This window comes from Chiloscyllium punctatum, chromosome 7 (genome assembly GCF_047496795.1).
Source record: "Chiloscyllium punctatum isolate Juve2018m chromosome 7, sChiPun1.3, whole genome shotgun sequence".
Classification (NCBI taxonomy): Eukaryota; Metazoa; Chordata; class Chondrichthyes; order Orectolobiformes; family Hemiscylliidae; genus Chiloscyllium; species Chiloscyllium punctatum.
This window is the reverse complement of record NC_092745.1, coordinates 34,579,742-34,651,830: the sequence shown is the minus strand read 5'-3', so window position 1 is coordinate 34,651,830 and position 72,089 is coordinate 34,579,742. Positions and strand designations below refer to the sequence as shown.

The 72,089-nt window shown below is 45.0% G+C and overlaps 1 gene segment (V, D, J or C); it reads right to left on the bottom strand.

Moving 5' to 3' along the window:
• Positions 1-37,963: 37,963 nt before the first annotated feature.
• On the bottom strand, positions 37,964-49,947 carry LOC140479570 (Ig kappa chain V region Mem5-like). The segment is given in 4 exon segments: positions 37,964-38,841; positions 48,924-48,955; positions 49,407-49,704; positions 49,891-49,947. Coding segments are annotated over 4 exon segments (708 nt in total).
• Between the last annotated feature and the right edge of the window lie 22,142 nt (positions 49,948-72,089).

Genomic DNA, 72,089 nt, shown 5'->3' with positions numbered 1-72,089 from the left:
AATATTCAATTTATAGAAAAAGGTCAAACAGTTAAATACTTAGGTGCTAAAATAGACCTGTGGATTGGCGTCAGCCAATCAGACTGGGAAGATCGGTTGGAAAATTGGATTAGTAATTTAAAATCATCCCCCCTAAAACCAGTACAAAGATTTGAGCTTTTAAAAACCTATTTTATACCTAGATTGTATTATTATTTAATTTTATCAGAATCCTCTATAAATTATCTTAACAAATGAGATGATATAATTAAGAACACTGCAAAAGAAATATTACATCTTCCGCAGTCGATCACGGATGGCGTTTTATATGCTCGATATCGTGATGGTGGCCTTGCTTTGAATAGATTGGCGACCTTCATCCCAATTTCAATTATGAGAAAATTCGGGATGCTCCACAGATCCTCAGATGAAATTTTGCATGCCTCGTTTCATTTTGAGGGTGAAAGTGTAGCTGAGAAGATGCGGAAATTGAGTAAATTAAAAAGGCTGGAATTGATTTGGAACCCGAACGTTAATCGACAATTGGGAGAAAACGATACTATCGGAGAGGATAGTGATGAGGAATTGGAAGAGTTCAGTAACACTAATTATGGCAATTGGAGATCAATGGAATTTGATAGATGGATAGCCCTCCCATGTCAAGGAGCTGGCGCTCATTACTACAAAAATGATAGTATTTCGAACACCTGGTTGAAGAAGATTCAATATATGAAAACATCAAAGGTAATGAATTCAATCTTATTGAGGACTAATCTATTTCCGACAAGGACATCCTTGTCGTATGGAAGGCCTTTTAATGTTAAATCCTGCAGAAGATGTAATGCACCCTCAGAGACGTTGGCTCATATCTCTGGATGGTGTCCCTATGTTAAGAATATTCGGATAAAAAGACACAATAGGGTGGCAGAAGAATTAACTAAATTTGTTAGGAAGAATGGGTGGACAATTTTTATAGAACCGAGGATCAAGGATACGGCTGGGAAATTATGGATTCCTGATGTAATTTTGAAGAAAGACCAGCAAATAGTTGTTGTAGATGTGACAATAAGGACAGACCTTCATATTAACTCCTTGGAAGCAGCATGGGAAGATAAGACAAGTAAATACCAACATTTAAAGGATGAGATAATGGACCTCACAGGAAGAGGAAACATATCCTTCCATGGTTTTGTAATGGGTGCCCGAGGAAAATGGCTGGAAAAGAATAATGAGCTTATGAAAAGCCTCGGGATTTTGAAATTTAAATCTTTCTCCCAGAACATTACCACCCTTGTTTTATCTCTGACCCTGGAACTGCTGCGGATTTTTATGGACTCATAAGTTCTCCTTACGACATAATTTAATAATTTTTTTAGAAATTATTATAACTATAGAATTTTAAGTAGTGTTTGTTGTTTTAATTAATTTTCGGTATTTTAATTTTTAAATCTTTTAAAATGTTTTAGTAATAATGTTTGGTAGATTTTAGCTCAGATAAATAATTGGTGGTGGGTAATAGGTGTAATAAATAAAGTGCACACTCAACACAGGAGATGATGAGTGGTAAACACTGTTTAATGGTTGATTAACCCAGCTCATCCCTTCCCTTGCTGAGTTCTGATTCAACATTGTATTTTGTCATTTCCCTTAACATCATCCGGCTGTGGTTTCGCTGGATAGGGGTATTCATGCGTCGACGAGCGACGTTAAAACTCGAAAAGGACACAATCCATCGCGCATGGTGAGTGCATCACATAGCCAGGATGCACACAATGGGTTGAATGGCCTCATTCTGTACTGTAAAATTCTATGATTCTATAATTATGGATGCAACATCTTTGTCACCACTGTCCAGGAAGGTGGTGTCGGGGTGTATCCGTTATGAAATTACAGAGCTGATTATTCTGCATGTGCTGTGTGTTTTATGCTGCAAAGTTCCAACTTTATAAATTATTTCCCACGTTTCCAGGACTGGATCTGCAAAGAGCTGGAAATCTTTTCCTGAGAGTGAAATATCCAAAGCATCACTGGGCCCCATGACAAAGCAGGATATGTATGTAGCACCACAAACTATAGGGCTTGTTTCTTTATAACATCTATGGTGTTAAGTTAGTTCAGGATTGCAAAATTCCATAAAATGTTTGCGAGTAGTTTAATAAATTGACTTAGTTTGCTGCTGAATAAACAATCAGCATTCAAACCGGAAACTAACATAAATAGACAGCTGATGTATTCGGGTTTTTTGTAATTCTGCAATTCTTCACGAACTGCTTCAGCTCAATATGTTCTCCCTTGTAGCTGGATTTTTCAATTTAGTTCAGACCACTATGTGCCATCACCAAACCTTGTTTTTAAAGAATCTAAATAACATATTTCATGTGGGCGGCACAGTGGTTAGCACTGCTGCCTCACAGCACCAGAGCTCTGCCTCACAGCGTCAGGGTTCAATTCCCGCCACAGGCGACTGTCTGTGTGGAGTTTGCATATTCTCCCCGTGTCTGCGTGGGTTTCTTCTGGGTGCTCCACAGTTCAAAAATGTGCAGGTTAGGTGAATTGGCCTTGCTAAATTGCCCGTAGTGTTAGGTGAAGGGGTAAATGTAGGGGAATGGATCAGGGTGGGTTGCGTGTCGGTGTGGACTTGTTGGGCCGAAGGGCCTGTTTCCACACTAAGTAATCTAATCAAAAAAGGCTTGTTCTTTCATTAAGAATGCACATTTTTTCGAAAGGTATAAAAATTGCATTCTCAAGCGCTTTCATTGCAAGATTACGTAAAGTGAGTTCATGTCCCACTTCAGAGACCTGTGCTTTGTGAATCAGAGTGATGCACCAGTGCATTGCCATGGGTGTGCTTTGCTGTTCAAGCGCGATCATTTGCTGAGCTGAGGCCCCGACTGCTCATCAGATAAATGCAAAGAGTCCTTTGCTACTTTTGGAAGACAAGCATAGAGGGTCCTTGTGGGTGTCTTAGCTAATATTCAGTCTTCAACGAACACCTAAAACAGTTTATTTCATCTGTGTCATTGCTAGAACTATGCTGTTCAAAATTGGTTTTTGGATTGCCAACGTTTCAACCATGTGCTGAAAAATTATTTGATTCATTACAATACGATTTTGGGGATCATTGATTGTGAAAGACATTATATTTAGGCACTTTTTTTTATAGATACCGAGTTATAAACACAAATTGCTTATATTTGTTACAGATCAAAAATCGTCGAGTCCAGATAAACAGAAATCCAACTTGCTCAGCGAACTGTATGCATCAGATTGAAACAAGTCTGCAGTCTTCGATAGTCGACTTGATGACCCCTCTAAGAATCCTTCTCCAGTTTTCAAATGTTATTTGAAATCTCGACCTGACTTTGTTGAAGGGCTGGATAATGTGGCAGGAACTCTTGAATATAGTCGTATGCCAGATCAGTTGGCATTTAGGCCAGAGGATGGTTCTGGTGATGAAAGTGTTGTGTCCAGTCATCAATCTGGGCAAGATGATATCCAGGAGGAACTTGGTCATCTAAAATTATTAGACTTCTGATGTTGTGGATGTACTAGGCTTGTCTCAGCAATCTGATCAGTCTGAACCCTTACTGAAATTAGACATTGAGAAACTGCAGCACATCAATGTCCCTGAGCGTAATTTCACTAAACAGAGTCCTATCTGATGACACAGAACAGCCTTTAGTAGCTGAGCTTGTTGAAAAGACGTTTGAGGACCTGAAGGATGAGGAATATTACTTGCACAAGGATGGCTATCCTGATGAGGAGGACGGTGCAAGTGATCATGCAGCCAGTTCTGTGAAGATTGTCAGATCAGTCAAGTCGGGCACCTCCATTGCATCTGTGCTATCTGACTCTGGAGAATTGAAAAGAACTCCATCATGAGAATGATTTTTCTTCTCAAGGTTTTGAGTAACTTTCCCAAGGAAAGGAAGCAACTTACTCAGAAAAGTTTGAGTCATTGCGAAGGAGGAATGAAGACATGAATAAAAGTTTACATGGTGGGAGTTTCAAAGCTCGCCCGGAATCTGCAGAAGCCCTTTCGCGAAGGATCAAAATCACCAGTGACAAAAATCTCACTGAGGCCCAAGTGCTCTCCTGTCCTGAGCATTTCAAGCAGGAGGGAATGAATGAAGGGGAGAAGCTTTCTCGAAGTGTTTCCCCAACTCTGTGTGGATGATGAAAAAAGTGAGCGGCTAGGTGAGAAATAGTCTCCCAGCTGTGGTAGCGTACATTCAGAACAACTTGTAGACTTGGAATCACCAACTGAGAAGAGCAAAGTGATGCTAGCAACGAGGAACAGACTCCCATACCATCACATTCTCCGTCTCCATGTCGCACCCCAACAGCCATGTTGCCTGAAACCGATGAGCTGCCTGAATCCCAAATTGGTGCAAGAATTTTAGTTAGTAGCATCCACTAGGGACACTTCGCTTCAAGGGCAGAACTAGCTTCGCCAGTGTCTTTTGGGCTGGTGTGGAGCTGGATAAGCCAGAAGGCAGTCATAATGGGACATATGATGGAGTTGAATACTTCACATGCAAGAAGAAATGTGGCATCTTTGCTCCTCCTCACAAGATTTCCCTCCAACCTGAACATTCTGGGGATGGCATCGATACAACTGAAGATGAAAGGGACCTACTTGTGGAGGATAACTTAGGTCAAGACTACAAAACGTGTTGTGATGAAGGAAAAAAGCCAGAGCTTTCAAAAGAAGTAACAGAATGGCAGGCGGAAGAGTTTGAGCTCAGTAAGATTTTAAGCTCAGTTCATTTAAAAACAGCTTGAATTATCAAAATTTAAGTAATCAGTTTTCTGAACCAAGTACCTTTGACTTACTACACATTATTAATGAACCTAGCAAGGCAGTGGTAACTTTTAGAGATGACCAAAATTTAAAAGAGAGCTTGCCCAAGTCTGGTGAGGAGGAACGATTGGCAAACTTGTGTGAAGACCAGAATTAAGAAAACATTAACCGTACTGATGTGTTCATAGAGAAAGCATCCAAGGCAGTACTAGAGACAGAAACCTATATCAATACCAATGTGTCTGTGCACAAAGGGAGGAGTTTTAACTAAATATCCACAAGAACGCTTCAATTTCTCTGTTGGATTTACTCAACAGGGAAATGGCTCAATTTAAAGTATCATTCCTCGAGCCTGAATCTGAGGAAATCCATGAGGAGCACGTGGACATCGAAGGAGAGGAACTCAAGGACAATCGTGAGGATAGTGAAGACTTTAAAGGAGATGATCGGAAGAGCAGTGATTCAAAGGCCAATTCTTTGGTTGATATGTTGCCATCTTCCTTTGTGAAGGACGCTATTGAACAATTGGAAGAAATCATGGAAGTCTCAGCTGAGAAGATCCAGCTTACTAATCAAGGATTACAGTTCAAACTGGATGTTGAATCCTGGCCCAGGTCACCTTCCAAGGATCCAAAGGAGGAACACAAGACTGTTATCCAGTTGGAGACATCTGAAAGAGATGACAGTGTTGGTGATCAGGAGGAAATATTATCTCCAGATCTTTGTCCCTTACCTGTAACTATTCATTTTGAACCTGTTTTGGGATGGATTTGAATTTCAAGAATTGGAGATGTGTTATTGGTCTCGAAGCATTGATGCAATTGTTTTATTAATGATTCCAGAGCTCGTTAAATTCCCACATTTGAACAGACAATTCTTTATTCGAAATACCGAAATCTGAAGTTTTTGTCGTGAATTTTTTTTGTCTAATTAACAAGGTTGTTTGGGTTCGCTCCACACCCACTCGACACCCACTCGACCCACATCACACTGGGGGTGTGGCCCAGCACTGGCAGGCATCAGTTCTGTCTCAGGGCTCATCGTTTTTACAGGTGGGTCTGCTGTTCAGTAAGAGTTTTAAAAATTTTACTGTTAAACTGTCACTTACTCTGAAAACTAAAGAATTCCAAATTCTGCAAACCAGCTGGTCCCGAGGGTTTTGAATAAAAGATTGTGTCCCTGTCGTACCAACAACAGGATGGTGGGCCAATGACAGGATTGTTGTTGTTTCCCGAACAATATGTCAAAATACAACTCCACTTTCTTCAGGCACATTTTTCAGGTCATCATTTTCAGAAATTACCCTGAGTGTTCCGCTTTCCCAAGGACCCTTTACCAAAAGACTGTTGTGAGGAATATCTTGATAAATTGTTAAATATATTTGTGGGTGATAAAATCCAGTTGTGGGGAATGTACTTAAAATTTCTGGTGTATCGTTGTTTTATACCTTGCCCATCAATTCTCAAAATATGTATAAGTACACCCGATTATTTCTCAAGGATTCAGTGACCATTTCTACTGTGTAATTATTGAGTTTAGATTGCTATTGAAATTCAAATCTTTTCCTCCTGCACTTTTCTGACCTTCCCTCAAAGGGAGGCAGTGTTTTTAAAGAGTTTTTTTTTAAACTAAGTTTTGAATCATGCTTTTCAATCTCTGGCTAAATCAGTACACACCCAGTTTCTCCAGTGTAGTGTTCTGAAGCAAAGTCTAGAGACTGAATGACCATCTGATTAGAAGAACAGAAGGGTTTATGATTTGCACATATTAACATTGATTGGACAAGCAGCTCTTTTCATGAAAGTGCTTGACAAGTTCTCATACTGTCCATTCCTTTTTGAGCATTCAATGTAGAAAATCGCTGAAATAGGAGCTTGGGTCAATTTGATTTGATACAGCAACATCCTGACTAAACTGACACATTCTTTTCTGATTTGCGTTTACCGACAAATTGCAGGAATATAAAAGGGGTGCAGCAGTCAACTGAAAATGGTCTGATTTTGGAAAGCTGAAGCTCAGAACATTCAGTCTGAAATCATTCATTCCCCTAAGTATAATAAATAGAAAGATGTAAAGAGTGTGAGCAGAAGAGTTTTTTGTGAGGTGAGATTCAGCTTTTGGTATTGGAACACAAAATTATTTTCCCTTAGTTAAACAAGAAAGGTATGGTTTAATAGTGCTCCACAGCAGCTCTGATTGATGATATGTATAACAGAGCATGTTAAAAACATTATCTCGATCCTAATGACTGCATTGAATTCAATTTACCATTTTGCCCCTTCCCTAAAAATCCAAAGCCCCTTTCTCCTCCACTGTTTGTACTCTCCCATTATTAATTTATCATCCTCATCATCATCGTACTGTTATCCGTTAAATCCCATCTGTCATAACTTTGCTCACTCTGGGAATCTATAGATTCTGCTTCTATTTACATAATATATGGTGTCTCTTCCACTCACTCAGTATTTGTTTCAAGTTCTTCTGTATCATTTTTGTCTTTCTGTTGCTGTTTCCATTAGTTGATAAGACAATATGTGATTATTATTCACCTTCTTAAAACTCTCTAGAATCATGATCTTCCACATGACACTCCATAATTTTCAGATAAAGAAAGCCTCAAAGGTTGAACTTCTCAATCTGTGATCATGTCTGTACCTCTTCTCCTGATAACATCTTGAGAATATGCACTATGTTGAGATGCCCAAAGTTGACCAACATATTTGAAGATCTTATTTAACTGCAGACTGCAGACCTCATCAAAGTATTGTTTAATAAACTCAGCACAGCAATAAATTTTAGAAAAGCATTGTCTTTCAAATTTCACAGTAAATGGATAATTTTCCATTACACAACTTAATGTGACTTAAATTGTTTGTGTCCACTTGGAAAAGCCAGGTGTTTTATTAATGCCATATCTATCACCTTAAATGGCCTGTATGTTTGAATACTTTGTGGCCTTTGCTGTAATTGGATTAGGATTTTACCGTTTCAGGTGTAATTCCTTTTTTATCCACTCAATGTATTACTTCATCTCAGTCTCAACTTCAATTCCATCTTCCGGTAAATATTCTTCTGTATCTGTCACTGCAGTACAATTCCATCTCTGTCCCTTCAACCCAAGTTGGAATCATTTAGTTTCCTTCTCTTAAATTCCCAAGTCAAGATTGTGTTTATTACTATAACAATTAAGGGCAATCTGAGCATGGGCTCCTGTGGGTCCCTTCCATTCTCCACATCTTTCTAGTATGAAATCTTTATTTTACCCCGAACCTTGCATTTTCCCAACCATCTCTATCCATTTGACTGTGTTCCCCTTCATTTGAGGTGCCCTTGAGTTTTGCCATTGGTCTTCTCAGAGGCAACTACTTGAAATAATTTCTGAAAATCCACGTCAATCATGTAAACTTTTTCCCACTAATCTGCTCTTTTACAAATACAGCCTTGTCAAATTGTTTGATAGTTCACAATCTGCTCATTAGAAATTCATGCTCATTTCTCCTGATTAGTTACTGTCTCTTCAAGTGCTCATACTTCACTCCATATTTTTAACTCTTAATTTACCAACAAATGAAGCAAAACTAACAAATCACAAAATTCCTGTTTTTCTTGTATTGAACGAGGAGTTAGCTACCCTCCAATCCTCTGGTCAAATTTTAGGAGGTAATAATTGGAGCCATGATAGTTTGCTTTCTATTTACAACATGTCCCACAGATGTCACTCATTTTGTTTCAAAGATTTGTCTCCTTTTATGTTGTGGTGCCTTCCTTAGTATTATGCAGGTAATCTTGTCTAATACATCTGCACCTACCCTTGGTAGTTCTGCAATCCTGTTAAACCCCTTCTCTAATCTCTCTTTTGCCTTTTCTCCTGTAATCAATGAAATTCTAAATGTATCCTTGGTTCAGATCATGGAGCAAACAGTTGTTATTTTATATATTTTGAACAGTATTCCCTTTTGTTTTCACTGTAGCAATCTAACAAACATTTTTTGGGGGTAGAGGACATATCAAACATAATCTTTTCTCTTTTACTCTTTTCCTCCTTCCAGCTTGTATTTAACATGTCGAGAGAAATTTTCACTGAAATATTTTCTGAAGACCCCAGTGCTAGCCCAGCCCCGTGGATGAAGCCAAGCCGAATTAGCTCTGTTTTCTTCAAACGAGCGAGGAACCCACAGAATTTAAATGAAGTGAAGGTAATAACTCCATGTAATCCTTTTGTCCTACTTGTCAGTAATAATGTTGCAAGTGTGATGCTGGTTGGAGTTAAAATATGTAGGTCGATTAAGTGAGTGACACACCTTGTAAAGAGTGGCCACTATCCTGACCTGAAATCTGTCACTGCTTCTGGGAAGTCCCTCCCTTATGAGATTGTGGGTCTAGCTCAGCACCACCTTCTCAAGGACAACTAGGAAGGGGCAATAAGTGCTGGCCAGACAATGATGCCCACATTCCATGAACGAACAAAAGAAAATATTTTCCTCTCAGCTCATTGAGCACCAAGGAACCCCATTTTAATTCTAAACTCCTCAATAAATATTTTTTAAATGACTCACAGGGTTTGGGCATCGCTGGCTGGCCGGCATTTATTGACTGATCCTAGTTGCTTTTGAGAGCCTGGTGAGCTATCTTTTGTAACCACTGCAGTTCATGTGCTGTAGGTCGACCCACAAAGCCCTTAGGGAGAGAATTCCAGAAATGTGATACAACAATCCTGCAGAAACAGTGATATTTTTCGAAGTCAGGATGGTGAGTGGCTTGGAAGGGCACTTGCAGGTGAGAATCCTGTGTTTCTAGTCTCACCTATGCCCTGATTTCCTACACCAGTTAAAAGACTTGTCTATTTACCCTATCCATGCCTCTCATGATTTTATAAAATCTTTACACAGTCACCCCTCAGTCTCCTTTGCTCCGGGGAAAATAGCCCCAACCAATTCATCCTCTTCCTATAGCAGAAAGCACACAACCCTGACAACATCCTTGTAAATCTTTTCATAACCCTTTCATGATTCACAACATCCTTCCGAGAGCAGGGAGTCCAGAATTGCATAGAGTATTTCAAAGGAGGCCTAATCAGTGTCCTGTACAGCCGCAACATGACCTCCCAACTCCTATACTCGGTGCTCTGACCAATAAAGGCAAACATTCACTATCCTGTTTACTTGTCATTCCACTTTGTAGGAACTATGAACATGCACTCCCAGGTCTCTTTCCTCAGCAACACTCCCCAGTGCTTTACCATTGAGTGTATAAGTCCTGACCTGATTTACCTTTCCAAAATGCAGCACCTCACATTTATCTGAATTAAACTTCATCTGCCACTCCTCAGCCCATTGTTCGAGATCCTGTTGTATTCTGAACCTTCTTACTGTCCACTGCACCTCCAATTTTGGTGTCATTTGCAATCTCTCGCTCTCTCTCGCTCTCTCACTCTCTCTCTCTCTCTCTCTCTCTCTCTCATTCCCCATTTCCGGTGAGATTTCTTCCCCAAACTCCTGATTCCAAATTCCCTTGACTCTCTCCATGTCCCCCAAGGCACAAGGCATTCCCTCTCTGCAGATGATATATGGTACTAACTGAAAGACCGCCCCCACATCGGAGCACTCTTCATTCTATATCCGACTGGTGGGGCTGGGTCAAGAACGTAGTCTTCCTAACCTGGAAATATCAGAAAACTTAGGGATTCTGTATTTCTGACCTAATTGGCTAAAAGACATCAAGGGCTTTCCCTCAAATAAATCTCCCAGCCAGGGGATTCCTTTCCACTTCTATGCTCTGACGCCGGAGTCCTTTGATTCCAGTCTAAATCCTGGGCCTCCCACTAACGGGTTGAACGGCAAATTGCCCCCACCCTGCCGCATTATCCTCCATGCTTTACCGTATTTATGATAATCAGACTTTCACAATGCGCAACCACCGATCTCATCTTATCCATGAACAGTAAGCTTCTGAAGGGGCACCTCGCCTGTGAGGCCTCTACATCAAGCCACATCGACTTTGAGTCATTGCTCACCCATTCACCTACATATGGCAACAGGGTGCTGATTTCATATCTCTTCAGATCTGGGAGGTCCACCCCACCCCCATATCCTGCAGAAGTTGCAACTTGGTAAATTTAATTAAGTTGCGCCTCCAGCGCCAAATAAATGATCCAAGCCATCCCGCAAACCTCCGCAGCACTTGGTTGGGTAATAACAAAGGGAGCATCCTCACGGGATATAACAACCAACGAACAACATTCATTTTAATCAAGGCTATATGGCCGAGCCATGATCTGGGTATTCCCTTCCATCGCTGCAAGTCCTGCTTTACACTCTCAAACAGCAACACAAAGTTAGCTCCATACAGTTGCGGGGAGTGAGGGGTAATAAAAATTCCCAGATAGAGAAAACCTTTCTGTGACCATCTAAAAGGAAACTCCATTCCGTCCTCCAGCTTCAGTACCTCCGCCAATGCCCCCCCACCCCCCCCCCCCCCCCCCCCCCCCCCCACAGGCAGGACTTCCGATTTTGGAAAATTTATTCTGTATCGCAAAAAGCTGTTGAATAATTTAATGTTTTGTATTAGCTGGGGTATGGACTTTTCGGGGTTAGGTAAAAACAGTAGGACATTGTCCGTATAGAGAGTGATTTTGTATTCCCCAACTCCCACCTTTGGGGAAAGAAATTTTCAGGGTCTTTTCAGACAGTCTCTGCCAGTGGTCCAAGTAACAAGGTTAACCGTAGGGGCAACAGGGGACATCCCAGTCGCTGCCCCTCCCCACACCAAAATTACTCAATTTAACCCTATTCACGATAACCGCCACCTTGGGGTCTTTATATAACACTGCTACCCACCTGGCAAAGGCCCCTCCCAGACCAAAACGATCGAGAACAGCAAAGAGATACGACCATTCCACCCGATCAAAAGCCTTTTCTGCTTCCAGGGAGACCACCAAACCCAGAATCATTCTCTGCTGACATAGTTGCACTATATTCAATACCTGCCTGATGATGTTGGAGGAGCTGCGGCCCTTGATAAAACCCGTCTGCTCCTCTTTTATAATAACGGGCAGCACCTTCTCCAGGCTCAGAGCTAACACCTCTGATAGAATTTTAAAATCCACATTCAACAACGAGATGGGTCTATACAATGCACAATCCTCAGGGCCTTTCCCTTTCTTTAAAATATGAGCGATATGAGCCTCTGTAAGAGAGGGCAGAAGACAGTCCTGGCCATAGGAATGTATATACAGCTCCAGCAGTGGGTTAGCTGACATGTGTATGAACTCCTTGTAAAATCCACATGGGAATCCGTCTGGACCAGATACCTTACCACGTTGGACCTGCCTTATTGCCTCTTGCACCTCCTGTACTGTGAGAGGTGCATTTAAAAGGGAGGCCTGATCTGCATTTATGCCAGGGAGGTCCAAGTTTTGAAAAGAGGATTCCCTTCTCACTTCTCCATCCCCACAGCCCTCTGACCGGTATAACTCTGCATAGGACTCCCAAATTCTGGCATCGATCTTCCTCAGTTCACGAGTGACATTGCCAGTTCTCTCCCTGATAAACACAATGGACTGTGGAGCACTTTCCTTCCTAGCCAGGGATCTACCTGGCTTATCCCCATATTCAAATAGCCTTTTCTTTGCAAAGGAGACCCCTCTCTTTGCCACTTGTGTGAGCACTGAGTCCAGATCAGTCCGGAGAGCCGTGACCCGTTGCAATTTGACTCCGGATGGTCTGGGATAATGTACCGATTTGGCTGCCTTCAGCCAGGCCTCAAACATCAGCTGCTGCTCTCCTCTCTGCCTCCATCTCATTGTCAAGTGTGAAATAATCATACCCCTTAAGAATGCTTTGGTGGTCTCCCAGAGCACTGAAGGATTAATGGCCACACCCAGATTGATGTCCCAAAAAGCCCTGTACTCCCTTGTGATACACTGTACAAAGTTGTCATCCTTCAACAGAAACAGATTCGTGCGACATTGCTGTGTGTCTACTTCACTACCTTTGGTCTTAACATCTAAATATATTGCCACATGGTCCAAAATAGTAACGGTCCCAATCCTGCGGTTAACACCAAGTCCAAATAAACCGAAGGAACAAAGAACATTTCAATTCTTGTGTGGCACTTGTGCAGGTTGGAGTAAAAGGTAAAGTCCCTCCCATTCGGGTGGAGACACCTCCACACATCCACTAGCCCCAACTCCTCACACAAGTCCACCAACTGTCTAGTCTGCAGAGGTGTACCCGACAGCCCGTTTGGCATCCTGTCCACCCCAGGGTCCATGAGACAATTAAAGTCTCCTCCTGTAATCATACGACGCATCCCAAGAGCCATTAACTTAGAGACTGCATCAGCTAAAATCTTGAGAGGATGCGTCAGGGGACAGTAAACGTTCAGGGTGGCATACACTTCTCCGTGTCCCAGAGCCTTGAGAATAATGAACCATCCATGTTCATCCTTAGTTTGACCTATCACCTGAAATGGGATGGCCACTCCTCTGCTTTTGGAGTTGAAGGGGGAGAAGAATACCGTATCGTATTCTCCCTGCTGTAACTTCAGATGTTCCCTGTCAGTCAAATGCATCTCTTGCAGTAGAGCGATGTCAACCCTTTCCCTCTTAAGATTTGAGAGCACCTTTTTCCTTTTAATGGGGGAATGGCTCCCCTTTATATTCCACGTGCACCACCTGAGCAGATCGCTAGCCATGACCACACACTACAGCCCACAGTCCACCGAGAGGAACAAACCCATTCAATGTGTGACGACTTTATCAAATCTAAAGACTATTTCTACAAACGCCACCAAAACTACTAAAACTAAAAAAAAAACTAACCACTACTCCTAATGTCAACAAATAAACACAAAAAACACAAATTTCCAGAGATCCACCCCTTGCCCATGGGGGCCATTCACTCCCAACCTCACAACCATCCCTGCACCTTCCAGTTAAGGTCACGCCCCACAGCCAAGCAATGGGGAAAAAAACATATTATTTCCACTCTGACAAATTAACAATGGACACCCACCCCTCCCCCTCCTCATCTCAACCCCACACATCTTTAAATCAAAGGAGAAACCACCCTCACCCAGCAAATCAGAACAATAGAATAGCTAATAACCACCAAACAGCTATAATATAAAACATACTGGATCTCTCACTAAAGCAATACCAAGCCTATAAAGCGCGCGACCCCAAAAGGGAAAAGAACAAAGAGAGAGAAGATTTTAAAAAACTACATTATGCCATTGTCCGCACGCCTCTTTTCCTTCCTCCTCGGTCAAAGTCTCTCATTTCAGCGAGTTCAGGAGTTCTTTTACTTTATCCGCCGAGTCGAAGTTGTAGACAGTTTCCCCATAACTGAAACGTAGCACCGCCAGGAACCTCAGAGAGTATTGAATGTTTAAATTTTTTTTCTTGACATCATCAAAGGTCTGTCTTTTCTTAATTATGGCCCCAGAAAATTTGTGAAAAAACATTATTTTCAAACCTTTATAAACCAAAGCTTATGGATCCCTACTCAGTCTTCTGGCTGTTTCTATTATTAAATGCTTTTCCTTGTGATGCTGGAGTCGCACTAGGACTGGGTGCAGGCACTGGGCCGGCCCAGACCTACACATCACGATGCGGTCAGCCCACTCCACACTCACCCGGCCTGACTCGATCTCCAGGCCCAGCAACGCTGGAAGCCACCTCCTTGAGGAAATCAGCAAGGTTTTCACCTTCTACATGCTCAGGTCAGCCCAAGATCTGTAGAATTTTCTCCGACCTTGATTTTCGAGGTCATCTACTTGTTCCTTCAGGGCCTGAACCTGCCCTTCCAAGGTTTGAACCCGCTCCTTGGACCTCTCCATCGTGGCCTCCAAGGCTTCATTAATAAATTCTGTTGCTCCACTGAACTTAAGGGCGCTGCCACAGGGTTTGACGTAATGGCTGTGGGTGTGCCCGACATAGTAGAGAAGTGCCCTGCCTGCTGCACTCCTCTAGCTCCCTTTCCTTTAGATGTCTTCATTTCAGCTTCAGATCTTCCCAGTCCTAATTTAAAGGGGCTCTAGGTTCTCTCACGACTTTCTACCACAAACTTTCCTCAGGGGTGACTAATGATGGGGGGAGGGATAGGAGCCCACCTTGCCTGCCATATGGCACAGAGCCCAATACACCAGACTGTTCAGACTGCCGCCATCTTGAATTTCCCATACCCACTCTCTACTGATCACATCCTCAAAACCTTCCAGAATATGTGTCAGGCCTGATTTCCCTTCAGTAAATCCATGCTGACCTGGACCAATCCTGTCACTGCTTTCCAAATGCTCGGTTATTTTATCTTTAATAATTGACTCATGTAAAATTCCTCATTTTCACACTCCCTCTTATTAAAAAGTGGGGTTACATTGGATACTGTCTAGTCCATTAGAGTCTACAGAATGGTGATCATTTTCCAGCAATATGTCCACTATTTCTACACCCACTTTCTTAAGGATTCTGGGATGTCGAGCATCAGGCCCTGGGGACTTACCAAGTTTTGATACATCAGTCTCCCCAAGACCATTTCCTGACTAACAAGGATTACCTTCAGTTCCTCCTTCACACTTGACCCACTATCCCCTCACATTTCCTTTCAATAGGATGTGCATCCCTGGATATTTAGTTCCCTGATCCCCTTGCAGCCATGTCCCTGCGCTACAGGCTCATTTACCTTGTTTCATATACTCGATGCATCGAAATACAACACCCTCAGTCATGCATTGAGGGTGTTGTACTTCTCATAGTTATCTCCATTAGAAATCACAGAATCCCTACAGTGTGGAAGCAGGCCATTCAGCCCAGACTGACAGTCCAAAAAGCATCCCACCCACCCTGCAATTCCCATGGTTAATCCTCCGAACCAAAACAGCTTTGTGACAATGGGAGGAAACCCAAGTAGACACGGGGAGAATGTGTAAACTCCACACAGACAGTCAGTTGGAATTGAGTCTGTGTCTCCAGAGCTGTGAGACAGCAGTGCTTACCACTGATCCACCATTCCACCCTGTGGGGCCTCAAGTTCGATTCCTGATCCTTTCCATACTCTCGATCCTATTACTTGGTCTGGATGCTTTAATAACTTCTCCTGAGCTCCTATCTTCTTTCGTTAGTTTAAACTCCTCGAAGCTTGATTTACCTTGGTTTGTGTGGTGCAGCTTTGTCTACACTATTCTGAATCGGTCATGCATTAAGAGACAAAGCCTTTAGGTTTGGTCTGTAATTGAGCTTTCCTGCACTTTTAAGTTCCCTCAGTACAATATGACATTCACAATATTCTGTCCCTTCCTTTTATTTCCTGGTAACAATCAATCCCATCACTAACCAGTCATCCTCCCTTCTCCTTTGCCATCCATTTTCTCATTTTCCATCCAACTGTTCCAGTTATTTTCTCTTTGAATCATATTCAGGCTGATATTTATCCCTGAACAAACATCACTCAAAATGTTCCTTGGTTCATTGTTGCTTGTGGGATCTTGCTGTGTACAATCTGGCTTCCACATTTCCTGCATTCCTTCAGTGACCTCATTTCAAACAAGTCCCACACTGTCTTCAAATGTCTTTGGAACAGCATGAATATTTCTTTTCTTTGGATGAACTGGGAGTTTTTCAGATGTGAAAGATGCCGTTCCAATATTGCACAGTCCTCCTCCTGAACTACAGTTTCTGCTTTGACCCTGTCTTTTGTGAGAACAGACCGAAAGATTTCATGAGGAACCATTGCTCCATCTTCCACCTCCGCACAAGTTACCTTCCTGCTCTCGAATTAGTCTCATACATTCCTTTATTCACTTATTCTTTCTGTGATTATAAAACATCACTGGGATTTCCTTCACTTCATTTGGACACATTTCATCCTGTCAGCTCTTTGCTTTCCTCAGGTCCTGGTTAATTTCACCCTTGCATTTTGTCTTTCAGCTCACTTTTACCAAATCATTGCCCAGTTCAGTGAAATGGTTTGTTCCCAAATGAAAACTTTCACACTTGCTCCATGGTTCTCCATTTCCATCCCTCCTCTCAATCTCACTGAGTTCTGATCACTGTCATTGAAATGCTCCCTCATTGATAGCCCTTCCAGCTGCCCACATTCATTCCCTAAACAATGGTCCAAGACTGTCCCATCTCTTTCACCATCACTGTCTCAGGGGCAATTAGGGATGGGCAATAAATGCTGGCCCTGCCAGTGACACCCACACCCCAAGATGCACTTTAAACAATGTCTGTTCTTTTATGGGGTTTGTTAGGAGTTGGCGACAAATGTTCAAAATGGATTGTTTTGCCAGTTCATGTTTGGAGAGTTAAAAGCCCTTCAAAAGGCAGGGATTAAAATTGTTTCTCTTGTCTTTCAGGCCGTGAGAACTCTCAGCCCAAGCTGACCCTGCTGCCCCCCCTCCCCGGAGCAGGTCAATGCCAAGGGCACTGCCACCCTGGTGTGCCTTGCCAATCACTTCTATCCTGATGAGCTGGAGGTGCAGTGGAAGAAGGACGGTGCAGTCATTTCGGACGGGGTTCAGACCAGCAACTACCTGCGAGCTTCAGACAGCACCTACAGTGCCAGCAGCCTGCTGACCCTCTCTGGGTCTGACTGGGAGTCCAACGCTCGCTTCTCCTGTGCCCTTACCCGCGTGATTCTCCCCTCTCCCCTCAGCAAGAGCATCATGAGATCAGAATGTGTGTAGAGTGTTCGAGACAGTCCACAGAGGAGACACAACTTTAAATAGAACAGGGCTGAGCTGGCAGGACAAAGGTCATTGTGAGCATTAAATTTCAACTCTCTTCCTTCTTGGGATTGGCTTGGCGACACTTCTGAGGTTCAAGGGTTAAGGCGAACATCAAAAAGAGGCTTTACTCTGTGTTAGACTTCATGCTGACCCTGTTCTGGGAGTGTTTCATTGGGGCAGTGATGACCTGTGATGCCAAGTCAAACCTATTGAAAATGCTGAAGACTGTCAGCTGTACAAAAACAATGTGAACCTCAGAAGTTTCTGCTTCAGTAAAACAGACCTCCTTCCTGCTCAGCCATCATTCCAATTTAAGGTTTTGTCACTGTTCAAAGGGACAGGATTCTTAGGTTATTGAGAAAATCTCCACAAATGTTTTCCTCAAACTCCATTGTGGCTGTGAATTTGAGCAGCTTCCTCTGTCTGGGCTGTTAATTGCTGACTGTTTTCTGTCAATGTCAATCTGGAAAAGGGAATAAAGTTGAAAAAGATTCAGTTTCTGTCTCGTATGTGCTTTGGAAATGGCCAGAGCTGAGTCCTCAGGGAAAGCTGTGTGAAGTGTTAACCTCCACCCTCAAGGCCTGGAGAATGAGGGGGAGAATAGACGGGGCAATGGGGTCTCCAGAGCAGGAGGGCAATGCTACCATTGTGTCCAGGAGGGGCACTTTCAGCAGGAATGCACAACCTCAAGGAAATCTTTACCAATAAATGGGGAAAAGAAGGAAGGCAGGAGGGGATGATGGGGAACACAATAATCTGATGGAAATTCCTCATCAATGCTCACCCATCCCTTAGACACAGCAAGATCACAAAGTCAAGAAATTCAAATCAACTGTTAGGGAGCCAGAGCCACTGGGAACCCTATATTGATGAATATGACAAGCAGGACCTTGTTACTCAGAATAACAATTGCACAATAACAACTTGGGAAATAAATATTCCATAAATTAGACCTGGGTTTTCTTTACTCTTCAAATGAAATGAAATTGTCCCGTGTATCCCTGGGGTCAGATTGAGAATGTTCAGTCCAGGGGGAGTCTGGGAGTCACGGCTGGGGAGGACAGTCAATGATAAACTGGTTCCACTTTCTGCTGTCATACTCTGTAGCCCCTGGGCCATCTCAGTGAGGATTATCCAGGGCTCAGGATGGATTCCAGAGCAGCTCATTGTTCTGACTGTTGTGTTCCTCAGTCCACATGTGGCTCCGGCAATCTCACTTCATGACTCTAGTATCAGTGGGGACCAATGCGGCTGAAATCTTATCCAAACAGACCCTCACACAGCGGGGAGGCTGCTGGTGGCTCAGAAACCCCTTGGACTCAGTCCCAGATTCCACCGTGGCTCTTTCATTCAAACACAACATTAACACACTGACACCACATACAGAGGGCAATCCTGAGATGGGGCAATTTTGGTTCTTGATTCCAATGTGAGGAAATGGGGCTGGGTGTGAAATGTCTAGTCTGAAACTGGGGGGGGGGGGGGGGGGGGCACTTTATAATGAAGAATAGAAACTGATGTCAGAATGAAGTCAGGTGTTGATGAGAGTGAGGAATATCTCAGTGATCTGTCTCCAGAATCCACAGACTGCACACATCCTTCTCTCAGACCCTGAAGGCTGAGAAACAGCTCCTGGACATCCGACATTTCTCCAACTTTCCCAGAAAAGGTGAAATATTTTCTGTGTCAGTGATTCCCTGGAACAGGACATTTTAAAAAGGGGTGTGGGAAGGGAACTGTTGACTCTCAATGACAAAGCCAATGGAAGGATGTGGAGCTAGCACTGTCAAATATTAGGGCACAGAGGATGACACCAGAAGCAATTCAATGCTGTTACTCTCTCCTTTGCAATTGCTATACTGGTAATAATTGGTTTTCCCTCACAATTTGCTCTCTCATATTCGATCCACGTGCCTTTCTTGCTTTGCTTCTTTTGACTTGAGTCTGTGGGTAGCTCCATCAAAACCCAATTTCCTCACTCTCTTCCAGGCCCCTGAAGAGATTAGAGACAAAAAAAAACCTGCAAATGCTGGAATCCAAGGTTGACAAGCAGGAGAACACTGCAAGACTGGCAGCATCAGGAGGTGGAGAAGTCAATGATATGGCTGTAACACTTCTTCAGGCATGGGGGTGGGTTTGGGGGGGGAGGTGGGGGAATGATGGGGGAGCTGCAGATAAAGGGAGTGGTGGGGGCAGGGTGGTGAGATGGGGATAGGTGAAGATAGGTAGAGGATACTACCTGATTGGTTGATGGGAGGGATGAATACAAATTAATCTCTCCCATCAACTAATCAGGTCACACTCTCTACCATTCTCAACCTATCCCTACCTCAACACCCGGCTCCGCCCCATCCCCTTTTCCAAACTTTCCTCATCACACAGCCCACTCATTCCAGGGATCAATCGGGTAAAATTCCTGTGAACCACCTCTGATGCATTTATATTCTTCCTTCAATAGGGAGACCAAAACTACCCTCAGTATTTGAGATGTGGTCACACCAATGTCCAGGAATAACTGAAACATCACAGTCTCACCTTCTGGCCTTTAAGCACGCCTACTCTTACGTGTACCAAGCTTTTTACTGTCCATGTCTAATTGCCTGGACCTGGTGGTGATTAACTGCCTCCTTGAACCCCTGCAGTCCGTGTGCTGTTGGTAGACCTACAATGTCCTTAGGAAGCGAATTCTGGGGAATCTGACCCAGTGATGATGTAGGAACAGCTTCATATTTCCAAGTCAAACTGGTGAATGACTTGGAGAGGAACTTGCTGGGGTGATGGTCCCGTGTACCTGCTGCCCTTGTCCAAATATAGGTGATCATGGGTTTGGAAGCTGTTGTCTCAGGATCTTTGGTGAATCTCTGCAGTGCATCTTGTAAATAGTACACAGAGCTGTTACTGAGCATCGGTGTGGGGGGAATGCATGTGTGTGAATGCGGTTCCAATCAAGTGGGGAAACTTGTTTTCAACAATATTTAAATAAAATAATATAAAACAGCATAAAATTAAATATAAATAAAAATTTGCTGCCTTTTAGATAAAACATCACTGAACCCAAAAAGTTAATCCTCCTCTTCCCACAGAGGCTGCACCTGTTCCCTTTCTCCAGCATCGCACTTCTATTTGAGATTTGCAATATTTTGTTTTTGTATCTGTTTTAATGCTATTGGTTATAAGAGAACCATTGGTCAGCACAATGGGGAGATATTCCCTGAGATGGTCACAAAGTCCTTGTCTTCAAATCGACCTGAGAGGGCAGTGGTTTAACCGATCAACCAGCAGATGGCATCTTTGCCTTTGCCAGCCTCAGGATAGTGCTCCAGTGTCTGGAGTGGGGCTTGAAACCTGCAGGTTCAGGTGACAGTGTTAACACTGAGCCCATCTATTCTTTCCTGGGATGTGGGAGTCACTGGCAAGACCAGCATTTGTTCCCCATCCCTACCTGCCCTGAAACTGAGTGGCTTGCTGGGCGTTTCAAATGGCAGTTAAGGGTCAGCCACATTGCTGGAGTCCTGGCAGAGTCAGACATCGACAACAGGTCTACAAGAACAAGGCCCTTTGGCCCAATGAGCCAAAGCCAGTCAAACATCCACCTCACTATCCTAATTCTATGTTCCAGTACTTGGCCCGTAGCCCTGCACACCTTGGCATTACAGCTGCACATTGAAATACTTCAATGTTATGGGAGAGCTTCTGCCTCAACCACCCTTACAGGCAGTGAGTCCCAGACTGTCACAACCCTCTGGGTGAAAATGTGTTTCCTTATGTTCCCTCTTAACCTTCAGCCATTTACCTTAAATCTATACTCCTCTATTCATTGATTATAACATAACCCCATGTCACCAAGTCACCCTTTATTGACACATGAACCTTCCTTGACTGTAGTGCCTCATGGAGAGTCCAGCACCGGAGACTTGGGGTGTCTGACACTCAGCCTGTTTATGTCAGCGAGGATTCTCCTGGTTATATCCTGGTAACGATTTGAGCTTTTCTTGTGAAACCCAGTTGGGAATTTTAATGGCATTGAATCTCCCACACACTCCCAACTCTCTTGATGCTCACCCTTGTCTGGTTAATTCCTTCTCTTCTTTCAGGTCATTCCATTTCAGTAAAGTCTGTAATATTTCCATGGAGGATGTGTACTAGAAACCGCCATAGAGAAGCTCCCAGCCCTTCAATAGAAGGAAGGCCAATGTTTGCAGCAAGCCTGGACTGTGCCCTTGTGTACCTTGCCTCAAGGATTCCATGTGATCTGTCAGTCTCCATCCCAGCCTGATAACCATCTCAGACATTGGAAGGAAATGCCCAGGGAGCAGGTTAACATGGTGCAAAAAGCCTTTCAGTGTTTGCGCTCAGTGTGCATTATCACTTGCTCACTGCTCCCCTTTTACACGATAATGGAGAGAGAACTCTTGTCGATGTAGTTTTTTTTTAATGTGTCAGGATATTGAAAGCTGTGAGCACAGAGCAGTCACGTTCACAGACAAGATGGTGCAGTCCCACAGACAGGAAACGAATGACAAGACAAATCTGTTTTGGTGGCACTCGTTGAATTTTGAGCAGGGCCCCCGAGGGAACCTCTTTTAGATTGGGATCTTGTCAAGCCCCCTGAGGTGGGGGTGGGGGTAGTCGGGGAGTGGTGGTGGTGGAGCCTCAAATGATGGTGCCAGAGACTGTACAACTTTTAGCAGTGCACCGTAGTCACAGCCTGGATTCTGTGCTCTCATTTCTGAGGTGGCTTTCAACCTGATGACCATTTTGACGATGAGGCAAGAGCATTGCCCATGGAGCCACGGTCAGTAACAATGTAAACTGTGTGGTTCTGAAAGCCTGAGTCTGCAGCTCAGCTTGGGAGGATATCAGCTCATTCATCAAATCTGTTTCTGCCCCTCTGCAGGCTGACCAGGCTGGCGGTGCCTTTCCAACACTCCCATGTTTCCTCTTGTGGCACAGCCCATTCTCCTGACAGATAGTTTCCTCGGAGCCGAAAAGTGTGGCACTGGAAAAGCACAGCAGGTCAGGCAGTTGTGCTCAGGCCGAGGACATGACTTTGTCCCTCTGTCAGATCCTCTTCGAGAAACACATGGCTCACCACCGCCCTCTCCAGGACAATTAGGGAAGGGCAAAACCCACCCATCCCAGGAGAAATCAATTTAAATTACCTATAATTCAAATTATCAAATTGGTGAGGCTTGAATTCATCTCTTTGAAAGACTGGAGCCTCGGTCAGCAACAGAGCCATGACATGGGTGAACCTGGTTTGTCAGACTGCAAGGTGGAGTGTCCTTCGGATTGACACTGGGCTCAGCAAAAAATGAATTACACTCAAAGATCTAACAACTGGCTATCCAAGCGTGCCCCCAAACTGCACAGAACAGCACTTGGGGCTTCGCGCTCCCGTCTCCATTCTTGCTTGTTGACCTTCCCTGGGAAGTATCTGGGAAGCACCTGACAGGTCATTCCCACTGGAATCCCCTGGAATGCCTGTGGGTTTATTCTTGGATAATGGAAGGAGTCATTACTCATCGTCCTCAGTTGAAGTGCACATTCTCTATAGTTACTAAAAGGCAGCTGTTTCACTGTGCCTGAACAATATAAAGTCAGAAGTCACACAACACCAGGTTCTAGCCCAACAGGTTCATTTGAAATCACAAGCTTTCGAAGCGCTGCTCCTTCATCAGGTGTACCCCAGTCCACCATTGGCATCTCCACAGAACTGAACAGGACAAATAAACTGGGGCTCTGCGAGGATCTAATTGGCTCCATCTGCAGAAACAAGGCGAGAGAGAGAACAGCTTTCGGACCAGGATACTTATTGCACCACAATGAAAATGCTGAGCATGCTATGATATATCAAAAAGAAGTACTTTGGTGTGACTTTTGATTGTCTTCAAAACAAGTGCTGTTTTGTTCATTCTGTGATACACGGAGACGATGTCAGTATTGGGTATCACAAAGTTTGTTTCCTCCATTAAACACTTCCTAAAACACACATTCCATCTTGCTCTACTCCTTATTGACTCTTAGACATTGTCCATGCTCCCTCACTCCGTCCCAGTCCCAGTCCCAGTGGAATTGATGGCCGGAGTTCATGACCCCGCACTGTGTGAAGGTTGGTGTGAAGTGAGGCCAGTGTGTTGGAGCTTGGGCTCCTGCCTCAGGCCCAGGTGTAGGGGCCTGTTCAACAATCTGCACCTTGTCCTTTTTCTCTTTCTGAATGAACTGGATCAAGTTGCAGTAATGAGCTGGCGACAAGGTGTCTTGTCTAAAATGTTCCCAGCATTGGGCACAGAACTGGCTGTGTAGGAGGAGACAGAGGGCTGTGATGGGGGGATGGTTTTCAGAATGGAGAGCTGTAACCCGTGGTGTTCCACAGGGAACTCTGCTGTATATGGTCTACATAAATGATTTGGACGAAAGTGTAGCTGGCCTAATTAGTAAGTTTACAATTGATACAAAGATTGGTGGAGTTGCAGATAATGAGAAGGATTATCTAGGATATGGCTGGATAGAGATCAGTTGGATGCTTGGACAGAAAAATGGCAGAGATAGTTTAATACAGACAAATGTGAGGTGATGCATTTTGAAAGGTGATGTCCAAGTGGGAATTATACAGTGAATGATAGAATCCTTTGGAGTATTGATATGCAGAGGGATCTGGGTGTGTTTGTTCACAGATCACTGAGGGTGCCAGCACAGGGAGGTAAGGTTGGAGAAAAGGCTTATGGCCTGCTTGCCTTCATTGGAAGGAGCATTGAGTATAAGGATAGACAAGTTATGCTGCAGCTTTATAGAACTTTAGTTTGGCCACACTTGGAATATGGCATACAGTTCTCGTTGCATACAACTGCATACAGTTCAAAAAGAAGTATGTGGATGTTTTGAAGATGGTGCAGAAAAAGTTTACCAGGATACTGTCTGGTATGGGGGGGTGGGGGGGGGGGTGCGGGGGAGCAGGATTGTAGTACTGAGGAAAGGTTGGAGAGACTGAGTTTGTTTTCACCGGAATGCAGGAAAATGAGGTGCGTCCTGATAGAAGTTTATAGAGTTGTAAATGGGATAGGCAGAGTGGAAGAAGTGAGGCTTTTTCCCAGGGTAGAGGGGTCAAATACTAGAGGACACAGGTTCAAGGTGCAGGGGTTTGGGGGGAATTAATTGTAAAGAGATGTACACACCAAGTATTTCACACAAAGGGAGTTGAGTACCTGGAACACACTGGATTAGTGGTGCTGGAAGAGCACAGCAGTTCAGGCAGCATCCAAGGAGCAGCGAAATCGACGTTTCGGGCAAAAGCCCTTCATCAGGAAAAAAGGCAGTGAGCCTGAAGCGTGGAGAGCCTCCTCTAGCTTATCTCTCCACGCTTCAGGTCACTGCCTTTATTCCTGATGAAGGGCTTTTGACCGAAACGTCGATTTTGCTGCTCCTGGGATGCTGCCTGAACTGCTGTGCTCTTCCAGCACCTCTAATCCAGTATTTGGTTTTCAGCACCTGCAGTTATTGTTTTTACCTGGAACACACTGCCAGAGGAGGGGGTGGAAGCACACACAATAGAAATATTCAAGAAATACCTGCACTAATGCATGAATAGGAAGGGAATAGAGGAATATGAATCCTGTAGGTGAATACAGTTTTAGTATAGAAGGGCAAAATGTGTTAGCACAAGCTTGGAGGGCTGAAGGGCCTGTCCCTGTGCTGTATTGTTCCTTGTTCTTTAATCCCTGCTGTTGAATTGGATTCTCCGGAGCCAGCTCCGTATGAAGAGCCTGTTCTCATTCTTTTGTTGGAGTTCATGGGGCAGCTGCTGCTTCCTTGCTGCGTCACTGATCAAACCAACAATGTGGGAAGCCTCTTGATATTTTAAATACACTGTCTGCAGGAAAATGTTTGGCCAAGGTTTTAATATTGTTTAATAAGATAATGACATCAATATACCAGTGTTGTTTACGGCTGGGAACATTTAACATCATAGTCCTTGTTTTAAATGAACTCTCACTCATGATAATACAGTTTTCAATGTTTCTCTCCCTTTACGTGTTATGAAGAGATTTGCCGACATGTTTTGGTAAGGACAGTGCATCTTCATTGGAGGATTGGAAGATGATATCTTCAGGACACACGCACTAAACAACCCCACCACCCTGTGGCCGACCATTTCAACTCCCCCTCCCACTTGCGAAGGATATGAAAGTCCCTTGGCCTCCTCCACCGCCAAATTGAAGCCATCTAACAACTGGAGGAAGAACACCACATCTTTCAACTTGAGACCCTCCAATGACACAGAATCAATGTTATAGAGTCATAGAGATGTACAGCATGGAAACAGACCCTTCGGTCCAACCCGTCCATGCCAACCAGATATCCCAACCCAATCTAGTCCCACCTGCCAGTACCCAGCCCATATCCCTCCAAACCCTTCCTATTCATATACCCATCCAAATGCCTCTTAGATATTGCAATTGTATCTGCCTCCACCACATCCTCTGGCAGCTCATTCCATACACATACCACCCTCTGCATGAAAAAGTTGCCCCTTAGGTCTCTTTTATATCTTTCCCCTCTCACCCTAAACCTCTAGTTCTGGGCTCCCCGACCCCAGGGAAAAGACGTTGTCTATTTATCCTATCTATGCCCCTCATAATTTTGTAAACCTCTATAAGGTCACCCCTCAGCCTCCGATGCTCCAGGGAAAACAGCCCCAGCCTGTTCAGCTTCTCCCTGTAGCTCGGATTCTCCAACCCTGGCAACATCCTTGTAAAACTTTTCTGAACCCTTTCAAGTTTCACAACATCTTTCTGATAGAAAGGAGACCAGAATTGCATGCAATATTCCAACAGTGGCCTAACCAATGTCCTGTACAGCCGCAACATGACCTCCCAACTCCTGTACTCAATACTCTGAATGTTGATGTTACTTGTTTCCTCATCTCCACTCCCCCCAGCTTATTCCAGATCCAACCCTCTAACTCGGCACCACCCTCTTGAACTGTCCTACCTGTCCAACTTCCTTCCCACCTATCCACTGCACCCTTCACTCTGACCTATCACTGTCACCCCCCACCTCCACGTACCTATTGCAATGTTCATGACCTTCTTCCCAGCCCCAATTCCCTCCCATTTATCTCTCCGACTGCTCACTCCCTCCTCCCCATTCCTGATGAAGAGCTTATGCTCAAAACATCGACTCTCCTGCTCCAGGGATACTGCCTGACCGGCCGTGCATTTCCAGCGCTACACAATTTCACTCTGTGCTATGGTAACAGTGTGTTAAAGCCCAGTGCAGGTTATTCGTCATCTCAATCAGGTCACAGGGTCTAAGGTTGGTCAGTAATGTCTGGCCCCAGAACAGTAACACTGACTGACTGGAGACAACTCAGATCAAGTCCCAGTGAGAGTGTTATTGACCTTCACACTCAAAGCCCACCAAGGAGGTGGTTGTTGTTAGTCTCAATGTTGCCACAGATTAAGTTCTCCCAGAGATTCATAATTCATTCTAGATTTTAAACAAGGGAGGGATGTTGTGGGGAGACAGATGGGAAGGCATGGAGAGGAAACAAAAAGGAGAGAGAATTGCACTTCTGTTACACCGTTCATGAGCTCAGGATGTTCAAAGATGTTTTACAGCTAATGGAATACTTCCAAAGTCTAGTTATTGTTGTAATGTGGGAACTGTGACAGCCCATTTACTCTCAGCAGGCTCCCACAATAACAGCGAACTATTGACCACGATCTCAGGGATAGGACACAGAGTGGAGAATAGGATGGAATGGCAAGATAAACCCAAGCAGTCAATGAGTCCTGAGTCTTAGGCTGGGTGGAAGGGAGATGTCAAAGGAAGTGGGCTTCTTAAAATTCCTTCATGGGATTTGGGGTTCACTGAATGGGCCAGCATTTATTACCTATCCCTAGTTGCCCTGGTGAATTTGGTGCTGAGTTGCTTTCTTGAACTGTTGAAGACTCATGAAGCCCTTAGAGGGAAAATTCCAGGATTTTGACCCAGTGGCAGTGAAGGAACAGTTCAAAATCAGGATGGTGATTGGCTTGCATGGAACTTCCACGGATTGGTGTTCCCATATATCTGCTGTCCTTGTCGTTCGAGACTTAAGCAGTCATGGGTTTGGAAGGAACTATTTTAAGGACATTTGATGATCTGGTGTTAGTGGTACAGTTGGCTGAAAATGATCACCTCTTTACAGCCGTGGTCGTTCCCTTTCCTCTTACATCGGTGAAACCTGTCAATAAATAACTCCTGGTCAGTAATATCAACAACAACAACTTGTATTAATGTAGCATCTTTAATATAGTAACCATTCAAAAGGTGGGGACATACGGTGTTTGTGATGATGACCAAAAAGAGACAAAGAGCTCACTGTAAGAAGTGAGAGGGGTTTTTGGAGGAAATCCCCGTGCTGAGGGCCTGGGAGACTGAAGGCACAGCTGCAAGTCATGACGGGAAAGGCCAGATTGGAGAGTTTGGGAGATGGGGGAGGGATAGAGGATAACCGAGTGGTCCATTATATTGGCGCAAGTTTTGCATTTCTTGCAGTTGCAGGGGAAGGTGTCGGGAGTGGCAAAACGTGCGCCCACACCTCCCCCCTTACTTCCCTCCAAGGCCCCAAGGGATACTTCCATATCCGCCACAAATTCACCTGCACCTCCACACACATCATCTATTGCATCCGCTGCACCCGATGTGGCCTCCTCTATATTGGGGAGACAGGCTGCCTACTTGCGGAACGTTTCAGAGAACACCTCTGGGACACCCGGACCAACCAACCCAACCACCCCGTAGCTCAACACTTCAACTCCCCCTCCCACTCCACCAAGGACATGCAGGTCCTTGGACTCCTCCATCGCCAGACCATAGCAACACGACGGTTGGAAGAAGAGTGCCTCATTTTCTGCCTATGAACCCTCCAACCACAAGGGATGAACTCAGATTTCTCCAGTTTCCTCATTTCCCCTCCCCCCACCTTGTCTCAGTCAAATCCCTCGAACACAGCACCGCCTTCCTAATCTGCAATCTTCTTCCTGACCTCTCCACCCCCACCCCACTCTGGACTATCACCCTCACCTTGACCTCCTTCCACCTATTGCATTTCCAACGCCCCTCCCCCAAGTCCCTCCTCCCTACCTTTATCTTAGCCTGCTGGACACACATTCCTCATTCCTGAAGACGGGCTTATGCCCGAAACATCGATTCTCCTGTTCCTTGGATGCTGCCTGACCTGCTGCGCTTTTCCAGCAACACATTCTCAGCTCTGATCTCCAGCATCTGCAGTCCTCACTTTCACCTCAAACTAAAGTTCAGTAAAGCTGCAGTGTAACTTGTCTATCCTAATGCTCAGTGCTCCTACCAATGTAGCCAAGCGTGCCATTGGCCTTTTTTAACTACCTTAGGTACTGCTACCTTCAGTGATCTGTGAACATGTACACCCAGATCCCTCTGCATATCAATACTCCAAAGGATTCTGCCATTCACTGTGCAGGTATTCTGCCACGTGCTTGATCTTTCAAAATGCATCATTTCACATTTATCTGGATTAAACTTCATCTGCCATTTTCTATCCATGCATCCAATTGTTCTATGCCCTGTTGTATCCTCTGATAATCTGATCATTAACTGCAACTCCCGCAATCTTTGTGACATCCACAAACTCATCAATTAGACTCGCCATGTTTTCATCCAAATCATTTATGTAGACCTTGAACAGCAAAGGTCCCTTCATTGACCCCTGTGAAACCCCACAAGACACAGCCCTCCATTCTGAAATCCATCCTTCCATCACTACCCTCTGTCTCCTCTGACTCAGCTAGTTCTGTACCCAGTGCTGGGAACATTTCAGACAAAGCGCCTTGTTGCCAGCTCGTTCCTGCAACTTGATCCAGTTCATTCAGAAAGAGAAAAAGGACAATGTGCAGATTGTTGAACAGGCCCCTACACCTGGGCCTGAGGCAGGAGTCCAAGCTCCAACACACTACACATGAAACTTAAGTCAGAGTGGGGTCATGAAGTCTGGCCATGTTCCTCTGGGACCGGGACGGTGTGAGGGAACAGGAACAATTGTAGAAGAATCAATAAGGATTAAAGCAAGATGGAGAGGGTGTTTTGGAAAGGGACTAGAGGAGGAAATATACATTTTGCCACCCAACGCTGACATACTCTCCGTGTATCACATCATGAATAAAACAGCACACAGTGAGGACAATCAAAAGTTACACCAAAGTACTTTTTTTTGATATATCATAGCATGCAGAGTATTTTCATTGTGGTGCAATTAGGTATCCTGGTTCAAAAGATGTACTCTCTCTCTCTCTCTCTCCTCGTTTGTACAGATTCAGCCGGTTAGATCCTCACAGAGCCCCAGTTTATTTGTACTGTTCAGTAATGTGGGGATGCCGATGGTGGACTGGGGTACACCTGATGAAGGAGCAACGCTTTGGAAGCCTGTGATTTCAAATGAATCTGTTGGGCTAGAACCTGGTGTTGTGTGTCCTCTGACTTTGTATTGTTCGGGCACAGTGAAACAGCTGCTTTCTAGTAACTATGGGGGACTTGCACAGCTGCTGAAGACTATGGGTAATGACTCCTTCCATTAGCTGCAAACACATCAGTCGTCATTCCAGTGGATTCCAGTGGGAATGACCAATCAGTTGCTCTGACCTAGTTCCCCAGTTAATCAGGCCATGGCTAACCTGGAATACATTCTCCCTTTGTCCTGTAAACTGTACTGCCCTGAGAAAATGATTATTGAAACACAACCTCAACAGCTTTTTATTTTGGATTGAGGGTTCCAGATTTCCATCACTCTGTCGGAAGGAATTTTTCCTGAAATCATCTGAATTACAATTTTAACAACCCTCTTGTTCTGGACTCTGGCACTGGAGAAACCAATTTACTTCAACATTGTTCATCATCTCTGGGGAAGAGTCTCGCTGATGTAACCTGTTCTCTCTCATTAACAGTTTCTGATCTGAAGGTGACATGACAGGCTGGATACTGAGAGGGTAGATCCTGTTATCGGACAGCTGAGAACTGGAGGGCCAGTTTAACACAAAGCAGTCTCCCATTGAAAAGGAAGGAGGGGTTTTCTTGCTGAGGGTTGACAGTCTGTGGAATTCTCTTCTCTACATGGGAATGGAGGTTCACTCATGGAGTTGGCTCAAGGTTACAGTAGACAGATTTTTTGATGAACAAGGCAATTAAGGATAATGAGAGGGGGTGGGGAAGCGGAAAGTGCAGGTGAGACCATAAGCAGTGATCTTCTTCATTGGCAGAGCAGCTCCCAAAAGGCCTGCTCCTGATCCTGGGTCCTATGTTCTGGCAGAGGCTGCAGCAATCTTGGACCCCATCTTTCCTTTGTCACTCACTGACAGAAATGTAATTTTAAAATGAAAATTATTTTCTTGAACAAGACCGACTCAACTCCTGTTGAGTCATTTCCTTTGCTGGCTTTTAATTTTAACAGGGTTTTAGAAACACGTCATTTGTCTTATGTTGCAGTGTAGACAGACACAAGGCAGTGAGGCCTCAGAGAACACCGAGAGCTTTCACTCTGCACAACAAGGCTGTCAGCACAAGCATCTGGTGACAGGATTGTAGGGGGTTGAAAAGGAGAGAGTCACGGAGAAAAGAGACCTATAGTTCAAAATAAAACCTCTTCGTATATTCCCACACTCTAATGAATTAATGTTAGAGGATTCGAGACCCAGAACGGTGAGAGTGTGGTGGCTCAGACGCTAAAAGGCAGACAGCAAGGAGCTGCATTAATCCTTCTCATTATTATTTCTGCTTCATCATTGGCGAGCTTCATAATTATTGCCCAGCTCCAGTTGCTTGGACTAAGTTCTTTGCTGAGCCAGATCATGGGGTCATTAAAATGGATCATGTCACAGTGGGGCAGGAGTCACAGACTGGGCTCCCTCGCCGAAAGAACATTTGTGAACATCACATTGATTTTCATGTCTTTTTTTGTTCAGATTCCAGCGCATTCCTTCCCAGATATTACATGGCTCGTCACCGCCCTCTCCAGGACAATTAGGGAAAGGCAACACCCTCCCCATCCCAGGAGAAATCCAGAGAAATGATGTAAAATTAAAATGATCAAACTGCTGAGGCTTGAATTCATCTCTTGAAAGACTGGAGCGTCGGCCAGAAGCAGTGCCATGACATGGGGTGACCCTGGTTTGTCAGACTGAAAGGTGGAGTGTCCTTCGGATTGACACCGGGATCAGGCACAAAATGAATTACACTCAAAGACCGAACAAACGTCTATCAAAGTGTGCCCCCAAACTGCACAGAACAGCACTTGTGGCGACGCGTGCCCGTCTCCATCCTTGCTGTTGCCCTTCCCTAACTGTCCTGGAGAGGGCAGTGGTGAGCCATGAGTGTCTTGAAGAGGATCTGATAGAGGGACAAGGTCATGTCCTCGGCCTGAGCACAACTGCCTGACCTGCTGTGCTTTTCCAGCACTACACATTTCGAGTAAACTATCCCTCAGGCGAATGAGCTGTGGCACATGGGAAAACGTGAGAGTGTTGGAAAGACACCGGCAGCATGGTCAGCCTGCAGAGGGTCAGAAACAGATTTGATGAATGAGCTGATATCCTTCTGAGCTGAAATACAGACTCAGGCTTTCAGAGCCACACAGTTTACATTGTTACTGACCTTGGCCCCATGGGCAATGCTCCTGCTTCAGAGTCAAAATGGTTATTGGATTGAAATCCACCTCAGAAACAAGAGCACAGAACCCAGGCTGAGACTGCGGTGAACTCTTGCACCATGTTATGTATGGGATGTTCATCTAAAGCCCCACCAGCACCACCCAGACCCCAATCCCTCCACCTCAGGGAGCTCGACAAGATCCCATTCTGAAGAGATTCCCTCGGGTATCCTGCTCAATATTCATCTAATGCCACCAAAACAGATTTGTCTCATCATTCATTTGCTGATTTTGGGACCTCAGCATTTTGTCTTGTGAAGGGGATTGCACTGCGCACGCAGCTTTAAACAGCCTGGGACGATTAAAAAAAACTGCATCAACAAGAGTTCTCTCTCCATTATCATGTAAAAGGGGAGCAATGAGCAAGTGAAAATCCAGACTGAATGCAAACACTGAAGCTTCAGCTGAAAGGCTTTTTGCACCATGTTAACCTGCTCCCTGGGCATTTCCTTCCAATGTCCGAGATGGTTATCAGGCTGGGATGGAGGCTTGCAGGAGGCTGGAAGAACACAGCAAGTCAGGCAGAATCTGGAGGTGGAAAAGTCAACATTTCGGGTATAATTCTTCTGCAGAACTGCAAATGAGGGTAGGGGGAGGTGCAAATCAAGGTGGGATCAGTTGTTTAGGTGGGTGGAGGGGAATGGTGGAGTGGTAGGTATTGAATGATGAACACAGGTTTGAAGTGATTGGTCGATGGGAGGAATGAATCCATTTGGTGGCTGGAAGGGAGGGTCTGTAAGTGGAATAGAATGGAGGAGGGGGACAGGAAAGGGAGTCGAAAGTTGGGAAAGGGAGGCTTTTTGATATTGGAGAACTCAATGTTGATTCCTCTGGGTTTAGGCAAAAGATAATTATTTGTTCCTCCAATTTGCAGTCTGATTGCTTGTGGCAATGGAGGAGGCAGAGGATGGTCATGTCAGAGAGGGAATAGGAAGGGGAATTGAAATTGGCATTGACTGGGAGGCCAGGTCAGCCTTTGTGGGCATGGCTGAGATGCTCAGCAAAACTTGCCCTTAGTTTACGTTCGGTCTCACCAATGCAGAGAAGACCACAACGGGTGCACTGGGTACAATAAACTAGGTTGGAGGAGAGGCAGGTGAACCTCTGTCTGACCTGGAAGGACTGGGGTCCTGCATGGAAATGACAGGCGTGGTGTGTCGGCAGGTTTTGCATCTTTTACGGTTGCAGGGGAAAGTACCAGGGTTTTGTTGGGGGAAAAGGTGTGAAGAGTGGTGAAAACCAAGGATTGGCAAAGGGAACAGGTCTTGTGGAAAGCAGAGAGGGGTGGGGAGGGGAAGATGTTCTTGGTGGTGGGGTCTAGCTGGAGTTGGCAGAATTGTTTGAGGATGATACGTTGGATGTGGAGATTGGTGGGGCCTAAGGTGAAGACAAGGGGGAACCCTGTCTTTATTGCATTTTGGAGGGGGGTGTTTAGATTTGGGGAACAGAGAATGGAGGAGGTGCGGTGGAGGGCTGTCTGGATGGCAGAAGTGGGAAAAGAACATTGTTCAAAATAGGTGGACATCTGGGACACTTGGGAGTGGAGCATCTCCTCGTTTGAGCAGATGTGACGGAGATGGAAGAATTGGGAAAACGGGATGGAGTTCTTGCAGGATACTGGCGGGGAGAAGGTGTTGTCCAGGTAGTTGTGTGAGTCTGTGGGTTTACAGTAAATGTGTGTTCCTGTACTGTCACCGGAGATGGAAATGGGGTGGTCAAGAAAGGAGAAGGATTTGTCCAAGACAGACTACGTGAATTTAAGGGCAGGTTGGAAGTTGTTAGCAAAGTCAATGAACTGCTCCAGTTCAGCCTGGGTGCAGGATGCAGCACTGGTGTAGTCACTGATGTAATGGCGGGAGATTTGGGGAACGGTGTCTGTGCATGTACTGGTGAGGTGTTGTTTGATGGAGCCGACAACAAGCAGACACAGCTGGGACCCATGGGTACCCACTGGATTTGGAGGAAATGGGAAGAGTTGAAGAAGGCTGACAGATCACATGGAAATGTTTGGAAAAGATACACAAGGGCACAGTCCAGGCTTGCTGTAAATATCAGCCTTCCTTCTTCATAGGAGCTTCTCTATGGCGGTTTCAAGTACACATCCTCCGTGGAAATATCACAGACTTTACTGAAATGGAATGAACTGAAAGAAGAGAAGGAAATGGGAAGAATTAACCAGACAAGGGTGAGCATCAAGAGAGATGGGAGTGTGTGGGAGATTCCGTGGCATTAAAAAATCCCAAAGGAATTTCACAAGAAAAGCTCAAATCTTTACAAGGATATAACAGGGAGATTACTTACTGACATCAAACAGGTTGAGTGTTAGGGGCCATGTGCCTCTGGTGCCTAACTCTATATGAAACATTACATTCAAGGACAGTTGATGTGTAAATAAAGGGTGACTTGATGATGTGGAGTTATTTCATGATCAATGACCATGGGCATAGATTTAAGGGAAATGGCTGAAGATTAAGAGGGAATATGAGGAAACGCACTTTCGTGCAGAAGGTGGTAGTAATTTGTAACTCGCTTTCTGTAAGAATGGTTGAAGCAGAAGCTCTCCCAGAACATTGAAGTATTTCGATATGCAGCTGTAATGCCAAGGTGTACAGGGCTACAGGCCAAGTGCTGGAACATGGAATTAGAATAGTGAGGTGGTTGTTTGACTGGCTTTGGCTCATTGGGCTGAAGGGTCTTGTTCTTGTAGACCTGTTGTAGATGTCTGACTCTGCCAGGACTCCAGGAATGTGGCTGACCCTTACCTGCCATTTGAAAGGCCCAGCAAGCCACTCAGTTTCAGGGAAGTTAGGGATGGAGAAAAAATGATGGTCTTGCCAGTGACACCCACATCCCAGGAAAGAATAGATGGGCTCAGTGTTAACACCATCACCTGAACCTGCAGGTTTCAAGCCCCACTCCAGACACTGGAGCACTATCCTGAGGCTGGCAAAGGCAAAGACGCCATCTGCTGGATGATCGGTTAAACCACTGCCCTCTCAGGTCGATGTGAATATAAGGGATTTGAGACCATCTCAGGGAAAATCTCCCCAGTGAGCTGACCAATGCTTCTCTGAAACCCAATGGCATTAAAACAGATATAAGAGTAAAATACTGCAAATCTCAAATAAAGCAAGATGCTGGAGAAAGGGAACAGGTACAGCCTCTGTGGGAAGAGAAGGAGTTAACTTTTTGGGTTCAGTGATGTTTTATCGAAAAGGCAGCAAATTTTTATTTATATTTAATGTTATGCTGTTTTATATTATTTTATTTAAATATTGTTGAAAACAAGTTTCCCCACTTGATTGGAACCGCATTCACACACATGCATTCCTCCCACACCGATGCTCAGTAACAGCTCTGTGTACTATTTACAAGATGCACTGCAGAGATTCACCAAAGATCCTGAGACAACAGCTTCCAAACCCATGACCACTTATATTTGGACAAGGGCAGCAGGTACACGGGACCATCACCCCAGCAAGTTCCTCTCCAAGTCATTCACCAGTTTGACTTGGAAATATGAAGCTGTTCCTACATCATCACTGGGTCAGAATCCCTGGAATTCGCTTCCTAAGGACATTGTGGGTCTACCAACAGCACACGGACTGCAGGGGTTCAAGAAGGCAGTTAATCACCACCAGGTCCAGGGCAATTAGACGCGGACAGTAAGAAGCCTGGTACAAGAGTAGGCATGCTTCAGGACCAACAAGTGAGACTGTGATGTTTCAGTTATTCCTGGACATTGGTGTGATCACATCTCAAATACTGAGGGTAGTTTTGGTCTCCCTATTGAAGGAAGAATAATAAATTCATCAGAGGTGGTTCACAGGAATTTTACCCGATTGATCCCTGGAATGAGAGGGCTGTGTGATGACGAAAGACAGGAAAAGGGGAGAAAGTGAATGGGGCGGAGCAGGGTGTTGAGGTAGGGATAGGTTGAGAATGGTAGAGAGTATGACCTGATTAGTCGATGGGAGAGATTAATTTGTATTCATCCCTCCCATCAACCAATCAGATAGTACCCTCTACCTATCTTCACCTATCCCCATCTTACCACCCTGTCCCCACCACTGCCTTTATCTACAGCTCCCCCATCATTCCCCCACCCCCATTCCTGAAGAAGGGTTACAGCCAAAACGTTGACATCTCCACCTCCTGATGCTGCCAGTCTTGCAGTGTTCTCCCAGCCTCCTGCTTGTCAACCTTGGATTCCAGCATTTGCAGTTTGTTTTGTCTCTAATCTCTTCAGGGGCCTGGATGAGAGTGAGGAAATTGGGTTTTGATGGAGCTACCCACATACTCAAGTCAAAAGAAGCAAAGCAAGAAAGGCACGTGGATCGAATACAAGAGAGCAAATTGTGAGGGAAAACCAATTATTACCAGTTTAGCAATTGCAAAGGAGAGAGTGACAACATTGAATTGCTTCTGGTGTCATCCTCTGTGCCCTAACATTTCACAGAGCCAGCTCCACATCCTTCCATTGGCTTTGTCATTGCGAGTCAATAGTTCTCTTCCCACAGCCCTTTTAAAAATATCCTGTTCCAGGGAATCACTGACACAGAAAATATTTCACCTTTTCTGGGAAAGTTGGAGATATGTTGGATGTCAAGGAGCTGTTTCTCAGCCTTCAGGGTCTGACAGAAGGATGTGTGTAGTCTGTGGATTCTGGAGACAGATCACTGAGATATTCCTCACTCCCATCAATACCTGACTTTATTCTGACATCAGTTTCTATTCTTCATTATAAAGTACCCCCACCAGTTTCAGACTAGACATTTCACACCCAGCCCCCATGTCCTCACATTGGAATCAAGAACCAAACTTGCCCCATCTCAGGATTGCCCTCTGAATGTGGTGTCAGTGTGTTAATGTTGTGTTTGAATGAAAGAGCCACGGTGGAATCTGGGACTGAGTCCAAGGGGTTTCTGAGCCACCAGTAGCCTCCCCGCTGTGTGAGGGTGTGTTTGGATAAGATTTCAGTCACATTGGTCCCCACTGATACTAGAGCCATGAAGTGAGATTGCCAGAGCCACATGTGGACTGAGGAACACAACAGTCAGGACAATGAGCTGCTCTGGAATCCACCCTGAGCCCTGGATGATCCTCACTGAGATGTCCCAGGGGCTACAGAGTATGACAGCAGAAAGTGGAACCAGTTTATCATTGACTGTCCTCCCCAGCCGTGACTCCCAGACTCCCCCGGATGGAACATTCTCAGTCTGGCCCCAGGGACGCCCAGGACAATTGCATCTCATTTGAAGAGTAAAGAAAACCCAGGTCTAATTTATGGAATATTTATTTCTCAAATTGTTATTGTTCAATTGTTATTCTGAGTAACAAGGTCCTGCTTGTCATATTCATCAATATAGGGTTCCCAGTGGCTCTGGCTCCCTAACAGTTGATTTGAATTTCTTGGCTTGTGATCTTGCTGTGTCTAAGGGATGGGTGAGCATTGATGGCGAATTTCCATCAGATTATTGTGTTCCCCATTGTCCCCTCCTGCCTTCCTTCTTTTCCCCATTTATTGGGAAAGATTTCTTGAGGTTGTGCATTCCTGCTGAAAGTGCCCTTTCTGGACACAATGGTAGCATTGCCCTCCTGCTCTGGGGACCCCATTGCCCCGTCTATTCTCCCCCTCATTCTCCAGGCCTTGAGGGTGGAGGTTAACACTTCACACAGCTTTCCCTGAGGACTCAGCTCTGGCCATTTCCAAAGCACACACGAGACAGAGACTGAATCATCTTCATCTTTATTCCCTTTTCCAGATTGACTTTGACAGAAAACAGTCAGCAATTAACAGCCCAGACAGAGGAAGCTACACAAATTCACAGCCACAATGGAGCTTGAGGAAAACACTTGTGGAGATTTTCTCAATAACATGAGAATCCTGTCCCTTTGAACAGTGACAAAACCTTAAATTGGAACTGGCGGCTGAGCAGGAAGGAGGTCTGTTTTACTGAAACAGAGATTTCTGAGGTTCACATTGTTTTTGCACAGCTGACAGTCTTTAGCATCTTCGAGAGTTTTTACTTGACATCGCAAGTTTACACTGTCCCCATCAAACACATCCAGGTCAGGGAAAGCATGGGGCTACATAAAGAGTAAAGTTTTCTCTACACTATCCCAATGACCTGCCTTAACCACTGAAGCTCAGAAGTGTCTCCAAGCCAGTCCTGAGAAAGAAGAGAGTTGAAATTCAGTGCTGACAATGACCTTTGTCCTGCCAGCTCAGCCCTGTTCTATTTAAAGTTGTGTCTCCTCTGTGGACTGTCTCGAACACTCTACACACATTCTGATCTCCTGATGCTCTTGCTGAGGGGAGAGGGGAGGGTCACGTGGGTGAGGGCACAGGAGAAGCGAGCATTGGACTCCCAGTCAGACCCAGAGAGGGTCAGCAGGCTGCTGACACTGTAGGTGCTGTCTGAAGCTCGCAGGTAGTTGCTGGTCTGAACCCCGTCCGAAATGACTGCACCGTCCTTCTTCCACTGCACCTGCAGCTCATCGGGATAGAAGTGATTGGCAAGGCACACCAGGGTGGCAGTGCTCTTGGTATTGACCTGCTCTGGCGAGGGAGGCAGCAGGGTCAGCTTGGGCTGAGAGTTGTCACGGCCTGAAAGACAAGAGAAACAATTTTAATCCCTGCCTTTTGAAGGTACTTCAACTCTCTGAACAGTAACTGATAAAACATTTGAACATTTGTATCCAGTACCTAGCATACCTGACAAAAGCACTAGCATTTTAAAAATTGCTTTTTGGGACATGTACGGCACTGGCAGAGCCAGTTGCTGCTCATCCCTAACTGTCCCCGAGAAGATGATGGTGACGCAGCAGAAAGAGAAGGGACAGTCCTGGACCATCATTTAAGGAATGAATGTGGGCAGCTGGAAGGGCTATCAATGTGGGAGCATTTTAGTGACAGTGATCGGAACTCAGTGAGATTGAGAATAAGGATGGAAATGGAGAACCATGGAGCAAGTGTAAAAGCTTTCATTTGGGAGCAACCCATTTTACCAAACTGTGTGGTAATTTGGTAAAAGTGTACTGGAACGATCGACTTGATGGGAGATCAGTGACAGGGCAGTGGGAGGCCTCCAAGGATGAGACAGAGACAGAGATCATTCAGAATCTTTTCCCAAAAGAGTAAGAGTGGCATCCCAAAGAGAGAGTCTCAGCAAAGATGTGAAACTATTGATGTGATATGGAGGCTCTGGTGTCGAATGGGGTGGACATGTTCAGGGGTCACATAACACCAGGTTACAGTCCAACAGGTTTAGTTAAAATCACAAGCTCTTGAAACGCTGCTCCTTCTTCAGGTGAAGTGACTTCAGTGCTGAAGGAACAGTGCTCTGAAAGCTTGAGATTTGAAATAAGCCTGTTAGACTATAACCTGGTGTCGTGTGACTTCTGACCTCAAGTGAAGCCCAGTTAGAGCACAGTGAGAGAACTGTGTGCAGTTCTGGTCACCACATTGCAGTAAGGATGTGATCTCCCTCGAAATGGGGACAGTGGAGGATTTTGTCAGGAATGAGGAGTATTAGCTTTGAGGAATGATTGGTTTGGCTAGGACTGGTTTCTTTGGAACACAGGAGGCTGAGGGGAGATTTGATCGAGGTGTGTAAAATGATGAGGGGCCTGGATAGAGTGTGTAGGAAGGACTGATTTCCACCAGCACAGAGGGCAATAACCATGGGGAGAGATTAAAATGAATTGGGGGCAGGGTTAGAGGGGAGTTGAGGAGTAATTGTTTTCACCCAGTGGCTGGTGGGATCAGGCTGAAAGGGTGAGAGCGGCAGAAACCCTCATCACATTGAAAAAACACTTGGATATTCACTTGAAACACCAAAGCCTCCAGAGCTATGGAGCAAGAGTTGGTATGTGGGGTGGAGTTCGACATCTCTTTAACAAACCTCTGATCACTCACAGCTCGGGAGAACTTTATCTAAGAACACTGGAGCAGAGTTGGATCAGCACACTTCAGGAAGGAGTCACGTTGGGTGTCCATGTAGAAGGTTCGAGATTTTGATTCAAATCTTCCAGCTCAGCACTGGGGTAAGGTCAAAGGTGAGGCTGCAAAGAATCTCAGTGTCCTGGATCAGACAGTGTCATTGCTCTTAATGATCCCATGTTCCCTGGAAGATGGAAGCGTGCATCCAATGGGCAAGGGTCAGGTTCAGGAGACTCCAACCTCAAAGAAAGACTTGTATTTATGTTGCACCTGGCTCCACCTAAGGATGTCGCAGTGGCTCTTTCCACCAGACTGTGCTCAGCAAGATCCCAGAGAGCTGGGTGACAATGAGTCGAGGATCAGGTTTTTAGTGATGCTAATTAGGGAATCAATATTGACCAGGACACCAGGGGAAACAGTCCTGCTGTCTGTCTAATAGAGCCATGGAATGGCATCTCTGATATTTGAAAGGCTCCCAGTGCATCAAAAGAGAGACTTGTATGTCAGACTCTCCCAAAGAATTTACAGAGAGTGAGGGACTTGTCTGAACACTGGTCACTGTTGTAATGCAGAAAACATAATTTGTACACAGCAATATCGCGCAATCGTAAATGAGATTATGAGCATGTTCAGTGATGTTTCAGGGATGAATATTGACCTGAAGTCAACCCAAAGAGAAAGCAAACGGGTTCACTTGCACAGAACGTGAGAAAATGAAAGGCACAGGAGAAGGTGGGATTCGTGGTGAGTGATGGGTTTGATTGTTACCAGAAAATAAAAGGAAGGATCAGAATTTGTGAATGTCGTATTGTCACAAGGCAATACAGAAGTGCAGGGGAACTTGACAGTAGAAATAACTTAAAGTTCGGAATAAGGTAGACAGAGTGATGCCACAAATTGAGGTTCCCAAGGACTTTAAAATCATTAAAGTGACGCAGGGCTCAGGAGAGGTTAATAAAGTTCCCAGAATAATTAATAGGACATAGATTATGGAAAGGGTCAGAAAATTAATTTTAGGCATCTTGAATAAGGGGACAACTATGAAAAGGAGGGCAGTCAATGCAGGACTGAGGGTGTTGTACCTGAATGCAGGGAGTATCCGAAATGAGGTAAATGAGCTTGTAGCGCAGATTGGAATTGGCAGGTGTGATGTTTTGAGTTTCACAGAGATGTGGCTGTAAGGGGTTGAGGGCTGGGAATGAAATCCTCAAGGATGCACATCTAATTGACAGGACATGCTGATGGGCAGATGGGGGTAGGGTTACCGTATTGGTAAGAAATGAAATAAGATCAATCACAAGAAGGGATTTAGAGTTGGAATGCATTCAATCTGTGTGGGTAGAGTTGGGGAGTTGCAAGGGAGAAAGAGCATGATGAGAACTTTGCAAAGCCCCCCTCCCCAGCAGTAGTCAGGATATGAGGAAGAAACTAAATCAGGAGATAGAGAAGGATGTAATAAAGGCCCTGCTACAATAGTCATAAAAGACTTCAATATGTAGGTAGACTGGAAAATTTAAGTTGTTTGGGGATGTCAAGCGAAGGAATTAATGGAATGTCTACGAGATGGTTTTTGGAGCAGCTTGTGGTCGAGTTCACTATGGAACAGGCAATTCTGGATTGGGTGATGTGTAATGAAGCAGACCTGATTAGGGAACTTAGGGTGAAGGAATCCCTTGGGGGCATTGACCGTAATATGACAGCATTCACCTTGCAGTTTGTGACAGAGAATCTGGAGTCAGTTGTACTGGAAATGCAATTAACTTAAGGTAACTACAAAGACATGATGGAGGAGCTGGCCAGAGTTGATAAGAAGGGAAGCTGAGCATAAGAGAGAATGGAGCAGCAATGGCAGGAGTTTCTGGGAGTAATTTGGGAGGCAGAGCAGGAATTCAACCCAAGGAAGAAGAAAGATACTGAGTGGAGGCCGTGGCTGATGAGGGAAGTCAGGGTCAGCATAAAAGCAAAAGAAAAAACATGCAATGTGGTGGAGATTATTGGGAAGCCAGAGGATTGGGAAGCCTTTAAAAACAGCAGAAATTAACTAAAAAAAAGTAAGGGTGAGTGTGTAAATAAAATATAAGGGTAAGCGATCTAGGAACATAAAAGAATGTTGCAAGAGGTTTTCTTTAGATATATGAAAGGCAAGAGGGAGTCAATAATAGAAATTGTACCACTGGAAAAGGCAGAGATAGTACTGGGGAACAAAAAAATGATGGAAAAAGTGCATCGATGCTTTAAATCAGCTTTCACAATGGTGTGACAATGCTGCTCATTTCACAAGGTTGAGTTGTCCTTGGATTTTTTTTCAAGAGGGGTTGTAAAGGCAGAGGTTCCAATTTGTCTGGGTTAGGGACTTTGCTCATGGCTAACAGATACTGCCTAGGGCAACAGTCAGGGAAAAGGCTTTTAGATTTTATATGAAAAACTTGTCCAATAAAAGGATAGTGGCCAGTTCTTCCAGTTTGCTGTTTTTGACAAATAGTCGGTTGGAAGCTCCTGGATAAAGAAAGCTGCTGGTGAGAAAGGTTCCCCAATTCAACATTTTCCAGTGGACTCACTGTCTGAAATTCCTCTCCTGTAAGAACCTCTGTGTTTATATTTACCTTTTTACCAAGGCTGTTGCAGCAAATTGGAGCAGCTCTTTGTCAAGTTACATTTTCTCGTCAGTTGGGTTTTCAAATAGTTAAGTTATTCTAAATTCTGTTTTCTTTTGATTGTGTGTAAATAAATTCTCTTTCCCTTCAAGCTGAGCGGTTTGGCCAGTTGTATCAATCCTGGAATATCCAGGTTACATTTGCATAACACAATTCGAAAAGGTAAGGTCTGGACTGCATTCTCAAAATGTTTCGAAGGGTCTGGCCTGGTCCATGACAATGTCATAGAGTCATAGAGTCCGACAGCATGGAGACAGGCCATTTGGACCAAACTGGTCCATGCCAACCAAAATGTCCATTTACGCTAATCCTGCACTTGGCCCAGATCCTTCTGAATCCTTTCCTTTCCTGTATTTGTCCAAATGCCTTTTAAATGTTATTAATGTACCCACCTCAACCACTTCCACTGGCAACTCATTCCAAATGCGAACAACCCTCTGTGTAAAAAGGTTGCCCCTCAGGTTCCCTTTTATTCTTTCCCCTCTGACCTTAAACTGATGCGCTCTCGTCCATATTCGCAAACCCTGGGGAAAAGACTGAGTGAATTCACCCTATCCATGCCTCTCATGATCTTATGAGGTCCTCCCTCAGTCTCCTACACTCGAAAGAAAAATGTACTCTCCCTTTTACCCAAACCATTGAATCCTGGCAACATCCTTGCAAATTTCTTCTGCACTCTTTCCAGTTTAATAACATCCTTCCTGTAACAAGGTGACCAAAACTGAACACAATATTCCAAGTGTGGCTTCACCAATGTCCTGTATAACTGCAACATAACTTCCCAACATCTGTAGTCAATGCCCTGACTGATGAAGGGCACTGCAGAAAACGCTCTCTTCTCTTCTCTATTTACTGTGACTCCATTTTCAGAGAACTGCTTACCTGAATTCTAAGGACCCTCTGTTCCACTATATTCCTTAAGGCGCTATCATTCACCATGAAACTCCTACCTTGCTTTGAATTTCCAAAATACAAGACCTCACATTTATCTGTATTAAACTCTATTTGTTATTTCTCGGCCCAGTTCCCCAGCTGAGCAAGGTCCTGCTGCAATTTCTGATAACTGCCCGCACTGTCCACGATGCTGCTTTTAATGAGTGTCACCAGCAAACTCACTAACCATGCCTTGTACATTCTCATCCAAAACATTGATATAGATAACAAACAGCAATGGGCCCAGCACTGACCCCTGAGGCACTCCACTAGTCACAGGCCTCCAGTACAATAAGGATCCTTCCCCTATTACCCTGTGCTTTCTACTATCAAGCCAATCATGTATCCAATTAGCCAGGCCACCTTGAATTCCATGCAATCTAACCTTCCATAACAGCCTACCATGTGGAACCTTATCAAAGGCCTCACTGAAATCCATATAGACCACGTCTACCATCCTGCCCTCATCAACCTTCCTGGTCAATTCATCAAAGTACCTGAACAAATTTGTGAGGCATATTCTCCCATTCACAAAGTCATGCTGACAACTCCTAATCAAATCCACTCTTTCCAAATGCATGTGTATCTTATCTTATCAAACAACTTACCCACCACAAATGTGAAGCGTATAATTCCCAGGCTTTTGTTTTGCAGCCCTTTTTGAACAATGGCACAGTCTTCGCTGTCCTCCAGTCTTCTGGGACCTCACCTGGGGCTAACCATGATACTAAAATATCAGCCAGCACACCTGACCTTCAAGAGATTTGGGAGCAGAAGTGAGTGGAGAGGGCATCACTAAGGTGGAGGGGTTGAGGCAGCTGAAAGGTCTGAAGGTGGATAAATCATTCAGACCCGATGGACTACACCCCAGAGTTCTGATGGAGATAGCTAAGGTAATTGTAGGGCCATTGGCTGTGATCTTTCAGAAATCACTGGAGTCAGGGGTGGTCCCAGAAGACTGGAAAATAGTGAATGTAACGTCCCTGTTTAAGAAAGGAGGGAGGCAGAGATGGGACATTATAAGCTGGTTAGCCTGACCTCGGTCATTGGTAAGATTTTAGAGGTCTACGTAAGGGTGAGATTGCAGGTATATGGAATCTCACCCTTAAACCTGGTAAAATTGCAGCCCGGTAAAATTGGGCTGAGTCAGCACAGCTTCATCAAAGGGAGGCATGCCTGACAAATCTGTTAGAAATCTTTGAGGAGGTAACAAGTGCATTAGACAAAGGACAGCCAGTGGATGTGATCCATTTGGATTTCCACAAGACCTTTGACAGGGTACAATAAAGGAGACTGCTAAGTCAAATCAGAGCCCATGTTGCGGTGGGTAGAGGATGGTTGACCGGCACAAAGGCAAGAGAAGGACAAAGGGATTTTTTCTGGATGGCAGTTGGTGCTTTGTGGCGATCCGCAGGGATCTTTGTTGGGACCACAGCTATTCACATTATCTATTAACAATCTGGATAAGGAACTGAAGATATTGTTCATATGTTTGTAGCTGACACAAAACTTGGTGAAAGGACAGGTGGAGTTGAGGAAAAGGGGAGATTGCAGAAGGACTTGGTCAGGCTAGGAGAATGTGCAAAGAAGTGGCAGGTGGAGTACAATGCGGGAACTTGTGAGGCTAGATACTTTGGTGGGAAGAGTGGAGGCACAGACTGTTTTCTAAGTGAGGAAAGATTTTAGAAATCTGAAGCACAAAGAGAATTGGGAGTCCTTGCTCAGGTTTCTCTGAAGGTTAACGTGCAGGTTCACCATTGGCAGTTTGAAAGGCAATTACAATGTTAGCATTAACTTTAACGTCAGAGGTGTACTGCTGAGTTTTTATAAGTCTCTAATCAGAACACATTTGGAATTTTGGACTCCTTATTAAGGAAGGATGTGCTGTCATTGGAGAGGGTCCAGAGCAAAAAGTGAGAAAGAATAAGAATGATCCTGGGAATGAAGGGGGTGTCATATAAAGAGTGGTTGAGGATTCTGGATCTGTATACAATTGTGTTTAGAAAGATGAGGGGGGAATCTTATTGAAACTACAGAATATTGAGAGGCCTGGAGAACATGGAGAAGGTGTTTCCACGAGTAGAAGAAACTAGGGCCCGAAGGCACAGCCTCAGAGTGAAGAATGATCCGTCAGAACTGAGATAAGGAGGCATTTCTTCAGCCAGAGGGTGGTGAATCTGCAGAACTCATTGTCACAGAGGTCTATGGAGGCCAAGATGTTGAGAGTATTTAAAACAGAGACAGATACGTTCTTGATCAGTGAGGAGATTAAAAGTTAAAAGGAGAATGCAGGAGAATGGGCTTGAGGAACACATCACACAAGATCAAATGGCAGAGCAGACTCTATTCTGACTGGCCCAATTCTGCTCCTATATCTGAAGTATTTTGGGTTCATGTAGAGATTCCTTGAAACCCTGGAAAACTGGAAGTACGGTCACTTAGTGGTTAGCCCTGCTGCCTCACAGTGCTATGGACCCAGGTTTGATTGTAGCCTCGGGCGACTGTCTGTGTGGAGTTTGCACATTCTCCCTGTGACTGCGTGGGTTTCCTCTGGGTGCTCTGGTTTCCTCCCACAGTCCAAAGCTGTGCAGGTTCGGTGAATTGGCCGTGCTAAATTGCCCATAGTGTAGGTCAGGTACATTAGTCAGGAGTAAATGTAGGTTAAAAAGGTAGGGGATTGGGTCTGGGTTGGTTACCTATCGGAGGGTCAGTGTGGACTTGTTGGACCAAATGGCCTGGTTCCATACTGCAGGAATTCTATGATTCTATGGACATTGAAAGTACTGGATTGTGAGCGCTGCTGTTGCTGTTTCTCAAAAGTACTTTGACAAAAGATAATCAGGGAGTGGTGAGAGTGTGCATCAGGTTGCATGAGGGAACTGCTTGTCCTGCTTCCTGGAATACCATGAGCACAAGAAGTGTGGTCAGTGACAGTAGTTGGAACTCTGGGTTTCGGAGCTTGAGCAGCAGCTGGTGTCAGTGCGGAGAGTCCGTGAGGCTGAGAGCTCCATGGAGAGCACGTTTCTAGATGTGGTCACTCTGCAGCTTCAGAGTATACAGGGAGAGAGGGAATGGGGGAGCAGCAGACCGTCCAAAAGGACTAGGCAGCTAGTACAGAAATCCCCTGAGTGCATCCCACTCTCCAACCAGGATTCAGTTTGGAATCCTGATCAGAATGATGGTTCATCTGGGGAGTGCAGCCAGAGCCAAGTCCCTGGCACCATGGGCGGCTCAGTTGTACAGGGTGGGGTGGGGGTGCGGGGGGCACAACGAAGACTGGAAGAGCGATAGTGAGAGGAGATTCAAGAGTGAGGGCAATCGATAGGTGTTTCTGCAGCTGCAGATGGGAATCCAGGATGGTGTGTTGTCATCCCAGGGTCAAGGATGTCACTGAGCAGCTGCAGAGCACCCTGAGGGGAGAGGGGGAACAGGCAGCAGTGGTGGTCCACATCAGTCCCAGTGACAGAAGGAGAAAAGGGATGTAGTCCTGCAGTCAGAATGTAGGGAGTTCCAGAGGGAATTAGCAGCAGGAGCTCAAAAGTAGGAATCTCCAAGATTACAGGAGCAGGAGAATCGAAATTTCGGGCATGTGCCCTTCTTCAGGAATGCCCAAAACGTCGATTCTCCTGCTCCTTGGATGCTGCCTGACCTGCTGCACTTTTCCAGCAACACATTATCAGCTCTGATCTACAGCATCTGCAGTCCTCACTTTCTTCTCCATCTCCAAGATTACCCCCAGTGCCCCACGCAACTGAGACGAGAAAGAGGAGGATAGCACAGGTGACGGTGGAACTGAAAAGACAGTCCAGGAGGTAGAGCTTTTGATTATTTTAACACTGGGACTGGCTTTGGGGGGAGATGGACATGTACAGACCAGACGGGTTGCTCCTGAACAGATCTGGGACTGAGCTCCTTTGGGGTGATTTACTAGTGCTGTTGGAGAGGGTTTAAACTATCTTGGCTGGCCTGTGGGATCCAGGAGGTCATACCAGAGAGGAACACAGAGGTGCACAGAATCCTGGGAGAGATAGATAGCACCAGAATAAGGAATGGAACTTCTTATCCAGTTTCAGAGTGAGGGAGAGAGAGTAATAAATTCTAAATCAGGGTCATTGTGTAAGGATGAGACTGCATGGAATGTTGGGAATAAGACTGGGAAGGTACAGCCACAGAGTGTTATGTGGAAATCTGATGTGTGTCTCTCACATAGGAAGATAAGATAATAAGAACATTAGAAATAGGAGCAGGAGTGGGCTATCTGACCCATTGAGGATGAGGGATGTTAGTTATGAAGATAGACTGAAGAAGTTGGGACTGTCTTCCTCAGAGAAGAGAAGGCGGAGAGGAGATTTGATTGAGAAATTCAAAATCAGGAGGGGTCTGAACAGAGTAAACCAGGAGAAAATGTTCCCACCTGAGAAAGAATTGAGAGGGAGAGGCCATGGATTGAAAATAATTGGTAAAAGAAGCAAAAGTGAGCTGAGGGGAAAACATTTTCAGCCAGTGGGTGGTTAAGGTGTGGAATGCACTGCCCGAGAGTGTGGTGGAGGCAGCTTCAATTGAAACATTCCAAAGGGAATGAGACTGTTATTTGAAAAGGAACAATGTGCAGGGTGACAGGGAGAAGGCAGGAGAACGACACTCATTTGGAGAGCCAGTACAGACAGGATGGGCGGAACGGCCTCCGTGTGCACTGTTACAATTCTGTCACTGTGTGATTGAGCAGAGTTAAAGCTGGGGGAGGTGGGAGCTCGGTCTCTCACTGTGCTGCTGCTGCTGCTGCTGCTGCTGAGGTCAGTGAGATCAGAGACTGGGACAGGGAGCCAGAGCTCACATCAAACTCTGCCCGTGTCTGTCACACTGAGACTGGCAGGAGGCTACTCACTGATTTCACTCCATGCTGCAGAAATGGGACCACAGGCTGCAAATGGACAGAGCTCCTCCACACGGTGAGTAAAACTGACTGACTTATATCTTGCTGCTTAAAGGGGGCAATGGAACTACAGAAATACAGCTGGACACCCTGTTAGACACAGTGCTCCTCAATCAACCATTTCATTCGCTACAGCTCCCCACTAACACCTTCAACAATTCAGCATTTGTGTTTTAGAAAGTTTCAGTATTGAAAGGGTTATTAACAGAGGATTGAGGTTTACTTACTCAGTCTGAGCTTGGTTCCTTTACCGAACGTAAGCCACAGTGAGAGCTCCCAGTGCAGAGGCTGTACAAAAACCTCAGCTCTCTGCTTCCCTCTCTCACTCTCAACCTCTCCCTATCTCTCAGTCTGTTGATCACTCTCACCCTCTTTTTGTGTCTTTCTGTCTGTGCCTCTGAGTTGTGAACTTTATTTTTCGTTGTTAATTCTTGCAGCTGTTCTTCACATGTGGCCATGGAGTGGAAGAGGGAAACATGAGGCCTTTAGAGAGCGTTGAGACACCACAGGGACTGGAGTGTGTAGCAGACAGTGACCATTCCAGCATGGGGTAATTTGTTCAGTTTCATTTAGATCTAACTGTGGGATATGTCAGTTCAGGCGGTGGGACTGTGTGTCCATTATTATGCATTTTATATAACTATGGATGTGTCAGTACAGGAGGTGATTCTGTGTGCTTTGAGGTTTTTGTATGACTCTGTATCATTGTGTAGGGGGAGCTGCTATACTGCTGACAGTAATAGTCAGCGACATCCTCATTCTGAACGTTGCTGATTGTCAGGGTGAAACGGGTCCCTGATTGACTGCCGGTGAATCGATTGGAGACTCCTGTGAATCGAGTTGTTGCATCATAGATCAGGAGAGAGGGTTTCTGACCTTCTCGTTGCTGGTACCAGCTAACCCACTTGCTAACAGATTGACTGGCCGTACAGGTGATGGTTGCAGTCTGGCCCAGTCCCACTGACAGCACCGGGGGAGACTGGGTCATGATGATGTCCCCACTGATACCTGAGGGGTCAGAGAGAAACACAGTGAAGTCAGAACTGTCACAGAAAGAGCCTGTTAAATGAGAGATTGTTGGAGAGACTGAGCTTTCCTCTGGTTTCAGCATTTTCCCTTCAATCACAAGTCAGTGGAATTGAAGAGAAATGGAGAGCAGCTAAAGATTCAAGGTGGAAGGAGAGAGATTTGTACCTGTGACACAGAATACCAGGGGCCAGATCAGCTGGATGTGTGAAATCATGGTGTGTGCTCCTGTCCCTGTGCCTGGTTCCTGATAAACTCTCCCTTCACTGGGCTCTGCTTTATAAAGCTGCTGCCTGTGAGAGTCTGACTGGGTGTTCCTCAGTATGTAAATGGCATCAGGCAGGGAGAGCCACGTCAGCCCCTCACACTTCCTCTTCTCTCTCTCTCTCTCTCTCTTTCTCTTTGTCTCAGAGAGTCATTGATGTGAACATCACTGAATGAGGCCATTTGGCCCATTGCGTCTGTGCTGGTAAACAAAGATCTGATGACACTAATCCCATCCTCCAGCTCTTGGCCCATTTCCCTGGAGGTTACAGCATCACAAGGGAATATCTAAACACTGATCCAATGTCACGAGAGTTTGTGACTCAACCAGCCTTTCAGGCAGTGAGTTCCAGACTCCCACCACCCTCTGGGTGAAAACATTTCTCCTCAATTCTCCTCTCACTCTGCAACTCAACTGGGCCTGGACTCACTCGAGTTTAGGAGGATGAGACGGGATCTGATTGAAACATATAAAATTCTAACAGGCCCGGGCAGCGAGGAGGTTTCCCCTGGTTGGGGAGTCTGGAACCAGGGGACGCAGTCTCAGGGAGATATGGGGTAGACCATTTAGGACTGAGATGAGGAAACATTTCTTCACTCAGAGAATGGTCAACCTGATGAATTCTCTACCGCAAACGGCTGTGGAGGATAAGGAACTGAATATATTCAAGAAGAAAAGAGATAGTTGTTTTGCATTTTAACAGCATGAAGGAAATGGGGAGAAAGCAGGAACATCGCATTGAGAGAGAGGATCATCCATGATCATACTGAATGACACACAAGACTCAAAGGGCTGAATGGCCTACTCCTGCTCCAAGTTTCTATGTGTCTATGTCTGTGTTACCTTCAATCTCTGTCCCTGGTTACTGAGTCCTTTACTCTTGTATAAAGTGCCTTCCTATGCAACGTATCACTGCCAACAATTATCTTTTACCTCTCTATCAGGTCCCCTCTCAACCTTCAATGCTCCAATGAAAACAGCCCCAACCTTCCCAATCTTTCCTCATAGCTGACCCTCCATCCCAGGCAGTATCCTGGGAAATCTCCTCTGCCCCTTCTTAAGTACAATCACATCCTTCCCAGAATGTGGTGTTCAGGACCTGTCTCTCTTTCTCTCTTTTCCCCTTTCTGTCTCACATCTGCTACTTTGATCTCTCTACATCTATCTCTCTCTCCCACTGTTAATCTCTCTCATATTCTCTCTCTCTCACTCTGTCTCTTAGCCACTCTCTCCAACTCACTCACGCTTCCTCACTCCGTCTCATAATCTTTCTCCATCTCTCACTGTCTCCATCACTCGCTCCATCTCTCACTTCAATTGAAAGCCTCCAAATGTTATCTACCCCTCTCTATTTCTCCCTCTGTCTCTCCCTCCTTCTCCGCATCCCACTCGACCTCTATTTCTCTCTCTCTGTCTCGCTTCTCTCTCTTTCTCACAGCGTCCCAGGTGGTGACAGTTGAATTCAGGATAAATCTCCCTCTGCTCTGCCCCACAAATGGATGTTAACCCTTGACCCCAGAAGCATGTCTTCTCCTGGAGTTAAGGCCCATTTCCACGTTGACCAGCTTTTGCTATCTCTCAGGAAGATGGACAGATTCTTGTTAAATGAAGGGCAGTTTTGTGCTGTTGGCCTATTCTCACTGGGGACTGGTTTGGACACAAACCTCATTCCATGAAGGCCCAGCAGAGAGAGGAGATCCTCAGGCCATCAGTGTGAGCTGGAGGGACAGGACAGGCTCTGACCCACTGACCCATCCTGTCCATTCACAACATGTTCCAATCCCTTCCCCTCTCCTTCCCCTTCCATGATCAGTCTCTGAGTCAGGGTGTTTTACTGGGATGAGGGTTGGACCATCACACAGTTACAACAGAAAGGAACTGAACCCCACACCCACCATGGTGTCCACGATGCACTGGACTCTCCAACAGAGTCCAGTAAACATGGACGTCAGTTCACGAGAGTGCCCATGGTGAGACATGGGCCTCCTTCCCACTGAAGCTCCCAATAGAGACCCGTAAACATGGGCATCGTTCCTGCTTGAGCCTCCGATAAAGACCAGTAAATGTTGGCCTCCTTCCTAATGGACTCTCCAAAGGAGACCAGTAAACATGGACCTCCTTCTGACTGGATACTCCAAGAAGACCAGTAAATGTGGGCCTCCTATTCACTTGTCCTTCTAATGGAGACAAGTGGACAGCTGAGTTTTTGAAGAAATAGATAGATTAAGATAGATCAGTACACATCGTCGACATGAACTTCAGCAAGGCCTTAGTCAAGGTTCCCCATTGTAGACTGCTCAGTAAGATTATGTCACAGAGGATCCAGGGAGAGCTAACTAAAATGGGCCCGATGGTAGGAGGCAGAGGCTGGTGAGAGAGGGTTGTTCTTCAGACTGGAGGCCAGTGACCAGCCGTCTGCCACATGAATCGATCCTGGATCCACTGTTGTTCATCATTTAAATGAACAATTTGGATGAGAAAATAGCAAGAGTGGTCAGTAAGTTTGTGGCTGACATTAAAATTGTTGGCATCTTGGACAGGGAAGAAGGTTATCTAAGAGTGCAATGTCATCTTCATCAACTGGGCCAGTGGGTCAATAAATCCAGATGCAGCTTAATTTCGATAAATGCAAGGAGTTGCATTTTGGTAAGACCAACCAGGGCAGGAATTACACAATTAATGGTAGAGCCATGGGGAGTGTTGTTGAACAGAGAAACTGAGGCGTACAGGTGCATAGTTCCTTGAAAGTGGTGTCACAGGTCGACAGATGGTGAAGAAGGTGTTTGGCATGCGCACCTTCAGTGGTCAAAGAAGGGAGTACAGGAACTGGGACATCATGTTACAGCTGTACAAGGCATTGGTAAGGCCACATTTGGACACTGTGTACATTCCTGCTCACTCTGCTATAGGAAGAAAGTTATTACACTGGTTTGGATAAAAGAAAGATTAACAGGGATGTTACCAAGTTTGGTGAGTTTGAATTACACGGTGAGGATGGGGATAGGCCGAGAGATTTTTCCAGTGAATGCAGGAGATTGAGGGGTGACCTTAGAGAGGTTTATAGAATCATTAGGGCCATAGATAAGGTGAATAGCCAAAGTTTTTTTTTCCCCCAGGGTAGGAGAGTCCAGTACAAAAAGGAACAGGTTTAAGTTGAGAGGGGAAAGAATTAGAAGGGGCCTGAGAGACAAACTTTTCACACAGAGGTTGGTGTGTATATGTAATAAGCTGACACAGGAAGTGGTAGAGGGGAGTACAATTACTACATTTCAAGGACATTTTTACAGGAACATGGATAAGAAGGATTTAGAGAAGATTGGGCCAAACACATGCAGATGGGTGGCACGGTGGCACAGTGGTTAGCACTGCTGCCTCACAGTGCCAGAGACCCGGGTGTAAATCCCGCCTCAGGCGACTGACTGTGTGGAGTTTGCATATTCTCCCCGTGTCTGCGTGGGTTTCCTCCAGGTGCTCCGGTTTCCTCCCACAGTCCAAAGATGTGCAGGTTAGGTGAATTGGCCATGCTAAATTGCCCGTAGTGTTAGGGTAGGGGTATGGGTGGGTTGTGCTTCGGTGGGGCGGTGTGGACTTGTTGGGCCGAAGGGCCTGTTTCCACACTGTAAGTAATCTAAAATGGGACGACTTCAGTTTTGGAAACTTGGTCGACATGGATGAGTAGAGCTGAAGGGCCTGATGCCATGCTGTAAACCTCAATGACTCTATGATGATGTAAACATGGGGCACCTTCCCATAGGACCAATGAACAGTAAACATGGGCCTCCTTCCCACTGGACTGTCCAGTACCTGAGCTGCAAACCCCACATCCTATCATGTAGGTCTCTTATTTCAATCTGAACAACATTGTCTGTCTCTGCACTACCTCAGCCTCTTGACCACAGAAACCCCAATTCCTGCTCGTCCCACCTCCTGACTCTATGATTTCAATGTCCTCTCTCAGCTTCCTGAAGCCACATTCCATCAACCCCAACTTGTCTGATATGAAGTGGTCCCTTCCCTGTCTTACAACTACAGTTGTTCCAGAATCTGACCTCACTGCCAGCCAATTGCCTCCATGGCCTCCCTCCTCCCTCACTCTAATGTCCTGCTGTAGACTCACATTCCCTCCCTCCCCCTTCCATCTTCTGTCTCTGGTCTCCTGCCCATTGTTGCTTCCTCCATCCCACCATTGACAGCAGAGCCTTCAGACCCCTACAGCATACTCTCTGACCTTCTGTCCTTCATCCCTCCCCCTCTCGTTGTTTGTGCTATTGAATATACTGTTCAGTTCCATTACTGTTGGTTCGCTATTCCCTTGCCATTGATTTGCTGATTTATTCTCGTTAATCTAGTCTGGCCTGTTCCCTGAGTTGGTTCAAGAGTGTTTTGCTTGAGAAAACACTCTTCTGTGAACCGGTTTGTCTGTTTCTCCCAGTCTTTGTGTAAAGGTGAGACTAAGTGTGTAAATGCTGTCATTTCATGGAGCAATCCAGTCAGTCCCACCCCCTCCCCTCCTCAGCCCCCAGGGCCTTGCAGGTTTATTTCCATCAAGAGCACATCCAATCTGTCATTGTAATAACTGAGTGTCTTCACCTGCCTCACCTGAATGGGCACTAATTTCCAAGTCATTACCAATTGCTGCTAAAAAAACGTTCTTCCTGAGATTCCGTGTCTCTTGTCCAACAAAATGCAAGGCATTCTCAATGTGAAGATGGGACTTTGTCTCTACACGGACTGTGCGGTGGTCACTCTTACTGATACTGTCATGGACAGATACATCAGCAGCAGACAGATTGGTGAGGGTGATAGTGAGTATGTTTTTCCCTCTTGTTGGTTCCCTCACCACCCGCCCCAGGTCCAGTCGAGCAGCTGAATCAGGTGGAATTTGACCACCTTGCTCAATAGTGATGCTTCTGAGCAGCTCTTCATGGTGGACTTTGAAGTCCCTTACTCAGAGTATATCCTGCATCATTCCCACCCTCAGTGCTCCCTCCAAGTGTTGTTCAACATGGAGGAGGACTGACTGCTCAGTTGAGGTCGGAGGGGGAGGGCGGGGCTATGTGGTAATCAGCAGGAGGTTTCCTTCCCCATGTTTGACCTGCTGTCATGAGGCTTCATGGGTTCCATAGTTAATGGTGAGGACTCCCAGGGCAACTCCCTTCCGACTGTACACACCACTGTGTTGCCTCCCCTGCTTGGTCTATCCTGCCAGTTAAAAACTGAATGAGGGAACAATTCTGTGCAGGTTTCACAGCTTGGAGACAGAGCTGCTGCTGGATTCTGTTTCTGATCTCCGAGTGCAGGCGTGTGTGTTTGTGAGAGAGTGACTGTCCTTTTTTCCATCACTGTGCTGTTTCTGAAAAGAAAAATCCCAGAACCAGCCTCCTGTGCTGTCAGATTCCAGGCAGCGCAGACAGTTCATAGTTTTCTCCCATCTCAGTAACAAACGTCCAGCTGCTCCGAGCTCCTTCTTTCACTTCCTCTCTTGGTGAAGTTTCAACCTTGCGATCTAACAGTCTTTGCAGTTATTTTTTACACTGGGGCTTTTTGCTGTGGTCAGAATCTCTAATAATAAGTGTCCAATCAGTGACAATCACAGCAGCTAAGAGCAGTCAGGACTGAGGAGCCAGGCTCACTAGGAAACACATTGGGAAGATCAAATCCATCCCCTTTAGATCCTGATATAAACTCCATCCCTCTCCCTGAGCACTATCTGCTGCTCAACCAGACTCTTTACAAACTTGGCCTCATCTTTGAGGCTGATCTGAGTCCCATATCCTCCACTTCACAATGATCAGCCACTGAAAATCTCTGCCATGTCCATGGGACTCCAAACATGACCATACCAATGTTGTGCTTGCACACATCACAGCCACTGCCCTCTGTAACCTTCAGCTCATCCCAAATTCTGCTGCCCATAAACAAACTCACACCAAATCACATTTCCCCAACCCCCTGCACACTGTGCCTACATTGGCTCCTCATCCAGCAACACCTCGATTTTCAAATTCTCATCCTTGTTCTCAAGTCCCTCCCTGTCCTCCACTCTCCTTATCTCTGTAACCTCCTCCAAACTGCCTCACTCAGTGTGATCAACAGTCTTGGATATATGGCTGTCTATTCCTTCATCCAAGTCATTTAGAAATATTGTGAAATGCTGAGGTTCCAGCCCAGTTCCCTGGGGACACCACTATCCACATTTTAGTCATTGGAGAGCACACACATTATCCCTCCTCTCTGTCTCCTCCCTCCAAACTAATTCCTGACCAAAGATAAATACTTTTCTCTAACTGGCGAGAATGGGAGAAAGCAGAGGGACATAGTGGAAAGATACTCGTCCGACTGGAGGCCTGTGTCTAGTGGAGTGCCTCAGGATTGATGCTGGGCCCATTACTGTTTGTTATCAATATCAATGATTTCGAAGACATTACAATAGCCGGTATTGTGTACAATGAGGAATGTTATCAGATATTGCAGCAGGACTTTGATCAGCTGTGGAAGTGGGAAAAGAAATGATAAATTGAGTTTAATGTCGATAAGTATGAGGTCTTGCATTTTGGAAAGGTAAATCAAGGTAGGAGGTTCATGGTGAATGGTAAGGCATTAAGGACTGTAGTAGAACAGTGGGATCTTGGAGTTAAGGTGCACAGTTCTCTGAAAGTTGAGTCACAGTTAGACAGGGCAGTGAAGAAGGCTTTTGGCACACTGACCGTCATCAGTCAGGGTACTGGGTGTAGAAGTTGGGAAGTTATGTTTCAATTGTACATGACGTTGGTGAGGCTGCATTAGGAGTATTGTGTTCAGTTTTGGTTACCTTGTTATATGAAGGATATTATTAAACTGGAAAGAGTGCAGAATAAATTTACAAGGAAGTTGCCAGGTTTCAACATCTGAGATTTTGGGTGCAGTTGGACAAGCTAGGACGTTTTTCTTAAGAGTGTTGGAGACTAAAGGGGAATCTTTTAGAAGTGTATAAGATCTTGAGAGACATGGATAGGGTGAATGCACTCAGTCTTTGTCCCAGGGTTGGGGAATCAAGGACTAGAGGGCATCAGTTGAATGCTAGAATAAACGGGAACCTGAGGGGCAACATTTTTACACAGAGGGTGGTATTCATATGGAATGAGCTGCCAGTGGAAGTGCTTGAGGCGGGTATATTAACAACATTTAAAAGGCATTTGGACAAATACATAGATAGTATGTAATTTGAAGGATATGGGCCAAGTGCAGGGAAATGGGGTTAGTGTGGATGGACATTTTGGTCAGTACAGTCCAGTTTGGTCCAAAGGGCCTGTCTCTGTGCTGTAGGACTCGATGACTCTATGACTCTATAATTCCATAGGTTTCCATGTTTATGAACAGTCTGTCAAACATAGAAACAAAGGAACGAGGAGCAGGAGCACGCCATTCAGCCCTTCGAGTCAGCTCTGCCTGTCAATATGACTGTGACTGATCATCCAACTTCGTCCCCTGTTCCCACTTTTTCCCCGTAACCTTTAATCCCTTTAGTCCACAACCTTTAATCCCTGTCGCCTTCTTGAAAACATTTAATGTTTTGGGCTCGACTGCTTTCTGTGACAGAATATTCCACTAGTTTTTAGGTCTCTGGCTAAAGAAATGTCTCCTCATCTCAGCCTGAAATGGCCTTTCCCTTTTCTTCGAACTGTAATTCCTGGTTCTGGACTCTCCAGTCATCAGGAACATAATTACTGTGTTTTCCGGTCTTGTCCTGTTAGGATTTTTCAGGTTTCAATGTGATTCCTCTCAAATTTCTAACCTCCAGTGAATATAATCCTAACTGATCCAGTTTCTCCTCAGATCTCAGTGCTGTCATCCCAGGAATCAGTCTGGTAAACCTTCGCTGCCCTCCCCCCACAGCCAGAACATCCTTCCTCAGATAAGGAAACCAAAACTGCACACAACAGAATCATAAAATCACACAGTACAGAAGAGGCCCTTCAGCCCATTAACTGTGTACCAGCCAAGCTACACTAAACCTACACCAGTCCCATTTTCCAACATGAGGCCCATAGCTTGGATGTTATGATATTTCAACTGCTCACCCAAGTATTTTTCAAAGTTTGTGAGGTTTCCCTCCTCAACTACCCTCCCAGGCTGTGCATTCCAGATCCCCACCACACTCTGGGTAAAAAACACTTGCCTCAAAACATCTTGAAACCTCCTTTCTTTCACATTGAATGTGAGCCAACTTGTTATTGACCCTCCCACGAAGGAGATCAGCTGCTTTCTCTCCACCCTGTCCATTCCCCTCATAACCTTATACACCTCGATCAGGTCCCCCCTCCACCTTCTCTGCTCTGAAGAAAACAACCCGACCTGATTCAATTTCTCTTCATCACTGAGAGGTTCCATCCCACACAATATCCTGGTGATTCCCCTCTGGACCCCATCCAGTACAATCACCTCCTTCCGACAGTGTGGTGACCTGAACTGCACACAGTACTCCAGCTTTGGCCTCACCAATGTTCTGCTTAACTGCAACATCTCCTCCTGCTTTTATAGCTAATACCTGAAATGACCAAGGCAAGTGTCCCCTGTGCCTTCATAACTGCTCTGTTAACCTGTCTTGCCACATCCAGGGATCAGTGGAGAAGCACCCCAAGATCACTCTGTTCCTTTGAGTTTCCTCAGTTCAAAGAACAAAGAGCAATGAAAATTACAGCACAAGAACTGGCCCTTCGGCCCTACTAGCCTGCGCTGGTCCATATCCTCCATCTAAACCTGTCATCAATTTTCCAAGGGTCTGTCTCCCTTTGCTCCCTGCCCATCCATGTATCTATCTAGATATATCTTAAATGATGCTATTGTGCCTGCCTCTACCACTCCACTGGCAATGTGTTCCAGGACCAATCACTCTCTGTGTGAAGAACTTTCCACACATATCTCCCTTAAATGTTTCCACTCTCACCTTGAACTCATGACCCCGAGTAATTGAGTCCCCCACTCTGGGAAAAAGCTTCTTGCTATCCACCCTGTCTATACCTCTCATGATTTTGTAGACCCCAATCAGGTCCCCCCTCAATGTTCAACATTCTAATGAAAATAATCCTAATCTACTAAACCTCTCTTCATAGCTAGTGCCCTCCATACCAGGCAATCCCGGTGAACCTCCTCTGCACCCTCTCCAAAGCATTCACATCTTTCTGGTAATGTGGCAACCAGAACTGTACGCAGTATTCCAAATGTGGCCAAGCCAAAGTCCGATATACTTCTAATATGACCTGCCAACTCTTGTACTGAATACCACGTCTGGTGAAGGAAAGTATGCCATATGCCTTCTTGACCACTCTATTGACCTGTGTTGCCACCTCCAGGTTACAATGGACCTGAACACCCAGGTCACTCTGGGCATCAATTTTCCCAGTGCGTTCCATTCACAGTACAGTTTACTCCAGATTTGGATCTTCCAAAATTTATCAGATCGCATTTGCCTGGTTTGAACTCCATCTGTTCGTTTCTCTGCCCAACTCTCCAATCTATCTATATTCTGCTGTATTCTCTGACAGTCCCCTTCACTACCTGCTACTCCACCAATATTAGTGTCATCTGCAAACTTGTTAATCAGACCACCTATACCTTCCTCCAGATCATTTATATATATATATCAAAAACAAGTGTGGTACAAGCACAGATTCCTGTTCTCCATTTTGAGAAACTCCCTTCCACTCCTACTGTCTGCCTTCTGTTGCCCAGCCTGTTCTCTATCCATCTAGTGAGTACGCTCTGGATCCCATGCAACTTTAATTTCTTTATCAGGCTACCATGGGGAACTTTATCAAATGCATTCCTGAAATCCATGTGAATGACATCCACAGCCCTTCCCTCATCAATCAACTTCATCACTTCTTCAAAAAATTCGATAAAGTTGGTAAGACATGACATTCACTGCACAAATTCATGCTGCCTCCAACTGATAAGTCAATTTTCTTCCAAATGTAAATAGATCTTACCGCTCAGTATCTTCTCCAGCAGCTTCCCTACCACGACATCAGGCTCACTGGTTGATAGTTACCTGGATTATCCTGGCTACCCTTCTTAAACATTAGCAATTCTCCAGTCCTCTGGGACCTCATCCATGTTCAAGGTTGCTACAAAGATATCGATTAAGGCCCCAGCTATTTCTCTCTTGCTTCCCCCAGTAAGCTGGGATCGATCCCATCCCGACCTGGGGACTTGTCCACCTTGATGCCTTTTAAAATACCCAACACTTCCTCCCTCCTTAAACCGACTTGACCTAGAGTAATCAAACATCTATCCCCAACATCAACATCTATCATTTCCCTCTCCTTGGTGAATACCGACGTAAAGCACTCATTAAGAATCTCATCCATTTTCTCTGACTCCACACATAACTTTCCTCCTTTGTCCTTGACTGGGCCAACCCTTTCTCTAGTCACCCTCTTGCTCCTTATATATGAATAAAAGGATTTGGGATTTTCCTTAATCCTGTTTGTTAATGATATTTTGTGACCCCTTTTAATTCCTCATTTCAGATTGGTCCTACTTTCACGATATTCTTCCAAAGCTTTGTCTGTTTTCAGCTACCTAGACCTTATGTATGCATCCTTTTTCCTCTTAGCTAGTCTCACAATTTCATCTGTCATCCAGCATTTCCTAATCCTCCCATTTCAATCCCTTATTTTCACAGGGAGATGTCTGTCCTGACTCTCGTCAATCTCTCTTTAAAAGCCTCCCACATATCAAATGTGGATTTCCCTTTAAACAGCTGCTCGCAATCCACATTCCCCAGCTCCTGCCAAATTTTGCGAAAGTTGGCCTTCCCCAAGTTTAGCCGTCTTCCTTTCGGACCACTCTCATCTTTGTCCATGAGCATTCTAAAACTTATGGAATTGTGGTCACTGTTTCCAAAATAATCCCCGACTGAGATTTCAACCACCTGGCTGGGCTCATTCCCCAACATCAGGTCCAGTATGGCCCCTTCCTGAGTTAGACTATTTCCACATTACTCTGTAAAATCCTCCTGGATGCTCCTTACAAATTCTACTCCATCTTAACTTCTAACATTCAGTGAATCCAAGTCAATGTTGGGAAAATTAAAATCTTCCATCACCACCATCTTGTTACTCCGACATCTTTCCATAATCTGTTGACATATTTGTACCTCTATCCCACGTTCACTGTTCAGAGGCTTGTAGGATAGCACCAACATTGTTACTGCACCCTTCCTGTTTCTGAGCTCTGCCCATATTGCCCCACTGCTCGAGTGCCCTCCTTCAGCACACCTGTGATATCCTCTCTGACCAGTAATGCAACTCCTCCATCCCTTTTACCTCCCTCTCTTTATCCGCCTGATTCATCTATATCCTGGGATATTTAGTTGCCAATCTTATTACTATTACTGAGACTTGCCCTTCCCTTAACCAAGTCTCAGTAATAGTAATAACATCGTACACCCAGATACTAATCCAAGCCCTAAATTCCTCTGCCTTACCTATTGCTCTTCTCACATTAAACAAATGCACCTCAGACCATTTGTCCCTTTGCATTCATCATCTGCTCCCTACCTACTCTTAACCTTAGTCACGCTGACTTCAATATCTAGTTCCTGACAGGCTTTAGTTACTCCCTCCTTATTGTCCACTAACCTCCTCAGTTGGTTCCCATCCCACTGCTACACTATTTTGAACCCTCCCTAAGAGCGTTATCAAACATATCCCACAGGACATTGGTTCCAGTCCTGCCCAGGTGTAGACCGCTCGATTTGTAATTGTCCCACCTCTTCAGGAACCAGTCTCAATGTCCCAAAAATCTGAACCCCTCCCTCCTGCACCATCTCTCAAGCCACGCATTCATCCTGCCTATACTTTCATTTCGACTCTGACGAGCACATGGCACTGGTAGCAATCTTGAGATTACTACCTCTGAGATCCTACATTTTAATATGGTTCCTAACTCCCTAAATTCTGCTTGTAGGACCTCATTCCATTTATTACCGATATTATTGGTGCCTATGTGAACCATCGCAGGTGTTCACCCACCCCTTCAGAATGTCCTGCAGCCGATCTGAGACATCCCTGAGCCGTACAACTGGGAGGCATCATGCTATTCGTGAGTCTCGTTTTTGACCACAGAACGGCCGATCTACTCCCCTTACAAAGTCCAAATCAACCATATCCACGGGCCCCTGTCTTATCAAATCCACTCACTACGTCCTCAAACAATTCCAGTCGATTTCCCTTTCGACAATCCATGCTTACTCTGTCCAGTTCTGTCACTGTTTTCAAAGTGCTAAGCTATAAAATATTTTATCATGAACTTGGGCATTGTCTCCACTGCTGATTTCCGGCTAATTGGTCTAAAGTTTCTTATTTTCCCTCTCTCTCTCTCTCTCTCTCTCTCTCTCTCTCTCTCTCTTTCAACAGACATGTTAAATTAGCTCCCTCCACTCTGTAGGACCTATTCCACAGTCGACAAACAGATAACCATCAACGTTTCTAATATTTCCCAACCACTTCCTGAAAATAGATTATTTGGCCCTGCTGATTTAACACATTTTAATTTTCCCAGAACCATTTCCCTCCAACAACTGATTTCCTTCAGCTCCTTCCTCTGATAAAACTCCAAGTTCACCAACATGTCTGAGATTTATTTGAGAATTCATTTGTGCAGAAAGATCCAGAATATGTTTATCTGTCATCTCTTTGTTCCAACTATAACATTATAACACTTGTGTGGAACTTCCTTGAATGTCATCTGGACGTCCATATAAACAACACATTCCCTTATCGAACACATCAGTGACCTCGTTAAAGCATGTAACCAGGTTAGTTAAAGATGTCTGACCCTTTTTAAATCCATGCTGACTTACTCTGATCTATTCATATTTGTCAGACATTCTGTCTCTAAAACCAGATTCAATTACTTCCCATCAATAAACATTCAACGGAGATGTTCATTGTGAGTGAGGTTAGTAAACAGCTAGCACTGACATGACGGGCTGAACAGCCTCCTCCTAGTCACAGAGTCAAAGAGATGTACAGCATGGAAACAGAAACAGACCCTTTGGTCCAACTTGTCCATGCTGATCAGACATCCCAACCCAATGTAGTCCCACCTGCCAACTCCTGGCCCAGATCCCTCCAAACCCTTCCTATTCATATACCCATCCTGATGCCTTTTAAATGTTGCAATTGTACCAGCCTCCACCACTTCCTCTGGCAGCCCATTCTGCACTCGCACCACCCTGTGTGTGAAAAAGTTGCTCCTCAAGTCTCTTTTATATCTTTCCTCTCTTACCCTAAACCTATGCCCTCTAGCACTGGACTCCACCACCCCAGGGAAAAGACTTGGTCTCTTTGCCTATCCATGCCCCTCATTTTATAAGCCTATGTAAGGTCACTCCTCAGCCTCCGATAATATTTAACCTCTCCCTATAGCTTAAATCCTTCAACCCTGGTAACATCCTTGTGAATGTTTTCTGAACCCTTTCAAGTTTCACAACATCTTTCTGATAGGAAGGAGACCAGAATTGAACGCAATACTCCAAAAGTGGCCTGGGTGACCTCCCAACTCCTATACTCAATACTCTGACCATTAAAGGAAAGCATACCGAATGTCTTCTTCATTATCCTATATACCTACGACTCTACTTTCAAGGAGCTATGAACCTGCACTCCAAGGTCTCTTTGTTCAGCAACACTCCCGAAGACCTTACCATTAAGTGTATAAGTCCTGCTAAGATTTGCTTTCCCAAATGCAGCACCTTGCATTTATCTAAATTAAACTCCATCTGCCATTCATCAGCCCAATGGCCCATCGGATCAAGATCCTGTTGTAATCTGAGATAACCTTCTTCGCTGTCCACTACACCTCCAATTTTGGTGTCATTTGCAAACTTACTAACTCGACCGCCTATGTTCATATCCAATCATTTATGTAAATGGCAAAAAGTAGTTGGCCCAGCACCAATCCTTATGACACTCCACTGGTCACAGGCCTCCAGTCTGAAAAACATCCCTCCACCACCACCCTCTGTCTTCTACCTTTGAGCCAGTTCTGTGTCCAAATGGCTAGTTCTCCTATATTCCGTGAGATCTAACCTTGCTAACCTGTCTCCCATGGGGAACCTTTTCGAATGCCTTCCTGAAGTCCATACACATCCTGTCTAATGCTCTGCCCTCATCAATTCTTTCTGTTACTTCTTCAAAAAACTCAATCAAGTTTGTGAGACATGATTTCCCATGCACAAAACCATGCTGACTATCCCTAATCAGTCTTTGCCTTTCCAAATATATGGACAATCTGTCCGTCAGGATTCCTTCCAACAACTTCCTCACCACCGATGTCTGGCTCACTGGTCTACAGTTCCCTTGCCACCTTTCTTAAATAGTGGCACCAATTAGTGAACCTCCAGTCTTCTGGCACATCATCTGTGACTATTGAGGATACAAGTATCACAGTAAGAGGCCCAGCAATCACTTCCCGAGCTTCCCACAGAGTCCTAGGATACACCTAATTAGGTCCTGGGGATTTATCCACTATTATGCATTTCAAGACATCTAGCACTTCCTCATCTGTAATATGAACATTTTTCAAGATGTCACCATCGATTTCCCTACATTCTATATCTTCAATATCCTTCTCCACAGTTAAACTGAAGCAAAAAGCTCGTTTAGTATCTGCTCCATCTCCTGCAGCTGCACACAGAGGTCGCCTTACTGATCTTTGAGGGGCCCTATTCTCTCCTTAGTTACCCCCTTGTCCCTAATGTATTTGTAAAACCCCTCTGGATTCTCCTTAACCCTATTTGCCAAAACTATCTCATGTCCCCTTGTTGCCCTCCTGATTTCCCTCTTAAGTATACTCCTACTGCCTTTGTATACCTCTAAGGATTCACTCGATCCACCCTGTCTATACCTGACATATGCTCCATTCTTTTTCTTAACCAAACCCTCAACTTCTCTTGTCATCCAATATTCCCTACACCTACCAGCCTTTCCTTTCACCCTAACTAAAATATACTTTCTCTGGACTCAAGTTATCTCATTTCTGAAGGCTTCCCATTTTCCAGCTGTCCCTTTACCTGCAAGCAACTGCCCCAATCGGCTTTTCAGAGTTTTAGATTAGATTACTTAGTGTGGAAACATGCCCTTCAGCCCAACAAGTACATACTGACCCTCCGAAGAGCAACCCACCCAGACCCATTCCCTTACGTTTACCCCTTCACCTAACACCGTGGGCAATTTAGCATGGCCAATTGACCTAACCTGCACATTTTTGGACTGTGGAAGGAAACCGGAGCGCCTGGAGGAAACCCACACAGACACAGGGAGAATGTGCAAACTCCACACAGTCAGTTGCCTGAGGTGGGATTTGAACTCGGGTCTCTGGCACTGTGAGGCAGCAGTGCTAACCACTGTGCCACCATGCCTGATACTGGCAAAATTAGCCTTCCTCCAATTTCGAACTTCAACTTCTGGATCTGGTCTATCTTTTCCATCACGATTTTAAAATGAAGAGAATTATGGTCGCTGACCATAAGCGTTCCTCCACTGACATCTCAGTCACCTGCCCTGCCTTATTTCCCAAGAGTAGGTCGAGTTTTGCACCTTCTCTAATAGGTACATTCACATACTGAATCAGAAAATTGTCTTGTACACACTTAACAAATTCCTCTCCATCTAAACCCTTAACACTATGACAGTCCCAGTCTATGATTGGAAAGTTAAAATCCCCTACTATAACCACCCCGTTATTCTTACTGATAACTGAAATCTCCTTACAAACTTGTTTCTCAATTTCCCACTGACTACTGGGGGGGGGGGGGGGGGGGGGGGGCGCTATAATATAATCCTAACAAGGTGATCATCTCCTTCTTTTTTCTCAGTTCCATCCAAATAACTTCCCTGTATGTACTTCCGGGAATATCCTCCCTAAGTATAGCTGTAATGCTATCCATTATCAAAAATGCCATTCTCCCTCCTCTTGTGCCTCCCTTTCTGTCCTTCCTGTAGCATTTGTATCCTGGAACATTAAATGGCCAGTCCTCTCCATCGGCCATGTTTCTGTAATTGCTATGATATTACAGTCCCATGTTCCTAACCATGCCCTAAGTTCATCTTCCTTCCCTGTTAGGCCTCTTGCACTGAAATAAATGCAGTTTAATTCATCAGTCCTACCTTGTTCTCTGCTTTGTCCCTGCCTGCCCTGACTGTTTGACTTGCCTTTGTTCTCAACTGTACCAATCTCAGATTGAAATCTTTCCTCACTATCTCCCTCGGTCCCACCAGCCCATCTTACTAGTTTAAATCCTCCTGAGCAGCTCTCGCAAATTTTCCTGCCAGTATATTAGTCCCCTTCCAATTTAGGTGCAATCCATCCTTCTTGTACAGGTCAAAACAGCTTCCAAAGATCCAAAAATATGAATCCTTCTCCTGAACACCAGCTCCTCAGCCATGCCTTCATCTGCTCTATCCTCCTATTCCTGCCCTCACTAGCTCATGGCACCAGGAGTAATTCAGATATTACTACTCTCGAGGACCTCCTTTTTAAATTCCTGCCTAACTCTCTGCAATCTCCCTTCAGAATCTCAACCTTTTCCCTTCCTGTGTCATTGGTTCCAAAGTGTACAATGACATCCTGCTGGTCCCTTTCCACCTTGAGAACATTCTGCATCCTCTCTATGACATCCTTGATCCTGGCACCAGAGAAGCAACACACCATTCTGATTTTTCACTGCTGGCCACAGAAATGTCTGTCTGTACCTCAGGCTATAGAGTCCCCTAACACAGTCGATCGTTTGGACCCGACGTACCTCTCATTACATTAGAGCCAGTGTCAATACCAGAAACTTGGCTGCTCATGCTAAGTACCCCTGAGTTTCCATCATCCCCAACATTTTCCAAAACAGCATACTGGTTTGAACTGGGGATAGCCACAGAAGACTCCTGCAGTACTTGCCTACCTCTCTTGCCTTTCCTGGAGTTATGGTAAGAGCCCATGGGATCCAAGGCATTTTGGCAAATTGGATCCAAATATGAGGCAAAGAGTGATGGTGGAGGGTTGTCTTTGTGATTGGAAGACTGTGACCAGTGGTGTAAGACAGGGATTGGGGCTAGGACCCTTGCTGTTTGTAATGTACATCAACAAATTGACTGTGATTGTACAATTAGAAAGTTTTCAGAGGCCCCATAAATTGGTGGTATTATTGATATTGATTTGATTTTTATTTTAGTTTATTGTCACGTGTATTTGAGTACAAAAGTATTGGAGTACAGTGAAAAATATGTAACATCACCTCACAAGGTGCCATCTTAGGTACAAGGACCTCAGTACAGAATCGTAAGAACAAGGTAGAAAGAAAGAATAAAGTTCAAAGTTACACATTCCAGATCTTTTTAGTTTTAAGTAGAAAATGAAGAAATAAAGCTGAAAGTTCAAGCATTACGGCATTTCTTAAGAACTTAGCTACCATGGGATCATACTTTAAGTCATCATCTCGAGACCGGAAGTCCACACTGAGGCTTTCCCGGGTGGAGAGACGACCATATACAGAAAGGACCACTATGTGGGCTGAGAGACAACCACACTGGGACACTCAGAGATCGCCACACTAGGCCGAGTGACCATCATGCTGGGCTGACAGTCGAGCATGCTGGGCCGTGAGGCCACCACATCGAACTGAGAGGCCATCATGTTAGACCAAGAGTCTGCCTTGTTGGGCTGGAAGGTCTCCCTGCCAGGCCAGGACACTGCCACACCAAGCCAAAAGGCCACATCATTAGGTCTGCACTGGGTCAGAGGCCTGGCGACTGAGGCTGGGAGTCCATGCCCGGGAGAAGAAATAAGGGAGAAGGACAAAAGAAAAACACAAAAGAAAAGGAAAAGAGAAGTGGAATAGAAAGAAGAAAAGGAAATAGACAGAGCAGATGAACTCGGGCTGAATCATCCTACTCTGCTGCCATCTTGGATTACTGGGTCTCAGGTTACAGTCTGATATTGGTCAGCTGGTAAATTGGGCAGAGCAATGGCAGATGTAATTTAATCCTGATACCTCTGAGGTGATCCAACTTGGGAGTTATAATAAGGGAAGGTTATACACAATGAAAGGCATGTGCCTTGAGTGTCCTTATGCATGATTCACAGAGGGTTGGTCTACAGGTACAACAAGCAATTAGGAAGGCAAATGGAATTTTGTCCTTCATTGCTAAAGGGATTGAGTTTAAAAAGCAGGAAGGTTATGTTGCAGCTGTATAGGGTCTGGTGAGACCACACCTGGAGTACTGTGTGCAGTAATGGTCTCCTTACTTGAAAAAGGCTATACTGGCACGAGAGGGGTGCAGAGAAAGTTCACTAGGATGATTCTGGGGTGGAGGGGTTTGGCTTATGAAGGGAGACTGCGTAGACTGGGATATATTCATTGGAACTTAGAAAAATGAGGGGAACCTTATAAAAACAAATAAAATTATAAAGAAAATAGATAAGACAGAAGTAGAGAGGCAGGTGAAACTAAAACAAGAGGGTTGAGCCTCAAAATTAGGGGGAGCAGATTTCGGACTGAATTGAGAAGGATCATCTTCATCCAGAGGGTCATAAATCTATGAAATTCCTTACTCAATGAAGAAATTGATGCTACTTCAGGAAATGTTTTAAAGCTAAGACAGTTTTTTTTAACAATAAAGGAATTAAGAGGTACGGTGAGAGCAAATGCCAGGTCTTGCACTTTAGAAAAAATAACACAGGCAAGGTCTATGTTCTAAACGGTGAGAAAATTCATAAAGCCAAAGTACAAAGGGATCTAGGAATGCTCGTCCCAGATTCTCTAAAGGTTGACTTGCAGGTTGGGTCTGTGGATAAAAAAACAAATGTAATATTGCCATTTATCTCGAGACGATTGGAATGTAAAATGATATGTGCTACTGAGACTTTATAAAGGTCTGGTTAGGCCCCATTTAAAACACTGTGTCCAGTTTTAGGCCACACACCTCAGAAAGTACATACCGGTACTGGACCGTGTCCAGTGGAGATTCACACGGATGAGCCCTGGAATGGTAAGTCTAATATATGATGAACGGCCAAGGATCCTGGGATTGTATTCATTCGAGTTTAGAAGGTTGAGGGGAGGTCTAATAGAAACCTACAAGATAATGCATGGCTTAGAAAGGTTGGATGCTGGGAACTTCTTTCTGTTAGGTAGGGATACTAGCATCCGTGGGCACATCCTTAGAATTAGACGGGGTCAGTTTAAAACGGAACTGAGGAGACATTTCTTCAGCTAGAGAGTTATGGTCCTATGGAATTCATTGCCACAGAGCGCAGTGGTGGCCGAGATATTAAATGTCTTCAAGGCAGAGATTGATAAATTCTTAATCTTGCAATGAATTAAGGTCTACAGGGAGAGTGCGGGTAACTGTCCTTAAATGCCCATCACCCATGATTGAATGGCGGAGTGGACTCGATGGGCCAAATGGTCTGACTTCCACTCCTATGTCTTTAGGTCTGATGTGGAGCTGAGTCCATGAAAAGATCAACCGTGATCTTATTGAATGGCAGAGCTGGGTTGAAGGGCCAGACAGCCTACTCTTGCTCCTAGTTCTTATGTTCTTATGTTCCTTGGGAGTACTGAGGAACGAAGGGACCTTGGTGTACAAGTCCATCAATCCCGGAAGGTATCAACTCGACAGGGTGGTGAAGAAAGCATATGGGATACTTGTCATCATTCGCCAGGGTGTAGAATATAGAAAGGAAGAATTCTTGTAGTTACATGACAGAGCATTGTTTAGGTCATGTTTGGAATACTGTGCACATTTCTGGTCTTGTTGGAAGAATGTGATTGGACTGGAGAGGATGCAGAGGAGATTAACCAGATGTTCCCTGGGATGGAAAGTGTTAGTTCTGAGGAGAGACTGGATAGACTGGGTTTGTTTTCCCTGGGGGGAATCTGATTGAGGGATACAAAAATATGAAAGGCATAGACAAAGTCAATTGTGAGAATCTTTTCCCCATGGCAGACATGTCTATGACCAGGGGGAATAAGCTTACCGTGTGAAAAAGTGGTTTAGAGGGGTTTTGAGGACATTTTTCCCCAGAGGGTGGTAGAAATATGGAATGTGCTGTTTGAGAAGGTGGTGGAGGCAGCTCCTCTCACAACATTTAAGAAACATCCAGACGAGCACATAAAATGCCAGGGCATGAAAGGCTACGGACCAAGTGCAGGTAAATGGAGTTTGGTGATTCCTGATTGGCATCGACATGTCGACAAACAGAAGGGCCTGTTTGGTTGCTGTATGACTCTTTGACAATGAAGAGAAGGATGTGGAAGCATTTTTCATGTCGTTAGTGAAGATAGCAACACAAGCGAGGTGGAAAAAACAGGTTGGACCTTGCCTGTGCAAAAATGAACTTGGGAAGCACAAGCGGTTTCTACAACCCTGTCAGAGGAATGTTCTCAGGATCATGAGGAGGTTAAAACGGCTATTCTAAGCACATATGAGTTGGCCCCAGAAGCATACAGACAGATGTTTCAGAACATACACAAACAGCCTGGACAAACCTGTACTGAGCTAAAGAGAGTTCAACAAAATAATGTTGACAGGTGGATAAGAGCGTTAACAGCAGAGAATAGCTGCAATGCTCTCAGAGAAGTTATCCTTTGAGAAGAATTTAAAATTTCCTTCCCTTCTAGAACCCTTCATGTAGAAGACCAAAGGGGAACGACAGTAAGACAAGCAGCTATAATGGTTAATGATTATAGACTTCGTTAAAGCCAAAACCCTGCAGATGCTGGAATCCAAAGTAGACAAACAGGAGGCTGGAAGAGCACAACAAGCCAAGCAGCATCAGGAGGTGGAGAAGTCACCTGATGGGAGATGAATCCAGAACCTTATTCCCATCAGGCCCAGAAATGGGAGAAAAATAAAAATTGGGAGAGTGTGAGGAAGGCAGGGAGCCAGGGGAGAGAATGGACAGGAGGGAACAGCCCGAGAACTCCTCCTCAGATTAAGAGGAAATTGCTGAGGGTGGAAGTGATGCTCAGAAGCTGAAATGTTTCTCTGGGAATAAGGTGGGTCATGTGCGTTTGGAATGTTGAAAATTGTGAAGTAAACTCATGGGATTTATAGGAGTTTGTAAAAATGAGTCAGAGAAGGGAACACAAACTGACAATCCCACAGAGCAGGTTGTAGCTGTAACTATAACAAAAAGACTGGAGGTGAATTCTGTCATTAGTAAAGGAAGTTGGAAGGTAGATGAGAGGTGGACAGGACTTTTTTAAAAGGAATGGTGACTTCCTTTTCTTCAGCTAAACCCAGAACCAAATTGAGAGATACAGGGGCAACACAATCACTTTTACTGGAGAAAGAATTGATTTTCCCTCCACAGAGCTTGATGGGAGCTGAGGTATTAATCAATGGGATTGGTGGAGAATATATTCCACTTCCGTTCTGAAAGGTACAACTGGAATGTGATTTGTTATCAGGAGAAGTAATTGTCGGAGTGGGGAAAACATTCCCTGTTGAGGGAGTCGATTTTCTTCTGGGGAATGATTTATCAGGACTAAAGGCAGTAACTTCCCCGATAATTACAGAATGTCCAAAGATGGGCCAAGAAACAGAACAACGACAGGAACAGGTTCCTGGTCTCTGTCCTTCGTGTGAGGTAACCAGGGCAGTGGTTAAACAAAATCCATCAATAAGGGTTGATGTGACACCACAGCAAGTGAAAGGATCGCTGAAACTTTCCGAAAGGGTGAAGATAATCCAGGTGGAGTGTTTGCTTTGATGTCCCTAATTACAGCAGATTCAAAAAGCAGATCCTGAGTGAAATAAATGAGCACAGTCAGCTCATACTGAGGTCGACGCTGGAGGAGTTTCAGAGTGTTATTACCTTCAGAATGGAGCGCTGATGAGGAAGTGGACACCCCCCCCCCCCCCTCCTCATAGACCCCCAGATGAAGAATGGTCGGTTAGATATTGGCTAGTGGTACCACCCAGCTATCATAAGGAGATAGTACAAGGGGCACATGAGAGTCCCATGGCAGGCCACATGGGGATTAGGAAAACACAGGCATCCAGAAACAGGTATTTTACTGAGCCAAAATTGGATAAAGATGTGGTGCAGTTTTATA